Consider the following 71,608-nt stretch of genomic DNA (forward strand, 5'->3'; position numbering starts at 1 on the left):
CTGTGTGAAGGTAATTTAATTACCTTCACCAGTGTTCGTGCACGCGTGAACAATTCACGCGTGCTGTTAGTATTTTTTTTGCCCAGCTGGTCACTGGCTTGGGCCAGTGACCAGGCCGGGCTGGCTGGGTCCAGCCCAGCCCATGTGGGCTGAGCTGGGCCCAGCCCCAAAAAAATATATATGCTGGGCTGGGCTGGGTCCGGCCCAGCCCAGCCCAACAAAAAAAAAATTAAAAAAATTGAAAAAATAAAAAAAGAGGTAGAGAAAAATAAAAAAAATAAAAAATGTGTATGCATAAATAAAAATAATGTAAATTTATTGGTTTATTCACTAACGCCAGAGTTAGGAATAAAAATATCGGTTTAAATTTATATTATTTTTATTTGTTGTATTTTATTTTATTTGGATGAATAAAAATAATGTAAATTTATTGGTTTATTCACTGACGCCAGAGTCAGGAATAAAAATACCGGTTTAAATTTATATTATTTTTATTCGTTGTATTTTATTTTATTTTAGCTAGAAAAATAAAAAAATATGTGCATGCGTAAAAATGAATGTAGTATTATTTATTTATTCACTAGCGCCAGAGTCGGGAATAAAAAAAAAACATTTGATTTAAATTTTTTTTTTTTAGCTACTTAGTATTTATCAACGCCAGAGTTGGAAATATTCGTAGTTAATATTTACTGGCGCCAGAGTCAGGAATATTGTAAGCAAATTTTCATAACATAAAAAAAATAGACATTTAGCAATTTAAGACGAAACTAGCAATGCAGCCTGCCTCAGGCAGGACATTTAAGGGGTGATAATATCTTCCCTTTTACGTAACCAGTCCCGAACCATAGAATCTCTGTTGACCAGTTAGGGTTCCTAGTGACCATAATACTAGGTGGCGACTCCTTAAACAAAGAATATTCCCCATTAAAGAACAGGATGCCAGAAATCCGTTCTTTCTAGAAAATTGAATTTTTAGGGCCGCCACGATGTCGGGTGCGACAGAATGGTGACTCCACTGGGGACTAATGGACTACGCTTTGCCTTTTGTTTATCAATTGTTATAATGTTTTTTATGTTATGTTTATTTGTTTATTTTTCTTGAATTTACTGCTTTAGCATGCATCCATGTTTATATTTTCATGCATCCATGTTTATATTGTCATGCATCACGTTGAGAGCACACACCTGAAAATCTAGGATAAGTGGGAAAGTAACGGTACCCCAATGGCTTTAGCCTGGGTAAGACTCGTGAAACCATCCAACTCTCGCTTGATTGTTTACTTGGAAGTGGTTGATATGCCAAACTGATATTACTCAGGGCCTCTATTTTCACACTTCTTGTAAGCCTCATATCAACCTTTCATGGACGATCACTGAGCATGCGAGAGACCCTTTGAAACTAGATAATGACCAACCCTTTGATGCACTTAACAATTAGGATCTTCCTATTAGGTTGTCATCCTGTGAAGGACGTGTCTGCGTTCCATACACATTTTTAATTGAATCAACATTTTTGCATAAATTGCATGATTTACATTTACAGGTTGAAATATAGGTTCCCATTTGAAACCTACATATAATAAACCCTTTCGAGAAAAGACAAATGAAAAACGAAGAAAGAGCCCAGTTGGAAGCCCAACATCAAAAAGAGGTGGACAATCTTAAAGAAGAAGTCGCAAGGCTTACTAGTCTACTCTAGTAGGCCTTGAGAGATAAATCTGGAAAAGCAACATTTATAGCTCAGCCTGAACCTATGCTTGTAAATTCCTTCAATCCACAGAATCTGGGGGCAAATGGGTTGTCATTTGATTTTCGACAAGCCACGCATTTTCAACCAGCATACCCCACGAGAATGTCGTTTACCATTGATTCTACAGAGAATGAATCTCAAAAGGGAAAAATGGTAAAAGAAGATGAGCTGAATAAATTCATTGCCCTAGAACAAAGGATGAGGGCATTTGAGGGAATTCACTTATATGATCCTATAAAGGTTGCTGAGATGTGTTTGGTGCCCAACGTTGTCATTCCCAAAAAATTTAGAGTGCCAGAATTTGTTAAATATACGGGAACTCAATGCCCTATAACTCATCTCAAAGCATACTACAACAAAATGACTGAGGTGGTTCATGATGAGAAACTGCTGATTCATTTCTTTCAAGACAGTCTGAGTAATATTGCCCTCATTTGGTATATGCGGTTGGACAATACCAAGGTTAAAAAATGGAAGGATTTAGTTGATGCCTTCATGAGGCAATATAAGTTCAATATAGATGTGGGCCCCGATCGGTTAAGCTTGCAAGCTATGAAGAAGGATAACAAAGAATCCATAAGAGAATACGCCCGAAGATGGAGTGAGGTAGCTGCACAAGTTAACCCTCCCATGTTGGAAAAAGAAATGATCAGTTTATTTTCCAACACCTTTAAAGCTCCATACTTTGAATACTTGGTTAGAAGCTCTGCACAATATTTTACTGACCTGGTTGTTGTAGCTGAGAGGATTGAACAAGCCATTGGGTTAGGTAAGATCGCTAACCCGACTGAGAAGAACGGTTTCAGTGAAGATGGTTGCCAAGGCACTTATCATTTCTATAGCTAATTGCTTCACATCGACTCCTAGAAATCAACTATCTTGAAGATAAAGCTATGGTGATATTAGGTCGAGAATGATCTACATTTGATTTCAATTGACTGTTGAAAAGATGCCCTTGTCGAGGAGAATGAATGATTGAAATATTCCAGAAATTTCAATCAATGATCGCTAAATGTTTAGCCCCTTTATATGTTATCTTATCAGTATTCACAGCTCAAGATGTTGTCATAAGTTCTTTCTTGTTGAACTTATTTTCTAAAGTTTCAATGAAAATAATGAGTTTGTCATTCAATCGTGTTTACGATTAGCATTATTCATTTTTTTTTCTAAGAGAGTTTTCTTATAAAGATTCACAAACACATCTTTGAAGCCTTATGCGATCTCATAAACGCAATTCATCTCTTTTACCAAAAAAATCAGTTTCCCTATTAGAGTTTTGAAAAAAATTGATCTGGCATTTTGAGTTCAAAAAAATAATTTGATGTTTATTCAAAAACGACATTTTTGACATTCTACTTGTAGAATGACAAGTGAATCAAGCAACTCCATCATTGAGGTGACTAAATTAGAAAAACAATTGTGAAAAAAGAAGAAGAATAAACACCCTTACCCCATTACTCTTGAATCATGTGTTTTTAAATGTATGAATAATGGTATGTAGTGAACTTGTTACTCATAACTCATGAAATGCATCTTTGCAAAGAATAAACCATCACACTATACGAGGTCAAAGTTTATTGATCATAGCTGCTTGCGCTTGAAATGAGGAAAGGCCATCTTTGTTATTCCTTTCACGTTCTAAAATAAGTACATCCCTTGCAAACCCTTTTTGAGCCTGAATAAATTTTTTTTTCATAAAAAAATCCCGACTAAGATCACACCCTACACTGGAGGCAAGTAAAATTTCAATGATCAAGAAGAACGATAAAGCCGTGAGAAAGCCAAAAGGCAAAAGAGCCTAAGAAATACAAAATGCTAGGATCATGCCCACTTCACAAGAAAAAAAAGGGGCAAGTGAAATTTCAATGATCAAGAAAGATGATAAAGCCGTGAGAAAGTCAAAAGGCAAAAGAGCCCAAGAAACTCAAATGCTAGGGGGCATGCCTAAATCACAAGAAAAAGTGATAACCAAGATAAAGTGAGTATGCTCTAGCAAAGCAATGAAAAAGAAAAAAAAAGGGGTAAATCAAAGAGAGCGGCAAAAGAACTATGAATGACGTCAAGAGTCAAACTATTGATAGTGATCTTCAGTCTTTGGAACCCTGAAACACTCTTTGAGCCTTATGAATCCTTTTCTTTCATAGCCAAAAACCACAGCCTACGTTACGTGCCTGTAGAAGTCCTTTCTAATCAAGCAAGCAAGCAATCTAGAATATTAAACAATGCTCTCAAAATGCAAAGATACTTTTTCATAAGATTCATGATATCAAGAATAAACTACTCATTATTATTCATGCTGATAAAAATAAATGTTAAAAAAGAGACAAGTTGTTCTCTTACAAAACCTCGAGCTTTTTCTCGAGCCCTTCACTTCGAAACAAAAGGTCATTTCATGACATATTTTCACCGAAGACCTCATTACCAAACACAAGAGCAAATAATCACTTTTCCAAGAAAGAAAATAACCAAGGAGTTGCAAGATTTCAAAAGAAAATTATTTTAGACTCACATCGAAATAAATTTTGTTTTCAAAATGCAAGATCAAGATTTCAAGATTCATTCTAGACTCGTATTCCTTCACCAAATGAGAGAATGACCTCTTAAAATCATTATTCATCTAAGTCAGTGACATAGCACACTTGGGGGCAATGACCAGTACAAGGGGACAACATTGTGTTTAAGGAAAATCTATCATCCCTTACAACAAGACAAGGGGGCATTTTTCTTTACAAAAGACAGCTCGATCCTTTCAACAAGTGATACCGAATGTTTTTTAGTAGTGAGACGAGGGGTAATGAATAATCCTCTCAAATTATTTGACGAATCAGAAAATCTCTAGCAAGCAAGTGGTTCACGATGGGCACCATAAATGCTGAGTTGTGCAAACAAATTTGGAAATAGACTTACATGGGCCAACTCGAGTGGGCTAGAAAGCTAAACGACAAAGATGACTCAAATCAGTTAGCAAGATCTCACCAATCAATCAACAAGAAGACTATGAAGAAATGGGGGCCTATATTTCAAATCAGGTAAAGATGCATGCATATCATTTAACTTTGAGACATTGGACAATGAGTTTTGCAAATTTCATATGAGAAAATTCCAATGAAATCCATCAAGTGGAAGGCCAACTTGAAATGGCCAAAGATCAAAATTGTTGTTGAAATTTTTTTTATTTTTGAGAATTTTTCAACCTGGGCAGGCCGCCCATGAGAATTAGGCCACCAGAAAAATCTCTGTATTTTTCCACCAGTTTTCAGCCTCAACCATCATAGGTAGTGCATTTCCTCGTCTTATCTCCATTCGAGCGCGCCTTCGAGCCCTCGTCTTATCTCCATTCGAGCGCGCCTTCGAGCCCTCGACCATCAAAGGTAGTGCATTTTCTATCCTACCTCCATTCGAGCGCGCCTTCGAGCCCTCGTCTTATTTATTTTCGAGCGCGCCTTCGAGCCCTCGATCATCAAAGGTAGTGCATTTCCTATCCTACCTCCATTCAAGCGCGCCTTCGAGCCCTCATCTTATCTCCATTCGAGCGCGCCTTCGAGCCCTCGTCTTATTTCTTTTCGAGCGCGCCTTCGAGCCTTCGTCTTATCTCCATTCGAGCGCGCCTTCGAGCCCTCGTCTGAGTTCTTTTCAAGCGTGCCTTCAAGCCCTCGACCATCAAAGGTAGGGCATTTTCTATCCTACCTCCATTCGAGCGCGCCTTCGAGCCCTCGTCTTATCTCCATTCGAGCGCGCCTTCGAGCCCTCGACCACCTCAGGTAGTGCATTTTCTATCCTACCTCCATTCGAGCACGCCTTCGAGCCCTCGTCTTACATTCAAGCGCGCCTTCGAGCCCTCGTCTTATTTATTTTCGAGCGCGCCTTCGAGCCCTCGACCATCAAAGGTAGTGCATTTTCTATCCTACCTCCATTCGAGCGCGCCTTCGAGCCCTCGTCTTATCTCCATTCGAGCGCGCCTTCGAGCCCTCGTCTTATATAAAAAAAAAAAAACTTGTATTTTTCCACTGGGCAGGTAACCCATTACAATGTGACCATCTGGGCTGGTAACCCATTACAATATACCAACTGGGCCGGTAACCCATTACAATGTGACCATCTGGGCCGGTAACCCATTACAATATACCAACTGGACAATGTGACCATCTGGGTGGTAACCCATTACAATATACCAACTGGGCAGGTAACCCATTACAATGTGACCATCTGGGCTGGTAACCCATTACAATATACCAACTAGGCCGGTAACCCATTACAATGTGACCATCTGGGCAGGTAACCCATTATAATGTGACCATCTGGGCTGGTAACCCATTACAATTTACCAACTGGGCAGGTAACCCATTACAATGTGACCACCTGGGCTGGTAACCCATTACAATTTACCAACTGGGCAGGTAACCCATTACAATGTGACCACCTGGGCTGGTAACCCATTACAATATACCAACTGGGCCGGTAACCCATTACAATATACCATTCTATACTGGGCAGGTAACCCATTACAATATGACCATTTGGGTCGGTAACCCATTACAATATACCATCCTATACTGGGCAGGTAACCCATTACAATGTGACCATCTGGGTTGGTAACCCATTACAATATACCATCCTATACTGGGCAGGTAACCCATTACAATGTGACCATCTGGGCCGGTAACCCATTACAATATCCCATAAAAAAAAAAAAAACGAAAAGAAAAAAGAAAAAATAGGCTGTCTTCCAAATGACTTGTTTTCTCTATAAAAGTCATATGTCAATCTCTGGTTTTCGAAGTTTTCAAGACTCTAAAAAAAGAGGCAAAAGTTCTTTATGTATCTAATTTTCTTTATAAATTTACTACACAAAGCTAAAAGAAAATGAAATTTTCTAATATCATTGCATAGTAAATATTATAAAGAGGGGGCAACTGTCATAACCAAATTTTTGAACAAATAATAAAAATTAAATATAGTTGACAATTGGGTTAAGACAACAAATCTTGAAGTTTAGGGATAACATTATCAGATTTGAGAATAAATTGATCAGAAATTGAAGAATTAATAAGTTTGGAAATTTACTTAAAATTTGGATTATTTTAATTAATGAAATTATAAGAATTAATAAGTTTGTGGACTTAATTAAAGTTTGATTAATTAAATAAATAAATTCAGGGACTTAATTGAAATTTATCCAAAAGGGCAAAATTAAAAGAATTAATTAAGGACCAAATTGAATAATCCAGGAATTAAGGACTGTTTTGTAAACAGTATACCAATTTTGGGATTTAATTGAAATTAATCAAAAAGGGTCAAAATTAAAAGAAATTTTTTTATTTGTCTAGGGGTCCAATTGCGAAATTCCAGAGACAGGGGTCAAATTGAAAATTCCTATTTTTTGCCGAAACGGCACCGTTCTAGAAACAGTCGTGCGTCTTCTCCATTCCCGCTTCAACAGGGAGCTGATAATCCTCAACAAATCTGATCTTGGACCACGTCTCTTGCCCATGATCTCGGTGGTGGAGGCATAAACACAGTCCTGCAAAGATAGGACACCAGGGAGGGTTTAGCTTGGCTATAAAAAGAAAGAGGAAAAACCCAGAAGAGGAGGCACACCAGAGGAGGGAACCCAACATAAACAGAGACGAAAAAAACCAGAAACAGGGCAGGAAGAAACCCAGAAAAAACCAGAAAAACGCAAGCAAAAAACCCAGAAAAGAAGAAGAAAAACAACCCAAAAACAGAGAACTCACAGCACAGAAACAGAGCAGATAAAACCCAAAAAAAAATATACAGAGAAGGGGGGAGAAAGGCAGGGTAGAGTCACAGATCAGTCCATGGCCTTCGTACCCTGCAGAAAAAGAACAACCAAGAACCAAGACTATTGACAACCGGCATCACCATTGTCTAGTTTCCTTCATCTTAAAACAGAGGAGACAAAACGCAAGCAAAGAAAAACAGCAGAAGGAAAGAACACAAGCAGAGGAAACGAGATCGCTGCTACTGCCTTCAGTGTTTCCAGAACCAGGAGAGAAAGCAAAGGAAAACGAGAATCAAAGGCATAGTAAAGCAGAGGAGAAGAGAACAGACGACCACCGGCATCGCAGCCTTCTTCATCATCTCCAGCAGCAGGTATCGCCACACCTTTTTGCTTCTTCATTTTAAAACGCAATTGTAGTGTTACAAGAACACTGTGTGAAGGTAATTTAATTACCTTCACCAGTGTTCGTGCACGCGTGAACAATTCACGCGTGCTGTTAGTATTTTTTTTGCCCAGCTGGTCACTGGCTTGGGCCAGTGACCAGGCCGGGCTGGCTGGGTCCAGCCCAGCCCATGTGGGCTGAGCTGGGCCCAGCCCCAAAAAAATATATATGCTGGGCTGGGCTGGGTCCGGCCCAGCCCAGCCCAACAAAAAATTAAAAAAATTGAAAAATAAAAAAAGAGGTAGAGAAAAATAAAAAAAATAAAAAATGTGTATGCATAAATAAAAATAATGTAAATTTATTGGTTTATTCACTAACGCCAGAGTTAGGAATAAAAATATCGTTTAAATTTATATTATTTTTATTTGTTGTATTTTATTTTATTTGGATGAATAAAAATAATGTAAATTTATTGGTTTATTCACTGACGCCAGAGTCAGGAATAAAAATACCGGTTTAAATTTATATTATTTTTATTCGTTGTATTTTTATTTTATTTTAGCTAGAAAATAAAAAATATGTGCATGCGTAAAAATGAATGTAGTATTATTTATTTATTCACTAGCGCCAGAGTCGGGAATAAAAAAAAAAACATTTGATTTAATTTTTTTTTTTTTAGCTACTTAATATTTATCAACGCCAGAGTTGGAAATATTCGTAGTTAATATTTACTGGCGCCAGAGTCAGGAATATTGTAAGCAAATTTTCATAACATAAAAAAAATAAACATTTAGCAATTTAAGACGAAACTAGCAATGCAGCCTGCCTCAGGCAGGACGTTTAAGGGGTGATAATATCTTCCCTTTTACGTAACCAGTCCCGAACCATAGAATCTCTGTTGACCAGTTAGGGTTCCTAGTGACCATAATACTAGGTGGCGACTCCTTAAACAAAGAATATTCCCCATTAAAGAACAGGATGCCAGAAATCCGTTCTTTCTAGAAAATTGAATTTTTAGGGCCGCCACGATGTCGGGTGCGACAAGAATAATTAATTTATATGCCCATGACATCGCAACATTGAACAACAGGTTCATGAGCACCGATATGAAGATCATTAATTATTCCATACAATCAATTCCCATTTCAAAATTTTGCCATTACACAAGAGGAGCCCAAATGGATGCGCTTCTTCAAGCTTCAATAAACCAAGCATCAAAAACATGCTAAGGGTAGCTCTTTTGCAGCAATGAACTGCCAGAATCACCATGAAGAATGATGTTGATTTCACCCTCTTTACATTCTATAGACCATGCCCTCATCAACATTGATCTTCAACAAGCCACAAGGAGGAGCCTGCCAATATGAAGAAACAGTAGATCAAGGCAGAACAACTTTGATATTGTTGATTTTTGACACTTTTTTAATTGCCAATGAATTGTTATTACTGGATCAACTATAGCATTATCAAATACCACATCATTTTGCTGTTTTAATTGTGCCATACTAGTATATAACCCTTTACTATTCTCACATTTATCCAGTTTGTTAACAACCTGATTTCACCATTCGGCAAATGAATTTTAACCTAAAGAGGAGTCTGGCTATAAAGGAGAGCACAATACCAAATGATCCTACCCAAAGGGCAAATGGGAAGAGATGAAGCTGGTCTCCACAGAGTTTCATATTCAGGAAGAGCAAATAAACGCAACTCCTTGATTCATCAAATTTTCTCCTAGAGGAATCATTGATGTGTTTAATTTAGAATTTTGTGAAACAGAGAGAGGAGAAAGACAAGGAGTAGAGTTCTGGACAATATCATAATACTTAATTGAATTCAACTGGCTATATAAATAGCCATTACAACTAACAAAAATAAAGCAACTTAATATAATTAATTGCTGCAGAATGGAACTGCCGCTGGAGAATAGGAACCGCTTTATAACTGAAACAATTCCTCTGTATTATTGAATGAAAGTAACTGAAATGCAATTAATCTGTGCCCACGTCCAATGCCTTCGTCTGCAAACTAAATAACTGAAATGCAATTAACTATGCCTTCATCTGCACCCATGTTTAGTGCACCTTTGCCAAGCATGTGTTGCATGCATGCATTGAGTGAAGCACGTAACAATCTTGCCCACTTAAACTGTCCTTGTCCTCAAGGACAAAAATAAGGGTAGGACTTAAAAAACCGCCACTCATTTTCCCAAGTGGCATCATCATCTGATGCACCCACCCATTTCACTAACACTTTTGCCTTGGGATGATATTTTCCTTTCTCAATTTCATGCCTGGCCAATATCGAAGCAGGTTGGGGAAGAATGGAAGAATCGTCTACGCGAGGAGGAAGTTGGGATGATAGAGGCGTGATTGATCCCAAATGTTTCCATAACAAATTGATATGGAAAACATTATGAATTTGGTAGTCTTTGGGGAGGTCCAACTGGTATGCCACGAGACCGACTTTACTCAGTATCTGGAATGGTCCATAAGATCGAGGGGAGAGCTTTAAGGAACTTTTGAATGCAACTGTAGTCTAATGATAAGGTTGTAACTTCAAATATACATAATCACCGACCTCAAATGAAACCTCTCGCCTTCACTGATTAGCATGGCTCGTCATTCTCTCTTGAGCAAGATGAAGATTTCTACAAAGATCACCTAAGAGGTAGTCTTGATCTTGGAGGTATTCCTCAATAGCTTGAACCTTGGCAGTCCCTAGAACAATAGGTGAGCGGGTGTGGTGATGGAATTCCATAGACAGCCTCAAAGGTAGCGATCTTGGTTGGTAAATGGATCGATGTATTGTAGCTAAACTCTGCCCTAGGTATCTAGTCCATCCATGACTTTGGTTGTAGGCTGACAAAGCAGCAAAGATATTGCTCTAGGATGCGATTAACGACCGTTGTCTATCTATTGGTCTGGGGATGATAGCTAGAACTCATACATAACTGCGTCCCTAGTAGCTGAAAGAGGGTTTGCTAGAAGGAGCTAATGAAGACCTTATCCCTGTCACTCACAATGGAGGTGGGAATACCATGTAAACGAACCACATTTGCCACAAATGTCTTAGTAACTGAAGCAGTTGTAAAGGGATGCTTTAGGGGAATAAAATGAGCATACTTGGAGAGATGATCTACCACTACCATAATGACAGAATGACCATTTGAAATGGGAAGGCATAAATATTTCTTGTTCTCGGATATAACAAGAAATAAAAGGGATAAAAGGGATCTTGTTTCACCTTCATTTGTAGTTGGGGCCACCAATTTGCATGGGGAACTGAAATGGAGAGGAAGTGTACCTCTCCTATACGTGATAAGGAGTTTGCAACCTGATTCTCAACCCCCTTCTTATACTCAATAGTGTAATCGTATCCTAGAAGCTTGGGAAGCCATCATGTCTGGGCAAGAGTGGTAATGCGCTGCTCTAGCAAGTACTTGAGGCTTTTATGGTCTGTACGCACGATAAATGGTTTCCCAAGTAGGTAATGTCGCCACTTCCAGATTGCTTTGACAATGGCTAACATGTCCTTTTCATATGTAGAAAGAGTGAGGGATGTTCCTTTAAGGGCTGTACTAAAACAAGCCACGGGGTGGATGTTTTGTGTAATGACGACACCTATTCCTAACCCACTGGCATCACATTTAACTACAAAGGGCTGAGAAAAATTCGAAAGGCATATGATGGGTGGAGTTGTGAGTGCCTGCTTGAGTTGATTGAATGCTGCCTCCGTTTTGTCAGTCCAATGGAACTTTTCTTTAGTCAAGAGTTTGGTTATAGGAGCTGCCATGTTGCCAAAGTGACGAATGAATTTCCTGTAATATCTGGCTAAGCCTTGGAATCCTCGAACTTCCCTAGCTGTAATGGGTGTGGGCTAAGCCACAACTGCTTGTATTTTGTCGGGGTCCATATATACGCCATCTTTGTTGATAGAATGCCCTAAATACTTAACCTGTTGAACTCCAAAATGACATTTGGACTCTTTGGCAAACAACTGGTTAGTAGCTAAAATCTTAAGGACAAGTTGCAAGTGAGTTATGTGATCTTCCTATGACTTGGAACAAACTAGGATGTCATCGAAGAATACCAAAATAAATTGCCAAAGGTAGGGTCGAAAAAGGTCGTTCATGAGGCTTTGGAAAGTTGCTGGGGCATTAGTTAGCCCGAAAGGCATGACAATGAACTCATAGTGTCCTTTGTGAGTTCGAAATGCTGTCTTTGAAATATCATCCTCCTTCACACGAATTTGGTGATAGCCTGACCGTAAATCCAATTTAAAAAAGAACTTAGCTCCATGGAGCTCGTCTAGTAACTTATCAATCACTGGTATATGATACTTATCTTTTATGGTGATCTTGTTAAGAGCCCGTTAGTCAATGCAAAATCACCAAGTGCCATCATTTTTTTTTACCAACAAAACTGGTGAGGAAAATGGGTTATTGCTTGGTCGTATGAGTCTTGATTCTAAAAGCTCCTTCACCATGCGTTCAATCGCTGCCTTTTGATAGTATGAATATCTATAAGGGTGCACGCTTACTGGACCTGTGCTAGGCTAGAATGGAATCTTATGGTCATGTTGGTATTGAGGAGGAAGACTGGGATTAGGGGCGAAGACCTCTGCAAACTCCTTCAAAAGACATTGGATCGATGGAGGGTATGTAGTTGTTGAAAACGTGTCTTTAAGTGGTTGAATTTGAAAGAAGAACCCCATCCTTTGCAAACCTGAACACTCTTTATTATGCAGAACCTCGCTGCTAGATGCTTCAGCCTCCTGTCCAAGATGCTACAAAGTATACCTGACTCCGCCGATTCTAAAGGTCATGGTGTGTTGTTTGTAGTCTGTCTCTACTGGTCCCAGGGTCTCCAACCATTGCACCCCTAGAACCACCTGACAGGCTGCAACTGCAGAACATAATAATCAGTCGTGATGGTAATTCCTTGGATTCATAACCTGATTCCTTGGTAATGGCCTGCGCTTTCTACATGTTCCTGATTAGCAACCACCACCTGAAGTTTCTTGTCTTTGATGATCGGCAAGCCAAACCGAGTTACAATGGCTTGGTCAATGAAATTATGAGTGTTGCCCCCATCTATCAACACTATCAAGCTTTTGTTCTGTAGTTTTCCCAAGACCCGAATTGTTTGGGGATGCTCAGCACCAGCAATAACATGTAAGGAAATCTCCAGTGTCACCTCTATAAGCTCTGCCTCCAACTGGTCTTCCTCAGAGTTCTCATCGCGGGGAGAGTCCTCTATCATGAACAATTATGGCCGTTCACAACGATGGCCTTTATAGTATTTCTCATCATAGTAATCGCAAAGTCCCTTCCCTCGTCGTTCCCTAGCTTCCTGATTTGTAATTCTTCAGAACGAAGTAGTTGAAGGTAAGGATTCAATATTTGCTCGTTGATTAGGAGACGAGCCTAGAATCCCAGAAGAAGAATTAGAGTGCCCTTTCTGAAATGTCGTTACTAGCAGTAAACGATTATTCAAAAAAGGCTTGTGCTGTGGTTGGTTGTGCTCTTCCACCAGTTGTGCCACTCCAATTGTGTCTGCCAAGGTTTTGGGTTGTTTTTTCTTGACATCTAATCGAATTTCATCCTGTAATTCTGTAATAAAACAACCAATTAGGAATGTTTTGGGGAGGCCATCAACTCTATGGGAGAGCCTTTCAAAGGCTTCCTGGTAAACAACAACAGTTGATGTTTGTTTCAATTGGGTCAAAGCTTCAGAGGGATCTTCATATTTGGTTGGGCCGAATCTCAATGAGATGGCTTATGTAAGTTCATCCCAAGTGAGTAGCACACGAAACTTTGTTAGCCAACAAAACCATTGTAACGGAATGCCTTCCAAGTGGAATGCAGCTAATTGTACGCGTTGTGCAGCTCTAATGGTCTGAAACTCAAAATATTGTTCAGCTTTATAAAGCCAACCAATTGGGTCTTCTCTGTTGAACTTTGGGAAATGCAGCTTGAGTTGTGGTGGATGTGGGTGATCAAAACTAGCAACAAGAAGGGGGCCGTTTGTTTGATGGGAAGAAGATTCCTGTTCAAATGGGTTGATGTCAAAAGGAACGACTTACGTACGTTGGGTGGTACAAATGGCCTGTAATTCAATGAGAATAGTTTGTAAGGTTGCATCAAGATCCCTTTTATGCTTCGTATACAAGAAATAAGGAGTAAATACTCTAAATAGAAAAGTTATGCCTAAGAAGGCACATTTTTGGTTTTCATAGCAATAAATGATAGAGACTCCAAGGAGTAAATACTTGTTTTCATAGCAATAAACAAGGAGTAAATACTCCAAATAGGAAGATGAAACAATAATTCAAGATTTGATGAATCATTGAAATAAAATAGAAGGCAGACAATAAAAAAAATTAAAAACACAGTTTTTTAAAGTGATTGAATAGACGATATAAAGTCACATGCCAAAAAAAAGAAGTTAATATTTAAAGTAAGATATAATTAACTTGCTCTAATACAATGTAGAAGTTTAGAATATAAAAGAATTTCACAATTCCATAATTTAATTATATATAATTTATTCAACTTATGTATAAATTATATTGTCATACAACAAAATATATAATGAAATAGAATAGAACAAATTATACAAGATGTTTCAACATCCTCTTTAAGATGACTGAAATAATTTTGTGATTGTCTTGAATTGTTCTCTCCCTTGATTTCTTCCTTTTGTTAATTAGGAAATAGCCAAGAATATTTACTGGATTATTTTCTTAATAATAACAAACCCCATTTTTTCGCTATATGACGAGGAAATTATCGAGGATCTAACTCAGTAATTGAAATCTCATTCTTCGATGGTGGGACAGTCTTAAGCTGGGATTGCGTCATCCTTGAAGTATAGCTGATCAATGAAGAAGCTGGTTGATCTGTTCTTCTGCTAATAAAAAATGCTGGTTTAGAAGGTATTTGTAAAGTAAAAGAAGAGTTGCTTAGCATCAGAACAACTGCAGCCATTGTCGGCCTGTCAGCTACATTTTCTTGAACGCAGAGTAACCCTATGTGGATGCATCTCATCATTGCAGCTGCTGAGTCGTTCCTCAAAATGGGATCTATAAGATCTAAAGCAGTCCCTTCCCTCCAACGTCTCCATGCCTACAAAATTTATCCGAAGTGAATTCACAATATTGAAGGGTAAATCTTCCAATGATGTGTTTGATTTGTAGATAGTTGTACTTACATGGCTCGTAAGGTGCTCTATGTCATCTCCATCTTGGAAACTAGGTTTTTGACCGCTCACAATCTCCAAGACTAGCACTCCAAAACTAAACACATCTGACTTGACCGAGAACTGTCTTTTCCTTGCATATTCCGGAGCAATATAGCCACTGAAATGGTACATTAACAGATCTTAGTTGCAATGGTGCGAATCATAAGCATTCAGTATTCACACCTCTTCCATTATTGCTGTAAATTAGACTTACAAGGTTCCAGCTATCCTCGATGCAGCATCATGAGTTTGATCAGTTTTCATTAACTTTGCCATTCCAAAATCTGAAATTTTAGCATTCATGTTTCCATCTAACAGAATGTTGCTAGGCTTGAGATCACGATGAATAATCCGGAGCTGAGAATCTTGATGCAGGTACAGAATCCCTCTAGCTATGCCTTCTATGATTTTGTAGCGCTTCTCCCAATCCAGGATGAATCGTTTGTTTGGATCTAAGCGTTCATAAAATGAGAGCTTCAGAAACTTCGGAAAACTTGTCTATAGAATTTGACACTATTTATAATTCCCTTACAAACATGAATTGATCTTGATAAAAAAAAAAATGATGAGGAAAAAAAAATTACAAGATAATGTGGAATTCAGGGTTACCATGTATAAATTGATCGAGACTTGAATTAGGCACAAACTCGTAGATTAGAAGCTTTTCTGTTCCTTCCAAGCAGAACCCCAGTAACCTAACAAGATTCCGGTGATCAAGTTTGGCTAGTAGCCGTACCTCATTCTTAAATTCAACTTCTCCTTGCCCAGAATTACTTGATAATCTCTTTACAGCTATAGCTTGTCCGTCTGCAAGTATACCCTGAAGCGTATATCCATTGAGAAAAAGAAACAGAGAAAATTAAGTGCATCAATTTGAAATATGAATTAACCTTCAAAGTTCTTTTTTATTTTTTTTTTAAATAAAAAAAAATCGATACCGTTTATTTTCTACTAGTTATAATAAAGTACCTTGTAAACAGCACCAAAACCACCTTGTCCAAGCTTATTATCATCAGAGAAGTCGTTTGTTGCAAGTTTGATGGTGGCGAATTTGAATTCCCAGCATTTTGTGATACTAATTTCATCGAAATCTTCACAAAAAGCAAGTTGTTAATGTTTTGTTTCCAAAGTTAATTTGTAGGATGTTTGGAAGAAAAACAAATTATCTAGTGAATTTGATTCGTATTAATGAATGAACCCAAGCTGTTTACTATGTAAGAACCAATAAGCAACAACTTACTTTTGACCTCTTGCTTTGGCTTCCTAAAACAGAAAATGGTGAGAATAAGGATAACAAGTGCCAAGAAGATAGCTGTAGGGACGATGGTAACAATAACTGTCCGAGAAGCAGTATTCTCCTTCCCTGCCAAGCACAGCCATGTTTGAGATAGAAATTACAGAAGCGGAAACTGGAAACCGTGAAACAAGTGAAATAATTTCAGTATAGAAAAAGAAGTTAGCCAACCTTTCCTGATTGTGGTATTGGTTGGCGGAGGAGAACTAATAACAAATGGAGGAGATGGAGATGGAGATGGAGATGGTGGTGGAGATGTTACTTGAGGAAATAAGTCGTAGAAGGGATACAAATCCCACCGAAAAAAACAGTTCGGTGTCCGGGCATAACCTCCTTGATACCCGTTGCAGCAACTTTTATAGTAATCTACGCAATGTTGTAGGCAAACACTGCAATTACTCGGTGATACATCAGGAGTGCACTGCATAAATACATAAATTTTTTGAGAGGATGATAGGTCTGCTGTCTCAGCTGCTGGCATAAGCCTGGATGAGCTCGTGGAAGCTATTGTTACTGTGTCTGTCATCAAACCACTCCAAATTTGAAGAAACTGTCTAAAATTTGCGTAAATGATACCCGTATTATATCCAGCTTCAGTAGGAGATAGCTCAAGTGATCCTAAAAAATAACGATTCCCATAATGTACAATACATGGAACCGGATTCCCTCCCCATGAAATTGCTTCTTTTTGGTTTGGACATCCCGCCATGAGAGTTCGAATAGCATCATTGACGCAGCTGGAACAATTTTCAGCTGATGGGGAAGCCATACAGAGCACAAGACCATAAACTGTGTCATTGCCTAAACCTATTGTAGTATTGTAGAAACCCCCATTGTTTGTGACATTGGAAGCTAGTGAACGGAGAGCAAGGTCTCGGTTTTTTGCGTAGGTGCTATTAGCTGTAAAGTTTCCTGTGGTATAACAGATCATTTGAGCATCGGTAAGAGTGATGCTTACGATAATAACATGTAAAAGAAGAGAGACGATAGTTTTAGAACCCATTTCAACAGAGGAAATATTAACTTCTGTTCACAATTTCTTTCTTCGTGAAAGAAATCCCTTGCATAGATGGTGTTTTATATACAAAGAGGCATGGCCAATTTGTTAACGAATTTAGGACAGAAAAAGAGGTAGCAATTTCGATGGTGCCATCTAGTGGAAAGTACTCTATATCTAGGCTTTCCGCGTAAGAACAGATCAAGGGAAGTTTTGATCGTGGGATTTTCTTAGAGAAAATGATCGGTATCACAGTGTGAAATGGTGACTTTACTTGCGGTCCCAATTCCTGACTGCTTAATTGCTTTACTTGTGGTACAAAATTATTCAAAGACTCCGTGGAAGACATGGACACATTGACCGTGACAAAAAAAAAAAAAAAAGTCAATAGACTCAGTCACATGCAACTTTTTTTATTTTCCCGTCCCATACTAACTTCTTGTTTGGTTTGAAGACTTACCGGATGTCCCACACTAGCGTTGCTGTGTTAGAATTTCAAAACTTTGATGTTGGAATAGCAAAACAATGTCATTAATTAATCGCTATAAACAACACGTTAGCGCATGGTCGCAGTTAGCCATTTGAGGTGTCGCTAATCTTCTTGCAAGTTTTTTTTTTTTTTTAATTATTAGTGAGCATTAGTTACAACATTAAAATCTGATGAGAAGGACATGGAAATATGTGTGTGTTATGAAAGTCAAAGAGTTGAAATCTCGTGCCAAAGTGGCCCACATTTGCTAGCAGAAGAGATCAATTAAAAGTAAGCAAGTTTTAAAACGACAATGCGATATCAAAAAACAACTAGTAAAACAAAATTTTAATTAAAAATTAAAACGACAACGCGATATCAGACAACACGCTCGGTGTGGCAGCTCTATATAGAGAGAGATGTCCACAGATCATCAGCTCTACATGTAAGTCTGTGAGTGTAAGATTATAAAAAAAAACTCTTCTCAACCAATAAGCTATTGTCAAGGTTATTTTGATAAATGTGTCTTTTAATATACAATAAAATTACTAATATAACCCTTAAATAAATATAATCAAATGTTTTCAAGGGTCTTTTTGTATTTCATATTTTACTACAAGATTTCATAGTTTTACCGACGGACATATTCTGTCGGTGTGTGATTCATAGTTCGTCGGTAATAAAATTACCGATGGAAACAGTACGTTGGTTTTCCTTTTGTCGGTAATACTTAATTCCATCGCTAACGCTTTCAGTAAAAAGAAAAAAACAATTGCCAATGGTTTTACAGACGGAAATTGCGAGAAAAAAAAAATTCCCGCTTGAAATAACTGATGGAATAAATCCGTCGGTGAGTGAATTAAATACCGATAAACTATTTTCATCGATAAACTCGTCAGTGATTGTGAAATTTGCACTAAGCTACTATGAAATGTCGACGGAGTTATTCCGTTGGTAAACTCGTCGGTGATTGGGAAATTTGCATCAAGCTACTATGAAATGCTAACGGAGTTATTCCATTGGTAAACTCGTTGGCGATTGTGAAATTTTCACCAAGCTACTGTGAAATGCCGATGGAGTTATTTCGTCGGTAAAACCCTCGTTGAATATTTTATATATTTTTTTATTTGCATAATTTAAAATATGTTTTTAAAAAATTATTTAGAATTCATAATATAAAATTATATAAATTAATAGTAAAAAAACCAATTATGCAAATAATTTTTTTTTAAAACATAAAAAAAAAGTTAAATAATATTCATTACAAATTGAATGTGTTTCAAAAAAAATATTAAATTAACTATTAAAATTAAATAATGTTCATTACAAATTAACATAATGGTGGAGCTGGAGGAGAAGGAGGAGGAGGTTGGTTGTTATACGACCAAAAAGAAAAAGACGCACATCGACCACTACTCTGTTTGTAACATATACATGTAATGTTGTATACATGAACAAATCTAGTGAGATAACTTTGACAAAACTTACTAGCTATTCACAACACTAACTTTTTGTAACATATACATGTAATGTTGTATACATGAACAAATCTAGTGAGATAACTTCGATGTCATTCTTATATTTAGAAATTTACCAGCTTTAAAAATTTTCATAATGACAACTTCAACCTTGAGCTTTTTGTTAAAAACTTTTCAAAATGTTTTTACACTCTTAATTAAACTATACACATCATATTGTGTATTGTTTAATCTATTCAAAATATAATTTCTTTTAACACTAGAAATCACTATGATTTCATACTTCTAAAGGTACCATAATAATGCAATTAAATTCATTATTTGACAATTTTAATATTTTTTTTTATACAAGAACTTAATCAAGTTTGAGGTGGGCATATAAATCAATATTTTATGTTGTCACCATTTAAAATTCAATCCATTGAACTTTTCAGGTTTATCACTATGTACCACAAAAGGTGATGGTGAAATCCTTATTATTGAAGTAGTACTTACCAATGCAATATTGGTTGGAAAAACCAATTCTCAAGTTAAAAACATGATATAAATTATAAAAACAACAGTCAATAATATTTAAAATAAATATTTCAGCTCCACAAAAAGCAAGTAAAATAATACAAAACTTGAAATAAAGCAACTCAATAAATAAAAATATTTAAATTATATAAGATAAAAATAAACATTTTTATTTATTTTTGTTCAAATTAAACATGCATCATGTCAAAACATTATGTTTAAACAAGAAAGAAAAAATGCATGATTATACCAACAAGTTTGCAAGTAATATGTATAAACTAAACAAAGATATAAAATGGTTTATAAAAGCTTATTTCATAAAATATATATCATGCAACAACTCAAAGAGATTTAAATAAATTACATGATTACAATTTTAGAAGGTAAATTATAACCTTAAAATAAAGATATATAACAAACTTCTAAAATTAAATAAAGAAAAAAAAAACATAAAGCTATAAGTAAACCAAAATGTTATAAATTAAAACATATAGTATTGAAATAAATCTATATAATTAATATTATTTTTTCCTATATGTTAAACTAAACAAAGTTTAATATATATAAAAATAAAGCTTGTGAATATATTAGACTAGTGTACAAGTATGCTTAGTTTATCATAATAAGATTGTAGTTAAAAATTAATTAACATAGATTGATAGTTTATTATCACAAAGACATGCTAAATAAAAGATTTTCTAGGAAAGAATAGAGTTTATACATGTTTAAATTTATAAACTCAAGACAAAAAAAAACTTAAATTAAAATAAAAAGGGTACTTGTTGAAACACTTTTAAATAATGAATTTTTTATTGTTGTCAAGAAGAATCATTTGTCTTAAAGGCTTTATTGCTCCTCACTTGTACACTTAGAATATATATAATATGTTTCCCAAGATTCCAACAACACCACCTTGATTTAAATGTACTTTTAAACCAAAGTCTTTAAACCAAATAATATAAAACTTAAATATTTCTCAATGAACATAAACACTAGATTTAGAAGGAAAATAAGAATATAAAACGAGAATAAAACACTAAATTATAAGGTAAAAAAGAGTATGCAAAAATCTGAAAACTTCTTAGTTTAAACTCTTCTTTCACTTTCTTTTTTCACTCTTCGTGATAATAGCTCCTCATAAAAGAAGATAAACTAAGCTCTGCCACCTAAATTGTGCTCCAATCAAATTATAATATAGCCAGCAGGACGGGAAAACAGACACAAGGGATCGGAGATGGAGAGGCAGAAGCATTTTGTGCTAGTCCATGGAGCCTGTCATGGAGCATGGTGTTGGTATAAGGTGGCAACTTTGCTTACATCAGCTGGTCACAAAGTTACAGCTCTGGACATGGCTGCTTCAGGGGTCCATCCAAAGCGGGTAGAAGAGCTCCATACGATCTCAGACTATTTCGAGCCATTGATGGACTTCATGACATCTTTGCCACCAGAAGAAAGGGTGATTCTAGTGGGTCACAGTATGGGTGGGCTCTGTAGTTCTGCTGCAATGGAAAGGTTCCCTGAGAAAATTTCTTGTGCAGTCTTCGCAGCATGTATCTTGCCAGGTCCTGATCTGAGCTTCAAAGCTGCAAAGGAAGAGGTATCATTTGCTCCTTTTTTTTTCCCCTTTTCTCTCTTCACACACATACACAGAAAAAATTAAATACTTCCAGAGAAGGAGCTATTTTTTTTTTTTTATGGAGAAGAGAATGAAAGTAGCATGATATTTATACTCTATGATTTCTCTTCGTCTTAATTAGCTACAGGGCTGTTATTTCTTGCCCTGGCTTGTGTTATTTCAGATCTATTATGCAGGCTACACTGATCTCCATAAGATGGTAGCTTTTCTTTAATTACTAGCCTGAAAATTAGATTTACTTGTATTTGATTCTAGCTGATTGTTTGAGAGGCTGAGAATGCGATTGTGAGGGAACAGATTTCATCCTGTTTGCCTCAATCTCTTACTTTGTTTAGACTAGTGATGAACTTAGATCCCACAAAAAATTGAGCTTGATCTGAGCTTCGTTTCAACACTGTCTAGCATAGGCACCATTAATGGCCAAACATCAACGATGGAACATGGCCAGGCTCTAGGGCTACTCCAATCCATGATCATGTGGGTTAATGCCAAATGTGCTTGATGGGTCAGGTGTCTAGTGGGTCTAAAGTTCAACCTCTACCAAATGCAATTATGGACGCTGAAGATTTTTCTTCTCGAGATCAGGAACTCGGAGAAAGACTTGCTTTTCCTTGAGAGCAACCTATTTGTTAAAATCCCTTCGCCTAAGATGAGCCAACTCGCGTAACCGTAAGCTCAATGGCCTGTTCTTGCTGTCCCTCTCCTTGCAGTTGCGTTTTGGTATACTCATTACAGCAATGATCCTGCATGTTGTAAATAACTTCAGAACTTTATGAAGTGATTATATTAATCTTCTTTAATTCTCATGTTCCATCTCATATTGTTCTCTTAAATTTAAGTTCAAGGATAGCTATGGAGTGGGAATCGCATCACTCTTAAGCTCTCTCTCTCTGTAAAACGGTGATATTTACTCTGGAAATATATTATCAGTATGTCAGACAAGCGGATTCCTTCATGGACTCACAATATATGTTTGATAATGGGCCCAACAATCCTCCAACGTCCATGCTGCTTGGGCCCGACTGCTTGTCAATCCAGCTGTACCAGCTCTCCCCTGCCAAGGTGGTAAAGAGTATTTCTCTTCATGCATGATTTAGATATGTTTTAGCACACCGTGATTTCTCTAAACTTGATTGAATCTTCTTCTCTCCTGCTGATCTTGCTTGCCTCGTTTTCTTTTTCTTTGAGAACTTGACCTGCAGGATCTTACGCTAGCAAAGCTGTTGCTGCGACCTCACCCTCTGTTTAGTGACGAGGCGACTCAAGAAGAAGTGTGGTTTACGAAGGAGAAGTACGGATCGGTTCCTCGAGTTTATATCGTGTGTGACCAAGACAAGATAGTAAAGGAAGCTATACAGAGATGGATGATTGAAAAAAATCCACCGGAAGAAGTAAAAGTTATCCCTGGTTCCGATCACATGCTCATGTTTTCTAAACCTCAAGAGACGTGCTCTTGCCTCTTGGAGGTTGCCGGGAAATACGCCTGATATTGTCAATTGCCACTTGCTTGTCGGAACCTGCTACTATGTGCAGACGATCAGAGGACGACGTCCAAGTATCAGCCTGCTGATGCGCAGCATAGTCAGAGAGAGGTCATGAGAAATATTAATAATGCTAGAGATAATTAATTTGAGCCAATTAAAGATAAAATAAAATTGTTGTAATATAAGAAGGGTTTTTTTTTTTTTTTTGTGTGTGTGTGTGGTCTTTCTTCTTATTATAATTGCCAGTCAACGGACCACGAGTTATGGATGGTTTATCAAATATAATCCTTAAACAATATTTAATATTATATATAAGTATGATAAAAAATAGTGAGTTAAATTATTATATCTATCATATAGGTTTATAAAGAAGTTAGAAAATATTTTATTCATTGAATTAAGATTACTAATGAAATGATATATATGTATAATGAAAAAAAATGAAACCAATTTCCATTTATTAAAAATTAAATATATTTTAATTAAGAAAATCTTAAAAGGATTGCTTAAAAAAAAATCGTATTTTAGTTGAGCACATATTTTTTGTGGAAAAGTTATATAAGATGATATTAAAGAAATTAATATCATTATGGAATGATATGTTCTAATAAAAGGGTAAATGAAACTAAATTTCTATTTATTAAATCAAAGTGATTTTTATACTTAAACTCCCCACACGCTTGTTCAGCTCATGTTTGAGCCTGCTCACGGGGTTTAATCTTGAATAAAAAGTCAAAACAGTTATTTAATATTTTTCTTCACCAATTGGACAGATTTAATAAGCATAAAAAAGTCAAGTTTAAAGTCAAAATTATTAGGTTTAATTATGTTTTATAGCAAAGTAAGACTTGTGATAGAGAGAATTTATTATAATAATTATCAAAATTAATTATATATTAATTTAAATTCCAAAATCTCTATAAAAAGATATTTCTAGATTTAAGCTTTGTTTTCCCCGTCTGTATCATTCTACTCTAAAGCTTAAATTCGGTTTTTATAAAAAGATAATTAAGTCAAGTTTTTATTGAGTTTGTATATCTTATATTAAAATATATCTAAATAAAATGGTGTTAAAGTCATGCAAGGCTGATCGCATACATTCTATCACTTTGATGCTACTTAATGAACATGCTTTCCATCTGAAAAAAGAGAAAAGAAAAGAAAGGAAAAGAAGGGGATAATTATTGAAAGGATTAAAATGGCTGGCATTAACCTGCCCCGTTTCTCTCTCTCACCAAAGTCAGGATCAAAATCAAGAATAGAAATGCTCTTCAATTCTCTGTCTCCTTCAGCGAAACCAATCTTGTATCCTCTGGAAATATGCAACAGACAAGATAGACTTTTCCTGTTCCCAAAACCTGCTACCCCATCACAAAAACTTCTTTCCACAGGAGTGTCTCCTTTAGCTTGCGCAAAACTGCCTAGTAATTGTAAAACACAGAGGCATTTTGTGTTAGTCCATGGAGCCTGCCATGGAGCATGGTGTTGGTATAAAGTATCAGCTCAGATGAAATCTGCAGGTCATAATGTTACAGCTTTGGACATGGCTGCATCAGGGGTACATCCAAAGCAAGTTCATGAGCTCCATTCATTTGAGGACTATTTTGAGCCCTTGATGGAATTCATGGAGTCTTTGCCACCAGAGGAGAGGGTGGTTCTGGTGGGACACAGCATGAGTGGGATATGCATTTCTGTTGCTATGGAAAGGTTTCCAGAGAAAATTTCAGCTGCTGTTTTTGCTGCAGCTGTTATGCCTGGTCCTGACTTAAGCTTCAAAGCAATAGCAGAAAAGGTACTGTTTGCTCCCCCCCTCCCCTACAAAGAAATAGCAAGTCAATACTATGTTCTTGCCTGATAGTCTAATTATGTGGACACCATTAACTAGGTGGTTTAATCATCAGTTGATTTCAAATGCACCGCTTGTATCATTTGGTTTAGTAATTCAGATGGTATCATTGTAGATAAGCTTCGTGGGCAGGCGCAGTTGGGCTTGATTATGAATATTTCCCACATAGGTAAATTTAGGTTTTCTAGGATCATAATGTTTGCAAAAGTATAAACTTTTAAAAAAGTTGCTGGTGTGGCTTGTTTATGCTTGTGGTTTGGTTATTATTTCTCAGATAACTGTAATAGATGGGAGATATAGCTGTTTAGTGTCTTTTTCTTATTGCTTAAACTAGGGTAAGGGGAACTGGGAAAAGGGACTGGGGAATCTATTTCTACATTGCAATTTCAGAATGGGAATGATGTTCTAGAAGGACTAATGTTGTTTTTTTTTTTTTTTTTTTTTTTTTTTTTTTTTTCCGACATATCATTATTAGCCACCATTTAGTTTCAGTGTATTGATGAACAATCCTCCTATCTTGTCTCAATGAATGGAGTCGTTAGTACAAAGTCTCAGTGTACTTGAAAATAAAAAATACGCCTTCATCTTTTTCTTTGAGTATGTTTGGCATTGCGGTAGCTGTTGTGGTTGTGGTTTTAAAAAAGTTGTTTTATAAAAAGTACTTTTAGTTGAGTTTGGTTTGAAAAATAGGTGTTTGGTTAAAACTGTGGTTGAAATTGAAGTTAAAGAAAAAATAGTTTAATGTGTTTGGTTAAAAATAATTTTAAAATTGAGGTTATAAAATAATTTTAAAAATATATATTAGTACTTATGATTTTTAATTTAAATATTGTAGATTTAACTATTGCTATCATGAAATAAATCATACTTTATATAAAATATTTTTTTATTATTCCATAAAACCATTTATAAATTTCATTACATACGAAATACATCAAACAAAAACTATATTTTTTATAATATTTTTAGCATGTAATAAAATTAGATAAAAATATTATCAGGTATAAATTTCACTCTAAACTAATTTATTTTTTTTAAAATGTTAAAAAATAACACACTAAAAAAAATAACACACATAAAAAAAAAAAAAAAAAAGACGCAGGCAAGTGAACAGTGCAAGAGAATTGCACTGTTCACTGGTTTTGAGTGAACAGTGCAGTTCTTGCACTGTTCACATGAACAGTATACACTACTTTTATTTAGTGTCTTTTCCGTGACATCTTTTATTGCTCCCACCTAGCAGAAGCTCGCCCCTTCAATCGATGGCCCTCATCTGCTCTATGATTTCTTTGTACTCGAAAATCCTCTCTACTTTATTTAACCAATCAATAAACTCCTCTGCACCTGTAAGGTTCTGCAAACTCAGAGAGTTTTATCCGGAACCATAAATCTCCACCATACCCATGTAGATCAAGAGGCTGCCTCTACTCTCGCATCTGGGATTGTTGAGGTTAACATGGTATTGCAATCCATGTGGAGGAGATTAACCATTCTATCCGTTTCTCTATGTAAGCTACAACCACGATAGATGTGATAACATCTATTCCAAAAGAAACAGTCTTCTAAGATGTGGGATTTAGCTATTCCAAAAGAAACAGTCTTCTAAGATGTGGGATTTAGCCATTTTACTGGCTGCAGTATAAATGTGTTGTCATTTGCCAAATTTTGCAAATAGACTAAATAGGGGTTTGCCGAACTTCATTTACTTTAACTTGTCAGATTTTGTCTAAGGCAGGAAGATTGCTGATATTGTTGTTCCTGGTTAAGAACAGGATTGTCTCCTGCACCTGCTCTATAGGTGGTTTCAAAAGCTTGTGATTAGTCCAATATGCTGTTTATTATCAATTTTAGCTGCTATTGCCTTGAATAAAACTTTAGTAGGCTTCTTTCTGAACAGAGGAGTTTAAGGAGCACGATCTAATGTCAAGTTACCTGTTGATTATAGAATGCTGAATAGAGATTTACTTGAGAGGAGGTTTCTTACCTTTCCGTGTTTTTTTTCCTTGCTTTGTATTTCCCTATTGAGTTATTAGCATTTGTCTCTAGTGAATGAACTAACTAATGATACCTACTTTGCAAAAACATGCAGTCTTCTCAAGCATCAGTGTCCTACATGGATACACAATATGTGTTTGGTAATGGTCCTGACAACCCTCCAACGGCCGTAGTCCTTGGTCCCAACTACATGGCCTCCAGGTTCTACCACCTTTCCCCCCCTGAGGTAAGATCTCCCTTTTCACTTGTCAGGAAAAATAGTGCTCGTAAATCTGATTAGGATAATTATCATTTCTAATCATTATATATTCATCCAGGATTTGACGCTAGCTACATTGTTGGTTAGACCTTTCCTATCTACAGTGGTTTAGAAACTGAAAGGGCTGCAATTGTCACCAAGGAGAAATATGGATCTGTTCGTCGAATTTACATAGTATGTGACCAAGAAAAAGATCCTAGGCAAGCATGGATGATTGAAAACAATCCCGTGGATGAAGTGATGGTCATCTCTGGTTCTGATCACATGGCCATGTTTTCTAAACCACAAGAGCTCTGCTCTTGTCTCCTGGAGATTGGCGATAAATACATGTAAATATTTTCCGTGAACTCATTGCAGATTGGAAGTAATGCACAACAGAGGAGAGAAGAAATAGGCAGCAACATACTTTGGGGTTTTAATTATAATTACTTGGAAACATCATCGATTTTCTTAATTCATTTGATGCATTAAATCTGACCATGTTTCTTGGTGTTCATCTCTTCTATGTTGCTTAAAGTGCAATGCAACTTCTTCTAGTTTATATCAGTAGCAGTCATCAGCATACATATAACATGAGACATATTTTTGGGTTTTCGAGACTTGTTCTGATGAAATAAATTAGACAGAAGCGGACATATTATGCAAGGAAGCAACTCTGTTTGATAATCATAATAAAGGGATGTGATTGAGGAGCTAGCAAGTCTAATCAGAGAAAAGATCCTTGACAATTCACATAGGGAAAGTGAAAGGCTTCGAATCCCTCAGAATAATGATGACAAGAGTGTAACCAGTGCTCAGAAGATTAATGAGGTAAAGCACTGGAAATCAATAAGCACAAACAGAAACTGATATCATTTTAAATATTAACCAACAAACCCAAATGGTGAAGATGAAAATCATCTATGCAGACGACATGTGGTATCTACATGAAAAGTCAATTCCTCTAACATTCAAAGACAAATCATAAGCGTATGCAGCCAAGATGCATTACACACTATCACATACATAAGCAGAACCCTGGTTAATGATACGTCATAAACTGTATATGTCAATCTAAGCGTCTTTACGAGCCAACTCCAGTATAGATTGCTGAGTTCTTTAGGCGTAGAAGAACTGTCATGTGTTCTGCTGGAATCTCCATCACTTAACCTTATTGTGTTCAATCATGAAGTGCTGAAATGATGTAGACATCATTAAATCATCAGTACAAACTATATGTACTCGCGGAATCGATCCATAATCTCATCAGTGAACCTCTTAGCCTTGTACAGAGATTCTACAAACATTGATCCTGGTCTCTTTAAAGCATCTGGAGAGAGATCCTGGAAAATATGCAAACAAGAACAACATAGTAATCAGTTATCACAAAGAAAACAATTACAAGATTGATAATTTGTAATCAGATTTGCAGTCAGGGATTTTAAAGGGCTTGCACTTTATGAAATCGTAGCCCATGCAAACACATGTATTCGGTGTTGAGCATTAAACTTGTATCATGACAATTAGGAACAGTGAGATTATAAACAGTGGGATTAGAAACTCAGTCCAACTAGTATTTAGTTCAGCATTATTGAGATTTGTAAGGGTCACAACTAGAATAATTCATTAAAGCCTATAAACACTAAGTATTCTGCATTGTTTTAAGCAAGCCATTAATAAACATAGAGTTGTGAGTGTTCTGCTCTTTTCTTCGAACAAAACTCCAACAAATTTGGTATGAGATTAGGTATATGCAATGGTTTCCAGCAGCAACAACAACAACCACCAGTTTCTCACAAAACAAAATTATAACCTATGGTGTATACAATTAAGGCTCTTTAGATTTGTGAGAACTAAATGAAGATGAATATACTGAACCATAATCATTAAGGGCAAAAGCTGTCAAACTTACACCATCTCAACTCAATATCATTCATCAAGGCTCTGCTCAAAGTTACGTGAGGTCCCAGGATATGATTTATATTATTTTCTAACACAACCTTAAGTACTGCAGAAATGATGATTCTTAAAGAATCTAGGAAGAGAGATAACAGAGTCTTATTTACGATTTATCAAGGGCTTGATAAAGTTGCATAAGAGATGGTGACTCCAGCAAAAACTTCAAAAGAGGCATGAGAGATTCAAAAAAAAAAAAAAAAATTCCTATAGTAGTGTGGAAAAAGAGAAGAGGGTACGGTTGCAAGCTTTGAGAGGAGATTTTGAAAGGTTAAAAAAGGAAAACACATAATCCATCCATCTCTGATTACTTTATAAAAGTAATTTTAGTTCTTCATCAGCTGAGAATAAATAGAGAAAACATTGATGATGTTATAGAGAAAGTTTTGAGGTTTTTAGACTGAGAATTTGATTATGTTGTAGAGTCAAAAGATTTAGAATAGATGACAGTGGAAGAACTCACGGGTTCTCTTCAAGCCCATGAGTAGAAGATTCAAAAGCAAATAGAAAGAAGATCAGAAGAGCAAGTATTACAAGAAAAGTTGAGATCAAAGGACAAGACTATGTAGTAGAGAAGGTTTTCAAAGAGGTAGCATCTTTTATAGAAGAGGAAGATGAAGAAGTTGTAGGTCATATAGATGCCATGAAACTCGTAGAGGGCACGATGAAAATCAAAATTCCTTTCTAAGAGGACGAAGCCGAGGCCGATAAAGTTGGAGGTATGACATATTAGAAATTAAATGTTACAACTGCAAAGAGTTTGGTCATTTGCTTCAAATTGTCATTGCAACACTATTGGTGACAAAAAAGGTTAATTTTGCTATGAAGAGCCTGCTTTGTTGCTGGCTTGTGGAAATTTTGAATCATGCAATCGAAGCACTTGGTATTATTCATAATTGGAAAAGAATACAATAAATATAAATACAAATAATGAAGGCACTAACGGTGCGGTTGCAAATTCAAAGAATATTCCTAAGAGAAAAATCTAAAAATGAAGCCAACATCTATCTTTTTTTATTTTTATTTCAACAGCCATCCTATTATATATATATATATATATATATATATAGGAGCCTAGAACAATCTATGCATGCTTGCGTGCAAACTCCAGAAGACATTGACAGAGTTCTTTAGGCCTAGAAGCAATTGCCATATGATCTGCTGGAATCTCCATCACTTCCTTAACCTCGTTGTGTTCAATCATGAAGCGCTGCAATGACGGAACCACCAATAAATCTTGAGTACAGACAACATAATCTCGCACAACCGATCCAAATTTCTCCTTCGTGAACTTGTTTGCCTTGGCCAGACTTTCAAGAAACAATGATCCTGATCTCTTTAGAAGCGTCTGGAGACTGAGATCCTGCAAACAAGAAAAAATATCATCACTACACTAGTTATTACAGTCAAACAGATCAGTCCAGGATCGAAAATCAATTTGTAATCAGATTCATGATCAGCCGTACCTCAGGGGAGGCAAGGTTAAAAGCAGTGGACTTCATGAATGCCTCATATCCGCCGTTGAAGACACTACACTCTGCCACCCGTCTGCCACGGCTGGGCTATTTTTCAATAAACTAACAGAAAGAACAAAATGTATAAGGGTTAATTGAAAGTTAGAGATGATTGGTAATGCCTTTACGTTTGCATGTTTTTCAATTAAACTGCTTAAATAAAATGAATTGCGGTACCTTCTCTAACATATACGATGGCCTGTGCTCGGTATCAGGCAAGAATGCTGTAACAAAAACAGCTAGAGAAATCTTCTCTGGGAACTTCTCCATAGCAAAAGCCACGTTTAAGCCGCCTAGACTATGAGCCACCAATACAACCTTTTCATTTTCAGCTAAGTTGGCCATGAACTCGATCAAGGGCTCATTATACTGATCAAAAAGTAACAACTTCTTCCAGTGTTTTTGTGTTCACCCCTGATGCACTCATGTCAAGGGCCGTGACAGAGTGGCCAGCTGCCTCTAGCATTGTCTTCACCTTGTACCATGCCCAAGCTCCTGAAGCTGAACCATGGATCAAAACAAAATGCGTTGTTTGATTGTTGCTATCTCCCATTTTTCTTTTTTTTTTTTGCTGATTGATAGTACTCTAAAAAAAGTAAAGGCTTTTGGTTTCGCTTGACAGTACGTTATATTTTCGCAATGCCTTGATTGTGCTTAGTAATGTCGTTGCTTGGTGGTATATATAGAGAGTACCGTCTGTTGAAAAGTTGAAAGTGGGAAATGTCAAAAGTCACATGTTTTTTTCTTTTTTTTTTTTTAATCAAAAACACCTAGGCATTATTTTCTTTGACAAGTCAAGTCATGCGTTCAATCTTTTGATGGTATTAACATGCAATATTGGGGAGGAAGTGCATAAAATAATTTTGAAATTCAACAATTAAATATATATATTCTAGATGAAAAGCAGCCACGTTTCCGTCGTTGAAGAACTTCAAATACTTTGAACATGAGTGGTCGTTCCAAACAATTTTATGTATTTACAGGAAATCTGTTTCGTTTCCGTAACAATTATCTTTTGAATTACTTATTTCATAGATTGGAATAATGAAAAGTAAGAGACGTCGGAGCGTTAATTCTATTTTGATAAGTGTTTTATTTTTTCAAATGGAATGAAATATTTTAATTTCGAAGTGTTTTAGCGTGCCGTTTCAAGATTATACTGTTTTTATATATATATATATTCAACAAATATAATTCAAATTCAAGATAAATTATGCAAATAAATTATGCAATACAAACACAATGCCAAATAAATATAATTTCAAAAATTTAAAATATTTCTAAATAGTCAAGATTAAACAAATCTTTAACTTAAAGTAATTCAACTTAAATAAAAATATCAAAATATTATGAAAGTAAAATATTTTAACACAAATATTTTAAATATAAAGTTATGTCAATGTTATCAAGGCTAATGGAATCTAAATCATCTCTTATTTTGTTCAAATTCCTACAAAGTATAAACATGAAAAAAAACAACATGAATATAAAACCATATATATATTAGTGATAAATCTAATTTTTAAAAAATTAATATCATTGTTAATAAAAATAGTAACAATAATTTTTAATATTATTATTAATATCATTGTTATTGAAAATACTTGGGTGGTTTAATTAATTAAATTGAACAAGGTTCAATTTAATTCAATGGCTTTTCAAGAACGGAACTGTACATGTGGAATGAAACCAGAACGTTCTAGCTGAAATTTAGCCGAAAAATCTAGAACGGACTGAGATTTAAAATAAAATAAAAATTGTTCTGTTTTTTGAATTAATATGGAATATTTTGATTCCGTATGAAATGGAAGAGAATTGATAACCTTGCATCCGACTAGTAGCAACTGGATATGATCACCACATAATTTTACCCACCCAAAAAATGGAGTTTGACCGAACGTGATCACGATGAAAAATACTTTCATGATTGAAAGCAGCCATGCTTTCTTCGTTGAAGAACTTCAAATAATATGACCAAGAAGATAGTTTGTTCTTTGGAGAAGTTAACTCAAATACAAACGCAACTTTCTTCTATTTTTCTTCTGTAAATTCTCAGGAAAATGAACATATTTCGTAACAGATCAGTTCAAGATTGAAAATTCAAACAAAAATCTTTCATTGTTTTACTTTTCAATATTTAATTAAATTGTTTCTTGGTATCCTATTTTTACTGTACATGCACGTGGATAGTCGTTTCAGACTTTTGTAATTTCCTTCTAAGTTTCTTTTAAACCAAAAAGTTTTTTGCATGATAAGGCCTCCAATTTATGATTTTTTAGATTTAGTCCCATCCTTTATTTTCTAATAACTGGCCCTTTATTTTCTGAAGGAAAAAAGAACACCCAACACATCCGGATCTGAAGTTTAATAAATATGTGTGTTTGCTAAATTAAAATTCTAAAATTATATATATATCAAGAGGCTTGAGAATTCTACAAAGGTGCAGGCTTTAGGTTAACTACAAAATTGTTGATGTTAGTTGGATTACTATTACATTTTGCAAATGTAACCTATGATGAATAATTTATATAATATGCAAAATACTCCGACTTTTGGGGTGGCTAATTAATTTAAAAGGAAAAACAATTATTATCTAAATTTAAGATAACTAGGACATTTAAGACTAGTTAATGTAGAGATCTTTAAGCAAATCCATTAATATTTTACTTGAAATAGACTTCATCAGGTCCTATCCTAAAAACTTCTTTAATTTGGCAAGTTATTTTGTTATTTGTTTCAAGTCTAGTTTTTATTCGTTAGTCTATCTAAAGCTCAAGAAAAGTTCTTTTTAATTAGTAAAAAAATCCTCATTTCATCAGGTTAAAACCTAGTTATTCTAAAGCTTATAAAAATATGTCTAAAATTTAAGAAAAATCGTTATCAATAAGTAGATTTTTTATTTTATCAAGTTAAAATCTAACATTTCTAAAGATGAGGAAAAAAAGTGTTTTTCTTGTTAATTATAAGAAATATATCTTATTTATAAGTTCATAATCTCATGTATTAAAAGAAAATAAATTTTTGGTATTTTTGAAACACTAATCATGTTCTAATGAATTCAATAAAGTGGTTATTAAATCTATCAATACATGCAAAGATATTTTTTAATTTTTTTTTGGTTTATGAAAAAAATGCTAAATCATATAATGAATTTTCATATTTTTTTAACAAAAATTAAAAGAAGATTTTTTAAAAAAAAATTTTGAGAGACCTGATTGTATACAAATTAAAATAATATTGTATTTTGGAAAGAAAGGTTTTTGGTTGTTTTTTATATATATATAGAAACTGATTTATATGATACCAAAAAAAAAAAAATGCTTTGAGTGTAGATCACAATTCTAGATACTAAATATGAAGGGGTAAAAAGAATACGAGGAAACTCAAAATTAATTGTATAAACTAAGAGAATCTCAACCATTGATATTTCTCCTCTTTTCTTCACTTTTGATTCTTACCAAGGGCATTTCATTTCTGTCTTGTAGAGTGGCCAAGGAGAGGACAAAAACTCCCAGCTTTGTTATTGCTTAGGATCGTATTTCTTGGAACAGTACAGTGAAAGCTGTAATTTTAGCGTGTCTTGAGATTGTCTTCAAGGCAAAGAAAATCATTTTTGGTCTTCAGATATGGAGAAAAAGGATCACAGCCTTTGGTTGGAAGGGGCTTAGGTGCGGTTTTGGATAAGGACGGATTACATGTTTGAAAAAGTGAGGGTTTCAGTTGAGAGGCGGAAGACAATCCACAACGTTGTTTAAAACAAAACAGCACCGTTGGATTATCCCTAGCCCAATTGGGACTCACACACCTTTGCGGCCTTAATTTTTTTTTATATCATGCAATAAACCCCTCTCAATTAAATCTAATTCTCAGGACTTTTTCTCAATTTCATCCCTGGATATTTCCAATTGAAACCTCAACTTCCAGCGCCTCTTCCAACTTGATACTTGGTTTTAAGATTAATCAATATGCCCATTAAGTAGCCTTCAAACTTCTAGGTGATTGCAATTTGATCTTTGATTTCACCCAATTGAGTTTGGATAAATTAAATTTGCCATGTAAAATTCCAAGCTTCTCAATTAAGTCCAAATTAAGTTTTCACAATTAAGTCCCTAACAAGAATAATTTGAACCAATAAAATTTTAATTAAGTCTTTGCACTTAATTAAATCTTTTAATTTGACCCAAATTAATTTTTAAACTTAATCAAACCTTTAATTAGGTCCATGATTAAATAAAATTGATCTATTAACAGTTTAATTAAGCCCTAGAACTTATTTTTTATGAAAATTCATCCAATACTAACTTGATTTGACCTTGAACCTGCATTATCCTTTAGTTTTTGGGTACAATAGTGCATAATTAGACAACCAATTTGGTCCAAAATTCTAGTTTAGCTCCTCCATGCATTTGCAACCCTCCTTAGCCTGTTTTTTGCCAAGTTGATAGTCCTTTTTTTAACATTTTTTCTAGGTTTATTATTTTTTTTTTTTTTTTTAATATTGAAAGAAAAGGATAATTTTAGGGAAAACTCAAAAATTGGGTTATGAAATCATGGATAGGCGTACATGTTTTCATCATTGATAACCATATTGCATGTAGGCATGCGTATTTGAAGTAAGTCTTAATCACTTGAAAGATTCAAAGAATTTAGAAATGTAGTTGAAATACAAATTGGAAAGAATATTAAGATACTTCAATTGGATCGAGGTGGTGAATACTTCAACCAATATTTTCAAGATTATTTGAAAGGCAATGAGATTCTCTCATAATGGACACTTTTTAAAAGGAGAAATTGCACCCTGTTAGATATGGTGTAATCCATGATAAGCTATACAAACTTTCCACCTTTTTTTGTAGGGCTATGCCATACAAACTACAACTTACTTTTTAAATAGGGTTCCATCAAAATGTATTCATAAAACTCCATATAAGATATGGAATTGTCGCATGTGTACAGCATCGCGACGATAGTCTACCCTCAAGGAAAAAATAAATATATGGAATATGGTTTAATCCTGGAAAACGTGGTGAGACAAGAAATTCTTGTCTTTTATCAATAAAATATGGAATGAGAGTCGCCACCTAATATTCTGGTCACTAGGAACCCTAACTAGTATCAGAGATTGAGTACAGAGACTAGTTGCGTAAAAGGAAGATATTACCACCCGAACTACACCCTACCTAAGATAAGCTGCATTATTTTGTCTGATAAAATCTAAAGTCTTGTTGTGATTTCTAATTGTCGGTCCGTAGAAAGGTCCTCCTTTGTAAGGAGATCCTTATCTTATCGGGTAAAAACCTAACTATTCTAAGTTGTCAAAAGAAAATACCTTTTTAATATCGGGAATACATTTTACGTATAAATTCATAATTCCTGATACTAAAATCAAACAAAATAAAATTTTTGTTGTTTTTTTGAAATTTTGGGCAATGTTCTCTTGACTTTAATAAACTAGTTATTAAAGCCAAAATGCATACTAAAACATTGTTTTTTTGGTGTATGAAAAACATAATATGATTTTTTAGCTTTGAGACACTTGGCTAAATGCACAAAAACATTTTCTCCTTTTTCAATTTTTTTTGTATTTTTGGAAGTTTTAATGAAAACCGAGTATTTTAATACCGGATTTTGTATTTTTAATGCCATAAAAATATTTTTTAATACTAATAAAAAAGGCGTAAAATACACAGTAACCAGTGAATTATAATTAGGTAGTTACTATACAGAGCACAGTAACTACATAATTATAATTCAGTTGCTGCAGAACGTGAATTGATCATGTTCTGCATGCAAATGAAAAAGAACACCCAAAAACAAGGACATAAGAGGAGGAGAAGATTGTCTAGAGTGGAGGAGCTTGTTCACTGTCGTTTGCCTGCAGTGGCAGAAGCGGTGGCTTGTGGTGGTGCTGGCGGCAAAACGGTAGTGGCTCCAAGCGGTGGTCCTTCTCTCTTCTCTCTGTTTTCCTTCTCTTCTTTTCTGGTTTTTTTTCTTCTTTTTTTTTTTTTTTTCCGTTCGGTCTTCCCACTCTCCTCTTCTTTTCTCTTCCCTCTCCCCTTTGTTGTTATCTCTCTTCTCTTGTTGTCTCTCTCTCGGATTTTTTTTCTTTTTCCCTTTTTTCTGCTTCTCCCCTATATTCATAGGAAAACATGGGAGAGAGTGGCAAGGGCGGCCACTATGCAGCCACCCTAAAACAACCGATAGAGGGCCACGTCCCCTCTGTTTTTTCTTTCACTGTCCCGTGGTAGGCCACGGGTCAGAATTTATACAAGTGGCTGTCCTTGATTGGCGTCTTTTTTAGCTAAAAGGAGGAAGGAATGTCGATGAAAACAAAGGAAGAAAAATCTTCTTCTTGCCCTATTTTGCGCATCTATGGGAAGAAGAAAGGTTACAGTGTCGTTCAAAACAGCACCGTTTTGGGCTCTTTGTGTTTTTATTTTTTTTTTGTAAACAGTGCATGAAACGACACCGTTTTGGACAAAACGCTTCGTTTCATTTAAATGAAAAGGCGACCAAATGTGTCAGAGTTTCATATTGGTCCTCAATTTTGTGATTTGTTCAATTGTGTCCTTAATTGCAATTTTCATTGTAAAAATCAATTCAATAATATCCTTGCCAAATTCAAAACAGCGGTCCTGAAGTTGGTCGCCTTTTTTCACTTTGGTCCTTGGTCTTGAATTAGTGCAATTTGACTCTCAATTGAGCAATAAACTTCTAATTTCTTCAATTGGACCCTTGGTCTGGTTTTAATTCCACCCCTCTATTTACGCACCTTTTCTATTTTGGTTCTTGGTTTCCAATTTCTTCAATTACCCATATTTACCTGAGGTAAGCTGCATTGCTGTTTAAATCTTAACTTACTAAAATTTATTTTGATTTGTGTGTAAGAACGTATGATATTATTGACTCTAACTTCAATGAATAAACCTAAGAAATAAATTTAAATCAATGCACGAATAAATCCAACTCTAGCGTCGGTAAATATTCCACCATAAATAATTCTAATTAAAAAAAATTCGACCACGAATAAATCCAACTCTGGCGTTGGTAAATATTCCACCACAAATAATTCCAATTTTAAATTCGACCACGAATAAATCAAACTCTGGCGTTGGTAAATATTCCACCACAAATAATTCCAATTAAAAATTCTACCCGCGAATAAATCCAACTCTGGCGTTGGTAAATATTCGTGGCCCTAAAAAATTTAAGACATGCAAAATTTTTGTCTACACTTTTTTTTTATTATCTATGTTTCTTTTTTGGGCCGGGCTGGGCCGGCCCAGCCCAGCATAATTTCTTTGGGGCTGGGCCCAGCCGACCCGATTGGGCTGTATCGAAGCGCACACGTGAAGTGAATTCACGCGTGGCTTGAGCTGTGCGAAGGTAATTAAATTACCTTCGCACAATGTAATGCAACTTAATTTGAATGCGAAAAAAAAAAGAAATGAAAAGGAACGGCGTACCTGCTCTGCAAGGCGATGAAGACGATGGTGAAGCTCTGGCTGACTGACACCACCTTTTCTCCTCTGCTCCGTCTTCTTCTTTCCTTTGCTTCTATGTTCACCAATTGCTTTCGGGTTCCAGTAGATTTGAAAGGATGAAAAAAAAAACCTTACAATGAAGACGCCGGTTTACTGTGGATGTCAATTGTTGAGTCTTTTTTCCTTTTTTTCTGTTGCAGGGATAAAACAATGGCAGGGACAATCCTTGTTTGTGTGTATACTGCCCTTTTCCTTCCTTGCTCTCTGCGTGTTGCTCTGCTTTTTCCTCTGTTTTGTTTTTTTTCTGATTTTTCGGTTATGTGTGATTGGATTCTGGGACTAAACAAAAGATGGGTTTAGTTATTGCAGTCAAACAGATCAGTCCAGGATCGAAAATCAATTTGTAATCAGATTCATGATCAGCCGTACCTCAGGGGAGGCAAGGTTAAAAGCAGTGGACTTCATGAATGCCTCATATCCCGCCGTTGAAGATGTCACACCCCCTCAAAAAATTTATAAAGGCACGACATCGGCTGGCGATTTTCGTTGTGTTCTAAGGATTTGGTTCTTTTGGAGTCGCCACCTAGTATTTGGTCACTAGGAACCCTAACTGGTCTTTCAGAGATTCTAAGGCAAGGACTGGTTGCGTAAAGGGAAGGTACTAGCACCCCTAATACGCCCTACCTGAGGTAAGCTGCTTGGTGTTTGGTTTGCTCTATAGTCTATGGTGTTGGTGTTTTCTAATCCCGTCAACTCGTAAATCGCAAGGAAAAGAGAATAAAAAAAACGAAGAAAATTTCACAATTCTTAAAAAAAACAATTACTTTTCACGACTCGTAAACCGTGGAGAGAAAAAAAAATAATTTTTGAAATGTTCTCGATCGCAACCAAAGCTTCTTTCAAACATGTGCGTTGATTTATTACTCCCGATAATATTTTGGATGTTCGTCCTTTTAAGGATTTCTTCATCCAAACATTAGCGGTGAACAATAACCACAACTTCTCCTCCCAAAATAAGATTTTTATAGTTTTTGGAATATTGGCCAATACCCTTTGGAGTTTTACAAACATGTTGTAAAATCCAGAAATGCAAGAAAATAATTTGTGTTTAAGAAATCTATGCGAAAACACATTTTCAAAACTTCCAATATTTTTTTTTATATAAAAAGAACATTCAAAACATGTTAGAGTATTGGCCGTATGCAACACGCAAGAAAATATTTTTTTAAAAAAAACAATATATTTTTTTTGACGAAATCGGGTATTTTTTAATACTGAATTTGTATCTCCACAGCATAAAAAAATACAAACTAATATTAAGTCATTTTAAAAAGATGTAAAAAAAATCAACAATATTTTTAAGGAATTTTAGAAATTTTTTAAAGCAAAAAATAAATTTATCTTTGAAAATTTCGGGTGCCTCGACGAAAATCAGATATTTTTAAATACTGAATTTATGCCTCCACAATATAAAAAAAAAAAAACAAAACCCCCTTAAAAAAAATATATATATATGAAAGGAAAGTAACAACATTTTTTTTTAGATTTTTCAGATTTTTTTATAAATATTTTTTATATATATATATAACATATACACACATATATATTATAATTTATAATAATATAATATATTATAGGGCTGGGCCGGCCCAAATGAATGGGCCAGGCTCAGCCCCCAAAAAAAGAGACGGGCCGATCTCGGCCCGCAAACAAACGTGGGCCGATCTCGGCCCGCAAACTCAAGTGGGCCGATCTCTGCCCGAAAAGCTCCTATGGTCTGGGCCAAGACCGGCCCAGACTTGCAAGGCTGGGCCAGCATCGGGCTGGCCCAGCGGCCCCAGGCCCAGCGGGGGGGGAATTAATCTTCTCCCCCCCGCCTCCTGCATGTAGAATGCATGCAGGAGGCAAATATTTGCAGAAAACAAAGAAAACAGGGGGGGAGAAGAAAACGTACCTGGCGTGGAGGAGGCGGTCGCTGGCGGTGGTGTGGCTCGTGCGCGGAGGCTCCGTTAGGCGGCGCTGCGGCTGTTCGGTTCGCTCTCTCTCTTCGGTCTCCTCTCTCTCTCCTCTCTCTCCCGGTCCTCTCTCGGGTTTTTTTCTCTTTTCTTTTTTTTTCGCCCTCCCGTTCTCCCTTTTGGTTCTCTATTTATAGAACCATGGCGCGATTTCGACGTGGACCCAGGAGCGGGTTGAGGAGCGGCTGTCGGGGAGCGGCGGGCCTCCCTCGGGTAGTGTTTTTCGGGTTTTTTTTCTTCCCTTTTCTTCGGTTTTCTTCTCTATTTATAGGATCAGAACTGCGGGGGACCATCGTTAGTGCGGTGCAACGGCTGGTCGGCCAATGTTTAAAGGTGGTGGGGACGAAGAGAGAGAGGCGGGAAGATTTGAAAAAAAAGAAAATGGTTTTCTTCTTCTGCTGCTCTTCTTCGGGGGGAAGGAGGAAGATGAACAGTGTCGTTCAAAACGACACCGTTCTGGTCTTCCTCTTTTTTTTTTTTTTTTTTTTCATATATGAAACGGCGTCGTTTTGGATAAAACGCGCCGTTTCATTTAAATGGGCAAACTTCAAATCAGTCCTCCGAATTCGGTCCCCGCCCCTCTTGTTGGCCGCCTTTTTCACTTTAGTCCTTGGCCTCTGATTTATGCAATTGAGCCCTCAATTGATTAATAAACTTTCAATTTCTTCAATTAGGCCCCTGAACCGAATAATTGCAGCCCCTCCATTTACGCGCCTCTTACAATTTGGTCCCTGGTTTCGGATTTTCACAATTAAGCCCCTAATTGGCCATTAAACTTCAATATTTATGCAATTAAGCCCCTGATTTGACCCAATAAATTCCTAAAAAATATATTTTGGCCCCAGAACTTAAATTTCTTCTAATTAAAGCCCAAATTGACTTAAAAATCAATTTTCTTGCAATCAAATCTTCTATAAATTAAAAAACAAAATCCAATTAAATCCATAAACATCCAAATTTGGGCTTTTCTCCTCAAAATTCAAATTTTCCTTCTCAATAGGGCTTTCATCCTTCAAGAATATACTGTCAAAAAATTCAATCCTTGTATTTTTAAATTCCTTGACCAATTTTCTGACTGTTTCCTGAGCGCTTCTGCCTTCTGTTATTTTTCTAACCTCTTTTGGCTATTTATTTTATTTTTCATGGGGACCCAAAAATAGGTTACAACAGAAGACACCACACTCTGCCACCCGTCTGCCACGGCTGGGTTATTTTCAATAAACTAACAGAAAGAACAAAATGTATAAGGGTTAATTGAAAGTTAGAGATGATTGGTAATGCCTTTTCGTTTGCATGTTTTCAATTAAACTGCCTTAAATAAAATGAATTGTGGTACCTTCTCTAACATATACGATGGCCTGTGCTCGGTATCAGGCAAGAATGCTGTAACAAAAACAGCTAGAGAAATCTTCTCTGGGAACTTCTCCATAGCAAAAGCCACGTTTAAGCCGCCTAGACTATGAGCCACCAATACAACCTTTTCATTTTCAGCTAAGTTGGCCATGAACTCGATCAAGGGCTCATTATACTGATCAAAAGTAACAACTTCTTCCAGTGTTTTTGTGTTCACCCCTGATGCACTCATGTCAAGGGCCGTGACAGAGTGGCCAGCTGCCTCTAGCATTGTCTTCACCTTGTACCATGCCCAAGCTCCTGAAGCTGAACCATGGATCAAAAACGAAATGCGTTGTTTGATCGTCGCTATCTCCCATTTTTCTTTTTCTTTTTGCTGATTGATAGTAAAGGCTTTTTGGTTTCGCTTGACAGTACGTAATATTTTCGTAATGCCTTGATTGTGTTTAGCAATGTTGTTGCTTGGTGGTATTTATAGAGAGCACCGTCTGTTGAAAAGTTGAAAGTGGGAAATGTCAAAAGTCACATGTTTTTTTTTTTTAATCAAGAACTCCTAGGCATTATTTTCTTTGACAAGTCAAGTCTTGCGTTCAATATTTTGATGGTATTAACATGCAATATTGGGGAGGATGTGCAAAAAAGAAATTTTGAAATTCAACAATTAAATATATATATTCAAGATGAAAAGCAGCCATGTTTCCGTCGTTGAAGAACTTCAAAGTAATATGACCATATTTCGCAACAGACATGGAGCAGATAGTTTATTCTTTGGAGAAGTTAACTCAAATACAAACGCAACTTTCTTCTATTTTTCTTCTGTAAATTCTCAGGAAAATGAACATATTTTGCAACAGATCAGTTCAAGATTGAAAATTCAAACAAAAATCTTTCATTGTTTTACTTTTCAATATTTAATTAAATTGTTTCTTGGTATCCAATTTCTACTGTACATGCACGTGGATAGTCGTTTCAGACTTTTGTAATTTCCTTCTAAGTTTCTTTTAAACCAAAAAGTTGTTTGCGTGATAAGATTTTTCAAATTTAGTCCCTCTCTTTTCTTTCTAACAACTGAAAGAACACCCAACACATCCGGATCTGAAGTTTAATAAATATGTGTTTTGCTAAATTAAAATGCTAAAATTTTATGAATGAATTCAACGTTTTTTTTTTTTTTCATTTAAAAAAGAGAGGTTTGAGAATTCTAAAAAGGTGAACTAAAAAAACTGTTGATGTTAGTTGGATTAATATTACATTTTGCAAATGTAACTATGATGAGTAGTTTATATAATATGTAAAATACTCAGTTCCACTTTTGGGTGGCTAATTTAAAAGGGAAAAGAATTGCTATCTAAATTTAAGATAACTAGGACATTTAAGAGTAGTCATTTACGTCGTAGGTAATTGCAACATTTAAACTCGATCATCCGTCTTAGATGTTATTAGCCAAAACTATTCATAAAATAAAACCCGTCATCTCTCACAAATACCATTAGCCAAACCCAATGTTCATAATCAACTTGACCATCCTTCTAGGATGCCATTAGCCAAAGTTAATCGTCATATTCAGCCCGACCGTCCCTCTAGGGTGTCATTTGTTGAGACTAATCATCAATGCAACCCGACCATCCATCTAGAATGTTATTAGTCGAAACTAATCATCAATTCATCACAGTCATCCCCGTAGGATGCCATTTGCTGATGCTAATCATCAATCACAACCCTGTCACCCCATCTCAGATGCCATTAGCTAAAATCAATCATCAATCACAACCCAGTCATCTATCTCGGATGCTATTAGCTGAAGTTAATCAACAACTCAATCAACATTTCATAATCGGTTTAACATTCATTAACAACTTAATAAAACAACTCATAATCGGTTTTAACATTCGTGAACAACTCAATCAACATTCCATAATCGGTTTACTATTCATCAACAACTTAATAATATATTGTTATCAAACAAGTTATTTCAGAACATTACATTATACAAGAAAAAGGTGGAAACCACCTACCTCTTCCTCCTGTGAGGGGTCTTTACCAGGTGGAAGGTTCGATCTAGGTCGCACCACCTAACACATCAATGGTCACAAATCAACACATTTGCATTGATATATGAAATCACATGACTCATCACCTTATATATTTCAAGAATCCATATGTTCACATTCCAGTGTTCCACACATATTACACAATTTGTTATAGGCAGTTAAGTCAAATATGATATGGAAGTCTGTCACAGAACATAGACACCAAAAGATGGTTCATTGGTGACACAAAATCGACAACGAAAGCTGGTTTGCAGGTGACACAATGAATCGACAGCAAAAACTATTTTACTCGTGACACAAAAATCAATAGCGAAAAATTCTCTAATGACATAGAAATCGACAGTGAAAACTGGTGAGCTGATGATAGAGAAACTGGTTCGCTGGTGATACCTATCGGCAGCAAAAAACTGCTTCGCTCCCGACACAAGAAGTCTTCAGCGAACTTAGTCTACTGCTTACTCAGAAATCATTTATTAAAATTGAGTTGCTTTAGACCTAGAAATTGCCAACGCAACATATTTTTACAGCTGACGCTGGAATCGTCAACATACTTAGTCTACCGCTTACTCAGAAATCATTGACAAAAGCTGAGTTGCTGTTGACCCAGAAATTCTCAAGGCAACACATTTCTAATGTTGACGCTGGAATAATCTGCCCACACAGCTTATTGTTGTCTCAAGAATTGTCAATTAAAACTAAGTCGTTGTTGACCTAGAAATTGTCAACGCAACCTATGTCCACCAACTGGCGATGAAATTTTCAGCGCACAACATACTATTGACTTAATAATTGTTGATGAAAACTAGACCGCTGCGAACTAGAAATCATCAATGCAAACTAAGTCACTATCGACCCAAAAATCATCAACACAACCCATGTCGTCGTTACTGTTTTACAATCGGCAACAATGATGGAGTCGTTTATGATTTTTCTCTTTCCCTTGACTAAGCATATGGTCTATGTTAGTTTACTCCCTTTCATAACTCATCCCTAACTGAGTTTGAACATGTATAAAAATTCAATCACATTCAAAGTTTTATCACAAGACCATCAACAATACATAACCAATTCTCAACATACATATTCTTCCAAAGAATCCCCTAAACATCACTTTAAGTCCTCAATGGTATTATCCAAAATTCATCAATACAATTTGTAGAAATTCAATGACACGTAAACAAGTCGCATGTGTAAAACCCTTTTCTTCATGTAATTTACATTATGGATGATATATTTTGTAACACGAAATATATATTTATTGTTTAAGCACTGTTGCTATTGTTTTGTTCAATGAACAGTTTATCATTGAAGTTTTCGCAAGAAGATAAATAGGAAATACAAATACAACATTTCTTGTACATTGCAAACAATCACCGACGTCCATACCGACGAAATAAAGTCCATTGGCATCTCACAGAGAGTTGGAAAATAATTACAATAAAATGCCACAATCATCAACGACAATATCGACAGACATATGTCCGTTGACATCTCATAGAGAGTTAAAAAATAATTACAACAGAATGCCACAATCACTGACATCCATACCGACGAACTTATGTCCATCGGCATATCAGAGAGAGTTCAAAAATAATTACAACAGAATACCACAATCATCGACGTCCATACCAACATAATTATTTATGTCTGTAATTTGTTGGTGGGCAAATTTTACCAACAACAATACCGGCGGAATGTGCAAATTTCAAAGGGTGTGCATTGAATGCACCTCTGACCATGTCAGATTACCCACGGAATTACGATGGATAGCGAAAAATATGGAAGGTAACTAAAATTTTGGTGCAAAAATTCAAAATTACTAACGGATTTTTGACACGTTACCGAGGGATTTAATTAAAAAAAAATTATTTTTTTCCATCGGTAAAACTGACCTACAAGTTCCAGCAACCGCCCCTTCAGTTCATTTTTTCTTCTCCTTTATTTTTCACCTTAAAATTTTGAATTTTTTCCCTCTCAATCCTTCAAGGCTTTCAACCTAGAATCTCTAGCAAGATTTGTTGTGAATCTTCATCACATTAAAAGGTACGTGTTTTTTCTATTTTATTTTTTGTTATGTTTATACTTGTTATGTTTTTTTTGTTTTGGTGTATTTTTTTTGTAATGTAGATAAAGTTTTGAATTCAACACATTATTAAGGCATATTTCTTTCCTAAAGTCAATAGTTTTTTTTTTTTGAATTTATTGAATATTTTTTATTGTTGTATTGGCATAATTGTTATTAGTTAATTTGTTGAATATTTGTTGTTATTGTTGAATTTACCTTAGAGTTAGTAATTGAATATGTTTGGAATAATTAGTAATTTTACTCTAATTATTGCATGATTTGGGTTTAATTAGTTTCCATTGATTTTAATTGTTAGTCTATAATTGTTTTTTAATTTATTGAATATAGTTTATTTTTGTATTGACATAATTATTGATTAATTTGTTGAATTATAATTGTTAATGTTGAATTTACCTTAAAATTAGTAATTGAATATGTTGGAATAATTAGTAATTTTACTATATTATTGCATGATTTGTGTAATTGTTTCCATTGATTTTAATTGTTAGTTTATAATTCTTATAATTTATTCAATATATTTTATTGTTGTATTGGCAATAATTATTGAATAATTGTTGAATTAGTATTGTTAATGTTGAATTTACCTTAGAATTAGTAATTGAATATGTTGGAATAATTATTAATTTTACTCTATTATTGCATGATTTGTGTTTAAATTGTTTCGCATTTATTTTGAATTTATTGTTTGTTGTATTGGCATAATTATTGAATAATGTTTTGAAATTTGTAATTGTTAATGTTGAATTTACCTTAGGATTAGTAATTGAATATGTTGAAATAATTAGTGTAGATTGGGTCAATTGGTTGTGGCTATTGTTAAATATTTGCAAGTTTATGGATTTGGGTAGTATCCAGTATAGGGGAGGTGCTGTCGAATTTTTTTTAACATTTGCATTTAATTGGGGTAGATGCGCAGAATGAAAACCAGAGTTGGTCGTTCACGTCCGGTCGCATCAAGTTCGTCTAGCAGGGATGACGATATTTCCTTAGGTGCATCTAAGAAGAGGCACCTACACCACCTGCGCCGTCAACTGATGCTGCCTCTTCAGCGCTGGTTCACAACGTAGAGGCGGCGTGCCTTCGCAGTGAAATCAATTTACCCGTAAGTAACGAGGCACAGTGGAATGACGACCTTTCAATGTAAGTTTGTTAAGGTTTAGTTTTTTTTTTTTAAATTAAAACATATTTTATGAAGTAATCACTATTTCATTAATTTCATTTATTTTCAAGTTCACAAATATTAAGGCCGCCCGAGTAATATCATCGGTGTTTAAATCGTCAATGGAGATTCCATTGTTTCAATGGAGTCAGATATCTAAGCATCCTAAATGGATGCCGAAATCATTGCATGGTTTTTCCAGATTTGAGGTTAGTGTTAATATATAATTTTCAGCTTATTTCTAATAAATTATTAATATAATTGTAAATAAAATTATTATTTTTTAAAAAAAGTAATTTTTATACACAGGATCGATTCTGCCGGGACAGTGAACATTACACTATTGTGAGGAGGGTATGGGAAAATCACACGGCAACTAGGTAACATCGAAAACAATACAACTTTTTTTGTAGAAAAAAATTTACGTTTTGAAATGTAATTTTTTCTTTCATGAAATAGGTTGCATGATTTTTTGTACGAAACCCAAAAAGGGCAAATAAAATAGCGAGGGATTTGGGGTTCCATGGCTGGAACGATGTTGCGGTTTGGAGGGATTTCAAACCGATATAAATCTTGGAAGATATATGGCCGCACTATCTTCAGCACGTGACGTATGAGCGGTTCACACGATGCTTATAGTCCGATTCTGGCAATCGGAATCGGCCAATTCATGGCTCGGTGACAACGCACACCAACGGCTCCATTCCATTTGTTGCACATGTGAAACAGATGGTAAGATTAATTTAAATGAAATATATCATTCAATTAATTTTGTTGTTAATAAATTTTTTCATCATAGGCTACGTCTCCTGGACGTGAGCCGAGCCCGATGGAGCTGTTTGTGGAGATGCATGTGCGTAGTCAAGACCGCCAAAAGAGGACGCAACAGTTCGTTGACATCCATGCTCAACATTTCGTAGTATGTTTGTTCAACTATTTTATTTTGTAAGTTATTATTATGTTTATTGCAAAACTTTATGATGATAACTTTTTTTATTTTCAGGAGACCTATAATAATCGGTTGAGGGAGAGATACGGGGATGATCCAACGACCCAACCGAAATTCGATTTAGATTTGTGGATGGAGGTTGGATCATCAGCTAGACCTGATAAAAATCGGGTTTACGGGCTCTCCAACACTACGACTAACAACTTGCGGTCGGCTCGTAGTGCTTCAAACCGTCGGGAGCTCCCAATCAATATCGAACTCCCAATCTAAGGAGTACGTGGGCTTGGAGCAACACACGGCTCAGCTGACCGAAAAGTACGACCACCTATTAGATGCCTACACACAACTCAAAGAACAACAAAAAGCGGAGTTTGAAAACAACAAAGAGCAACCTATGAACAGCTTCGCGAAATGGTCATGAACATGGCACAAGGTGGAACATGTGTGCCTAATCCTTTTTGGTCGTATGACGAGCAAACCTCCTCCTCCTCCTCCTCCTCCTTCATATTAATTTTTAATAAAACATTATTTACCTTTAAAATTTCGTTTAATATTTTTTTGAAACACATTCATTTCGTAATGAATATTATTTAACTTTTGATTTTTGTTTTTGATGCTTAATATAAATTGTATTTGCATATTTGGTTTTTATTACCATTAATTTATATCATTTTCTATTATGTATTCTAAATAATTTTTAAAAAACAAATTAAAAAAAAACAATAACAAAGGGATTTACCAACAGACTTCATCCGTCGGCATTTGACAGTAACTACCACCATCACCGATGAAATTACAGATGGATACATTCGGTCAGTATTTCGTACACTCACCGATAGAGTTACCGACGGAATTACTCCGTCAGCATTTTTACAGTAGTTGCCAAACGTACCGACAAATTTATAGACGGATATATTTGGTCGGTATTTCAAACAGTCATTGACATATATACCAACGGGTAATGGCCGTCGGTAATACACTATATCACCAAAGGATTTTATTCCGTCGGTATATTTCAAGCGGAAAACTTTTTTGTTTTGGCATGCATGTTCGTTTTTAAAAAACATCGGCAAATGTTGTTTTTGTTTTTACGCCGACCGATATATAGCAACGGAATGTGGAATCACCAACGAAAGGAAAGCCGACAGACGTATTCTGTCGGTAATGTAGTCGGTAAATAATTTACCGACAAACTCCTAATCACACATAGACGGAATATTTCCGTTGGTAAAACTGTGAAATCTTGTAGTGTATTAAATTTAGCACGAAGATTTTGTATTATGAATGAAGAAGAGGCCATATAGGAGCAAGCTGAAGAGAACATAATATAAAAAATCAAGCCAGACTAGAAATCAACCTTATTTATTATTCATAATTGGAAAAGAATACAGTAAATATAAATACAAATAATGAAGGCACGAAAGGCGCGGTTACAATTCAAAGAATATTCCTAAGAGAAAATCTAAAAATGAAGCCAACATCTATCACTTCTTTATTTTATTTCAACAGACATCCTATTATATATATATATATATATATATATATATATATATATATATATATATATAGGCAGCCTAGAACAATCTATGCATGCTTGCGTGCAAACTCCAGAAGACATTGACAGAGTTCTTTAGGCCTAGAAGCAATTGCCATATGATCTGCTGGAATCTCCATCACTTCCTTAACCTCGTTGTGTTCAATCATGAAGCGCTGCAATGACGGAACCACCAATAAATCTTGAGTGCAGACAACATAATCTCGCACAACCGATCCAAATTTCTCCTTCGTGAACTTGTTTGCCTTGGCCAGACTTTCAAGAAACAAAGATCCTGATCTCTTTAGAAGCGTCTGGAGACTGAGATCCTGCAAACAAGAAAAATATCATCACTACACTAGTTATTGCAGTCAAACAGATCAGTCCAGGATCGAAAATCAATTTGTAATCAGATTCATGATCAGCCGTACCTCAGGGGAGGCAAGGTTAAAAGCAGTGGACTTCATGAATGCCTCATATCCCGCCGTTGAAGACACCACACTCTGCCACCCGTCTGCCACGGCTGGGCTATTTTCAATAAACTAACAGAAAGAACAAAATGTATAAGGGTTAATTGAAAGTTAGAGATGATTGGTAATGCCTTTTCGTTTGCATGTTTTCAATTAAACTGCCTTAAATAAAATGAATTGTGGTACCTTCTCTAACATATACGATGGCCTGTGCTCGGTATCAGGCAAGAATGCTGTAACAAAAACAGCTAGAGAAATCTTCTCTGGGAACTTCTCCATAGCAAAAGCCACGTTTAAGCCGCCTAGACTATGAGCCACCAATACAACCTTTTCATTTTCAGCTAAGTTGGCCATGAACTCGATCAAGGGCTCATTATACTGATCAAAAGTAACAACTTCTTCCAGTGTTTTTGTGTTCACCCCTGATGCACTCATGTCAAGGGCCGTGACAGAGTGGCCAGCTGCCTCTAGCATTGTCTTCACCTTGTACCATGCCCAAGCTCCTGAAGCTGAACCATGGATCAAAACGAAATGCGTTGTTTGATCGTTGCTATCTCCCATTTTTCTTTTTTTGGCTGATTGATAGTACTCTAAAAAAAGTAAAGGCTTGTGGTTTTGCTTGACAGTATGTAATATTTTCGGAATGCCTTGCTTGTGCTTAGTAATGTCGTTGCTTGGTGGTATATATAGAGAGTACTGTCTGTTGAAAAGTTGAAAAGTTGAAAGTGGGAAATGTCAAGTCACATGAAATTCAACGATGAAAAGCAGCCATGCTTTCTTCGTTGAAGAACTTCAAATAATATGACCAAGAAGATAGCTTGTCCTTGGAGAAGTAAACTCCTCAAATACAAACCCAACTCTTTCCTCTACTTTTCTTCTGTAAATTGTTAGGAAAATTCTCATATACTCAAGATGAAAAGCCGCCATGTTTTCGTCGTGGAAGAACTTCAAATTAATGCGGCCCTACTTTGAACATGAGTAGTCGTTCCAAACAATTTTATATATTTACAGGAAATCTATTTCGTTTTCGTAACCAGATCCGTACAACAATTATCTTTTGAGTTAGTGCTGTAAAAAAAATAGGTATTTCATAGATTGGAATAATGAAAAGTAAGAGATGTCCGAGTACTAATAACTGGATATGATCACCACATAAGTTTACCTTCAGCCAAAAAAAAGAGTTTGACCGAAGGTGATGACGATGAAAAATACTTTTATTGTTCATTAACTTTTGAAATATTTAATTAGATGTTTATAACAATGGGTATCCTGTTTTCACCCTACTTTGAACATGAGTAGTCCTTTATACAGTGTTTTAAGACCAGGCCCGGCCCGACGGGTTGACCCGTGACCCGGCCGACCCGGGCTTGTGGCCGGGCCGGGTCCAAGCAAAAAACAGGTTGGGAATTGGCCCAGCCAGACCCGGTCGACCCAGGACCCAGCCGGCCCGGCCAGACCTGGCTGAGACCTGGGTTTATTTTTTTTTTTATTTCCTCATGCCCGAAACGACGTCGTTTTGGCCTTTAACAATTAAAAGACCAAAACGACAAGAGTAGAGGCCAGAGGGACGAAAATCACGAAACAAAATACCATTGCAGACTTGAGAAGAAGACCTAATTTAAAAATTGTTAAACCCATTTCACTCTAAGTCGCGAAGAACAGCAGAAGACTCTTGAATCCTTGATCACCGTTTCAATTCTGAGCATGAGGTTAGATGAACTTTTACTTGTTTCTTTCTTCTTTCGCCTTTCGTTATCCTCTGTTTCATCTTCTTCCCTCTGATTCTGTTGAACTTACAAGAGACTAGGAGAGTATAACAGTGGCTTCGGTTCTTCCCTCTGTTCAGTCTGTTGATCCATCATCCATCGGTTCTTCCCTCTGTTGACCCATCGATTGACCTGTCAGTTCTTCCCACCACAGTAAAGTATCTCGGCCTCTCTATTCTTTTTTTTTTTTTCCTGCGACTTCAAATGGCCTCTCTGTTCTTTTATCTCTGTTGAATATTGATGTGATTCATGTGAATATTGCTGTGAAATGTCACATTTTTGTTCGTTAATTGTTGGTTGTCCCTGTTAATTTTTGTTTTTGAATATTGTTGTTAATTTTTTGTTGTCCCTGTTCGTTTAGTTCTGCTCAATTTGTAGCTTTAAATATTGTGAATATTATGCAAGTAGCTGTGAATAACTGAATATTGTTGTTAATTGTTTGTTGTCCCTATTCGTTTAATTCTACTTAATTTGTAGTTGTGAATATTCTTGCATTTGTTGAACACAGAACACTTGAACTGCAGTTGTGTATCCATATTCTAAGGAATTCCTGTGGGTTGGCCGTAATGTTTCAGTAATGTTTTTCTCTCTTAGAATATGTAGCTTTTGTGTATCCATATTCCATCGGCATAGGAATTCCTTAAATATTATTTTGTCCTATTTGTGATTTTCAAATGCTACACAAAAGCTACAATGACAGAGATGCCGAAATTAAGAGAGCATGTGTTACAAAATCTTATTGATAATTAATTCTTTAGGTTATTTTTCTCCTTTAAGTTTTACTGCAATTGGATGACATATTGACGAAATATTTTTTAATTATGGTAGTAATTAGTAATCTGGTTGAAAGAATTTTCCAGTGATATCTTATAAATTATGCCAAGTCCTTAAAATGTCTTCACATGATGGCAGTACTCCAAGTAGTGATCCTTCAACGGCCCAATCATCTCAACCTTCAATTTCAAAATTATATAGGAATTATTGGAAAGGACGAAATTATGATCCAATTAATGTTGAGACTATTTTCGACATTAAAAATTGAGTAGTTAAAGAGGATCCATCAATCTTGACAACAAAAGAAGTAGAGAGTTTTCACCAAGCTCTATCAACTATGACCATACAAGATACTTTAGTTGATGGTAATTAATGATTTATTATTTAGTGATAAATATTATTTAAAATTTCAATCCATTTAACACATAATATTTATTTCTTAATTGTGTTTGAAATGTAGATGTCATAAATGTTAATGATATTGAAGATGATTGTGACGATGAAGTTTCAAAGGAGCATGCTGATGATTTATTAAGTGTTGACGAGATTGGCTCCATTCCATCAACATTTAATCCAAATTTTTCTTCCATAGACACAGAAGAACTTAATGTGTTAATTCAACATAAGTGAATGGGTTGTTGATTTAGAATTTATGTTGTTGGATGTTTTGTTTTAAATATTTTAGAATTTATGTTGTTGGAATTTATGTTGTTGGATGTTTTGTTTAAAATATTTTAGAATTTATGTGGTTGCATGTTTTGTTTTAAATATTTTATAATTTATATTTGGTTTGTGTTTTGGATATTGAATTAAATTTATGTTGTTGGTTTATAATTTAAATTTGGTTTAAGTAAGTGTTGTATTATAATTAGTAATGTGTTTTTTTTATATAGGGTTTTTTGGGTTGACCCGGGTTCACCGGGGTCAACCCATCTGACCCGTGACCCGGAGGGTCGACTGGGTTAATGACTGGGTCGGGTTTCAAAACTATGCCTTTATAATTTTTGTAACTTTCCTTCTAAACCAAAAACTTGTTTGCATGATAAGGCCTCCAGTTTATGATTTTTCAAATTTTGTCCCACCCTTTATATTTTGTAACAACTAGCCCTTTATATTCTAATGAAAAAAAAACACCCAACACATTCCGGATCTCATGTTTAATATATATGTGTGTTTGCTAAATTAAAATGCTAAAATTATATATAAATGAATTCAATGCTTTTTTTTTCAAATAAAAAGGGATCTAGGAATTTTTTTTTTGTTTTGAAGAGAGGTTCCTAACATGTTATAGAGATAAAGAGAAATCTAGTCTGACAGATTTCATTGTTTTGGCAAATTAAAACAATTGTCAATGTGGGGGATGAGGTGAGCTTGGCTTTTGTGCAGACAACTGAATTGTTTTTTCATTTGGGGACCATCGCCAGCTCTTACTTGGCTGATAAGCTGGTGAAGCCAAACCACCACTTAAAGAATACAAGTTTCAGTATGGATGCATGTTTTACTTTCTTTCTTCTGGATTATATGTGCTGAAAAGAAGAATGATACCTTAATACATAAACTATATACATATGCCATTTTAAGGTCAAATTACGAGCATTTGTTTTGCTTTTATCTTTTGTTTTTTTTTTTTTTCCAGCCCCCAACTTCGATACATAATGGGTGAGAGACTGATAAACAAATGTACAGAGAGAGACACTTCACCTATATAGGTTTTGTTTTTTACCTTCTTTTGTGATAGACCATTCTTCGTTCTTCAATTCTTTGATAAAAAAATCTGTTCTTTATTCTAGAACACATCTAAAATCTCTACGCACACAAAAACCCTTGCTTTGATTTGCTGTTTAAAATCTCAAATAAACCAAATCAAAACACCTATCATTCAATTTCTAACCTGGATTATAAAATTATAATAACTTTACACAAAATAAATCAAAATAAATTATGAAATTTAATTACTAATAAACTTATTGTTGAATGATAAAATTAAAAAAAATTCAATCTAAAAAAACATAATAAAATGATATTTCTGAACAAAATTACAAAAATATCATCAGCAGTCTCGTAATGCATTTCTAAATTCCAATCACACTAAAATTTTAACCTAAGATATAACAATATATAAGGAGACTCCTTATAAATATTTTGTATGATCTAATGGTCGGATTAAAAGATATAATGGATATCATAAAATTGAGTAAATATAAAAAAAACAAAATAAATTATTTGATCATGACAGAACAACGAAAAAAATCCAGAATAGAATTGGCAACCTTACTCGTAACAGGCTATGAACTAAAACTCTAGGGAGAGTAATTAAAAGAAAATAAAATCCATCCTCTGTGCATAGACGATGGGAGAAGTTATCTAATAATCCAAGTGTAAGTTAATCTATTTTTCACTTGTTTATATGTATTGTGTTGGGCTAACAAATCCTGTTTTGTTTATTTGTTATGTTTAGTCCTTTTTTTTTTTAAACATGTTGAGGATCTTACAAGATTTCCAATTAATATCAAGTTGGTGATGTCCGAGTAATAATAACTGAATATCATTGAAATGCATTGACCTTAACCAAAAAAGAGTTTGACCAAAACTATTTCTTCGTTCTCGAAGAATATAACTCAAATTCAAAAAATATAATATAAATAAAAATTTGCCAAATAGATATAGAATATTTACATTTTAGATTTTAAAGTGGGACATAAATATTCGCCGCGGCGCCACACATGTATAACAAATCTTATTTAATATTATTCATAATTGGAAAAAAAATACAATACAAATAATGAATGCACGAATTCGAACGGCGCGCTTACAATTCAAACGAATATTCCTAAGAGGAAATCTAAAAAAAGAGGCCAACATCTATCTCTTCTTTATTTTATTTCAACAGCCATCCTATTATATATATATATATAGGCAGCCTAGAACAATCTATGCATGCTTGCGTGCAAACTCCAGAAGACATCGACAGAGTTCTTTAGGCCTAGAAGCAATTGCCATATGATCTGCTGGAATCTCCATCACTTCCTTAACCTCGTTGTGTTCAATCATGAAGCGCTGCAATGACGGAACCACCAATAAATCTTGAGTACAGACAACATAATCTCGCACAAACCGATCCAAAATTTCTCCTTCGTGAACTTGTTTGCCTTGGCCAGACTTTCAAGAAACAATGATCCTGATCTCTTTTAGAAGCGTCTGGAGACTGAGATCCTGCAAACAAAGAAAAATATCATCACTACACTAGTTATTGCAGTCAAACAGATCAGTCCAGGATCGAAAATCAATTTGTAATCAGATTCATGAGCAGCCGTACCTCAGGGGAGGCAAGGTTAAAAGCAGTGGACTTCATGAATGCCTCATATCCGCCGTTGAAGACACTACACTCTGCCACCCGTCTGCCACGGCTGGGCTATTTTTCAATAAACTAACAGAAAGAAACACAATGTATCTGGGTTAATTGAAAGTTAGAGATGATTGGTAATGCCTTTACATTTGCATGTTTTCAATTAAATGCAAATAAAAATGAATTGCCGGTACCTTCTCTAACATATACGATGGCCTGTGCTCGGTATCAGGCAAGAATGCTGTAACAAAAAACAGCTAGAGAAATCTTCTCTGGGAACTTCTCCATAGCAAAAGCCACGTTTAAGCCGCCTAGACTATGAGCCACCAATACAACCTTTTCATTTTTCAGCTAAGTTGGCCATGAACTCGATCAAGGGCTCATTATACTGATCAAAAAGTAACAACTTCTTCCAGTGTTTTTGTGTTCACCCCTGATGCACTCATGTCAAGGGCCGTGACAGAGTGGCCAGCTGCCTCTAGCATTGTCTTCACCTTGTACCATGCCCAAGCTCCTGAAGCTGAACCATGGATCAGAACAAAATGCGTTGTTTGATTGTTGCTATCTCCCATTTTTTTTTTTCTTTTTTTTGCTGATTGATAGTACTCTAAAAAAAGTAAAGGCTTTTGGTTTCGCTTGACAGTACGTTATATTTTACGTAATGCCTTGATTGTGCTTAGTAATGTCGTTGCTTGGTGGTATTTATAGAGAGTACCGTCTGTTGAAAAGTTGAAAGTGGTAAATGTCAAGTCACATGAAATTCAACGATTAAAAATATATATATTCATGATGAAAAGCAGTCATGCTTTCTTCGTTGAAGAACTTCAAATACAATTCCAAGAAGATAGCTTGTCCTTGGAGAAGTTAACTCCTCAAATACAAACCCAACTCTTTCTTCTACTTTTCTTCTGTAAATTCTTAGGAAAATTCTCATATACTCAAAGATGAAAAAGCCGCCACGTTTTCGTCGTGGAAGAACTTCAAATTAATGTGACCCTACTTTGAACATGAGTAGTCGTTTCAAACAATTTTATATATTTACAGGAAATCTATTTCGTTTTCGTAACCGGATCCGTTGAACAATTATCTTTTGAGTTAGTGCTGTCAAAAAAATAGGTGTTTCATAGATTGGAATAATGAAAAGTAAGAGATGTCCGAGTACTAATAACTGGATATGATCACCACATAATTTTACCTTGACCGAAGGTGATGACGATGAAAAAATACTTCCATTGTTCCTTTACTTTTCAAAATATTTAATTAGATGTTTATAACAATGGATATCCTGTTTTCACCCTACTTTGAACATGAGTAGTCCTTTATAATTTTTGTAACTTTCCTTCTAAACCAAAAACTTGTTTGCATGATAAGGCCTCCAATTTATGATTTTCAAATTTTGTCCCACCCTTTATTTTCTAATGTAAAAAAACACACCAACACATTCCGGATCTCAAGTTTAATTTATATGTGTTTGCTAAATTAAAATGCTAAAATGATATAAATGAATTCAACGCTTTTGTTTTTCAAATAAAAAGGGATCTAGGAATTTTTTTTTTTTTTAAAGAGAGGTTTGAGAATTCTAAAAAGGTCAACTATAAAATTGTTATGTAACCTATAATGAGTAATTTATATAATATGCAAAATACTCCTCTGACTTTTGGGTTGCTAATTTAAAAGGGAAATGAATTATTATCTAAATTTAAGACTAGTCAATGTAGAGATTTTTAAGGAAATCCATAATTATTTGACATGAAATAGACTTCATGATGTAATATCCTTAAAACATTAATTGCAATATTTTAATCATTTTGTGTTCTTTCAAATTTAATATTGTTTTTGTTTTTTAATTTTCAACATATTTAATATGTTTTTAATTCTAATGTTAACCATAATAAATGAAAGATATATTTTAACTTTGTATCTTATATTTTTAAATACAAGTGATGTACTTTCCAATTGGATCTTTTAATTGTTGTAGAAGATTTGATCTGCTCAAATTAATGCCAACTAAGAAACTTTTTATTGAACTTCACTTACAAAGCTAAAGCCTTTTTACTTCTATCAAAGAATAGTAAATCATTGGGAACAAAAACTAGTGTGTTATTAACATATTGAAGATGATTGAGTGATTTTCCCTAATCTTTTAAAATAACCATATGAATATGCTCTTTCAAATAGAGCTGTTAATCCCTCTACCACTAAGCATCTCCTCTCGATGACCACATCTCGTTGTGTCTCATACATCAATGATGACATTATAAGCATAAAAGCCAAAAAATTGAATAGGCAAACCAAACCTTTGTCATTGTTGATCTTCCTCCCTAGTTTGCCTGAGATACATAACAAGGATTGAAGAGGTCAATAAATGCCAGTTTAGCTAGTTAACGCTCTACCACCTCGCCTGAATCCTAACAGAGCCATCTATGATGGCACATTGCATGAATAGTGAGTTACACTATTTGTGGCATAAATGTAATTTCTATACCTGACTAGGGTCGAAATGGTAATTCCCCACATTAGTGGTATTTTTGTTATTTTTTAACTCCATGTTTTATTTTGTAATTAAAAATAGATTTTTGGATATGTATTTGTGAATTTTTTTCATTGAAATTTTTATGGCGTGTCATAGCATGCCAAACTTGAGGGTTACACTAGGTAATTTGGAGGAGATACAAGAAGTGTCAATGTTATGCAATGGAGCTGAAGGGACAAGATTGTGATTTCATTTTTGATTTTGATTGTGTGATCATGATATGTGATGAAGATCTTGTGGATTGATGAATTGATTTTAAAATTTTGTGTTTAATTAATTCATTTATTAGTGGTTTGTTTGATCGATTATTCTTTTTGTTTTAAATCTAGAGTTTAAAAGTCCACTCATGAGAAATTTGTTTTTGGCCAATTAATTCTAAAAGTTAAGTAATTTTAATTGGTCCACTAATTAGCAGTTAGTTCAACTTATTTTTTTTTTTAATCTCGTGTTTAATTAGTATATTTATGAGTGATTTTTTTTTACCCAGTAATTTGAAAGTTATTTATTTTTAATTGGTGCACCCAACTAGATCAATTGAGGCAATTAATTTTAAAGAACTCCATCAAAAGCTAAAAGTAGAAGAACTCATATGGTAATGATAATAATATAGAATTATAAACAATAATTCTCATACTTGAGCTAGGGGGCAATAATAAGAAGAGTTAATGTGGGCCAAGCTAGTAAGATTGATAAACCATACTTGTTCAATTGTCAAAAGAGGAGAACATAGGAAGATAAATTTGTGATAAGCAGTGAAGGTATTGCGAGCACTTAAACATTTCATGCAAGCTTATGCCTGGTTATTGACATTTCTAAAGTTGAAGGCCTTAGAAGATGAAGAAAATATAAGAAGGAATATTGTGCTTTCAAAATGTACAAGTTGTGCTTCATAAATAAATCAAAATAAGTTAATGTTAGTGTTAAGCCCTCCAATCATAAATTCAAGCCTTGTCATCAAAAGATTTCCAAGCTCAACTATTAGAAAGTTCAACTCTACTATCAAATAGTTTAAGCCTTGTAATGATAAAATTTCAAGCCATGAGGAAGTGTAAGCCTTGTGATATGAACAATTCAAACCCTATCATTATTAAGTTTAAGTCGAGTTTGTAATCAATATGTCTTTTGATCGAATCCTATTACTACATATGTCAAAAATGGACCCTTTTAGATTTATTTTTATCAAGGTTGGTCACTTGATAACATAGAACATTTAGATTTTTGTTGTCATGACAGGCATGAATTCAAATAACAAGTAAGGCTCTTGGATCGAGGGAGTTTTGGATAAGTTGGGGTTAATCATAAGAATATAATTAATAGGGTTCAAGAGTCGCCCCTAGCAAAGTCAAAATAAAACGAATCAACCTATTAATTAAATGATTGTGTTGCGACTTATTTGTTCCGATTAATCCTCGACAGAATTTGAAAATGATAGACATGTTCTGAAAGCTTTCCATCAATCTCATAATACTCTAGCTGAGATCTCAAATAATACATCTCTTATTCATTGAAATCTTCAGAATAAAAATTATCAACAAACTTGCAAATAACATCAAATTTAAATGATTTAAAGTTATTATTAGGCTCTAAAGTAAAGCTAAGTACAAGAAGTTTCATTATCCCATCATTGAATCTAGAATTCAACTCTTCTAACTAAAAATCTATTGTTGAGTTAAATATATTATAATGATAATGTTAGTAAACTGCCATGAATCCTTATTGCTAACATGAACAACCTATAGCTTTTTATATAAAGCATTTATATGAGGTATGTCAATCTCTTATTATGTGCAAACAAATTGCACATATGGAAGGAGAACATTAAATCTGATATCTTTTAAAGTTTGAACCAATGATTTAGAAGTTAAGATAAGATTAAGTTGAATTTGTATGATGGATAATATTATACAATAAATGGAAAAAAAAAAAAAAGGAAAGGTGTGTTGCTTTTGTTAAATTTTATGAGTTGAATATGTAGGGAAACAAGAATAACCTAGCACTAGAAGGGTTACAATTTTCATTTTGGCTCTCTTAACTAAAAAAGATAGAGATTTTAATTAAAAAAAAGAAAAGAAAAAAGAGCGGCTAATTTCATGGACAAAGCAGATCTTTCTCGAGCAAATTTAATTGAGTGTAACATGGGCTAATTTAATATTAGTAAAAATTAAATATTGATATGGGCTATAGCCCACCCAGGTCTTCACTATACATCCCATGCCACCAAAATTCTAGTGCTTATGCAAACTAATCAGTGGATGCTTAACATGCTTCATGTGCATAGTCAAGAATTGGAATAGTTTACACATGATTTCTGTTTCTAATATTATTCCTATAGCGATTTTCATCTCTTATACTCTTTCTATAGTTTGCTGACTTCTGGATTGACCATGCAGATATGCTTATCTTTCTATGAAACGAAAAACAAACATGTATCTGAGGAGAAAGCACTTGAAGCCTCTCTTCGTGAGTTTATTCCAAATAATAACATTTTAGCATTCAAATTTCTTAGATGAAATGAGAAAACTGAATGTGGAAGCTGTAAGAGTGAACAATCACACTTCATCAAAAGGGCATTCATCTAAATTCATTATAATCTGCAGATAATTGCTGATGTCGCTTAAATGACTTCCATGTAGCTTCATGCATATGTGCCCATTCCTTGTGGCTTTTATATGCTATTGTTTTATTTTATTTTTATCAAATTAAATGTTAATATATATATATATAGCAGATCAAAAAATATACAAGGTTGACAGCAATTTCATATACATGATTTACAAAAAGGGAACAAACTCTCTAATAAAACATATGCAACTAAGCTAAAAGATTTACATACAGCTGAAAGAGTTAGCTGACAACGGTTAGAAGATAAACCAAATCAAAGACAAAATGCCACACCTAACACATGGAAAAAATAATGCAAAGGATATCACCAGCCACATCAACCAATCAAATCAAAGCAAACCCCCCATCAATACAATCATCTAGCGAGCCAGCAGATAAGACATCAAGGTAGCCACAACTAAAAGATGGACAACATCAAGCCGACACTGCAACCCCACTCGAGAAAAACCATCACCAGCAGCCAAAGAACACTGGCAGCCCCAACAAACAAAACAACAACCACCCTTCAAAGTAGAATTATCAAATAGCCTCTTGTTTTTTCTCTTCCCAAATCAAGTAGATCAAAATACCAAGGGAAACTCCATGCATTCTACCAACAAAATTGTTTCTGCCAGAGAGAAAGCCATGGATTGCACTACAAATGGTTGACATGCTTCTGTGCAGCCGAAGCCATGATTTTGCCATCCTTTAAAGTAGAGAAGTCCAAGGATAGTTGAAAAATAGATAATTGTGGGACTCTTCATCAAGTCGGCAGAAAACACACAAAGGGTCAATATCCAGGAACCGAAGCCTATCACGAGTGCGAAACTTCCCCTCAACCGCCAGCCACAAAATGAAATTATACCTAGGCAAAGACCATAAAAGCCTGTTTTATTATCATTATTTGCAAAACTCATTATTTGCACCCTAAAATTATACCGAGGGTGGGAGTGAGTGATGATGTTAATGGGAATGAAAGGAAAGTTGATGATGACTATTAAGATACGTCCAACACTGTTCATTCTGAACATTTAGATACGTCCAACACTTGATTCAACTGGGAACGCTAGCTATAGAATTATGAAATGGAACCAATAAGAGCAACTTTCATTTTGATTTAGCTATAGAACAAGATTGGTGAAGCGCTGCGGGCTAGATAATTTTTTTTTAATATACAATAAAAAATATTTATATTTTTTTTCGTTGCTCTATTATTAACATTTAAATTGAATACAAAAGTTCAATTAAAAATTTTAATTGTGTAACCCATTTAATGATAAAATTTAAAATAAAATCTCAAATTAAAACACTTATCAAAGCAAAAAAAAAATAAAAAATTGAGCATCAAATATGAAAGAAGGAAAAAATGAAGGGGTAAAGTTGAAAAATAAAAAACTATCTCAAATAAAAAGGACAAAATCATAAGAATGATGATATAATTTGATATATAAAAAAATTAAAGGAAGATACAATTAAAAACAAAAGAAAATTTGATAAATGAATTAAAACAAAACTAATAAATATAAAAACATCAAGGAAAAATCAAAAGAAAAGGAATTTGAAGGGCTAATATGAAAAAGTGGAAGGTCAGGCATGGGTTTCTAGAAGGAAAGAGGAAAAAAAAAGTTAGTGATAGATTAGATGTTCGACATGTACATTCACCGTAAAAAAAAAAAAAAGGCTAGGATGAATTGAATGATATGGAAAAATTAATTTTTTGATCATTGTATGCAGCAGCATACACCTTGTGAAGACAATTAAATAGGTGACATGGTGATGTATGTAATGCACGCGTTATTAATTTTTTAAAATTTTTATTTTTTTAGAAAACAACTTCCTACACTTCAGATCCAAGCATTCTTTAAAAAAAAAATTCAATTATGATTTAGCCTCTCATGTCAAGTTTTAAAAATTTGAATCTAAGGGTAATATCATAATTATACTATAATAAAAATATAAAATGCCAAAAAAAACCCTAAACTATAGTTAACTAATTATTTATTTTTTAGAATAATAAATAACTACGCAATAGATAAAGGGAAAGACTGCAACCCTTTAACAATTCAAAAACAACAAATAAAACGTTTTACATTAAAAATACACACACAGTAGCATATCTTGTCTCTTTATTCTATTGACCAAGTGAGCAATTAATGCCACTCATTATTGTAGGAAATAACCTAATTTCCTCCTCTCTTTTTTTGTCTCTGATGGATACATATATCTGCAATCCACTATAAGTAAGGGTGCTGATAAGGACAGCTTAAGCATGTTTATTTGCTATCTCTGAGAGACAATGGAAGAGTTCTTGTGGCTTGCTAAGCATAGCCATATGGTCTGCACCTTTAATTTCCATAACTTCTTCAACAGCACTGTTTTCAATCATCCAGCGTTGAAACTCTACTGGTATCGCTAAATCTTCATCGCACATAACATATACTCGTTTGACTGATCCATAGCCCGTCGTGGAGAAACTGTTTGCCTTTGACAAATCATACAGAAACAGTGATCCTGGCCTTACCATAGTCTTTGCTTGCTCAAGATCCTTGAAAAATCCAAAAGTAAGGCATGTTTAGTAATCATGTAAAACCTGCAGCGCGCTTGCTCTACCAGGTTTGACATGATCAAAAGGAGTAAAGAAGAGAGAAGACTACTTTAACTGTCATGCTATAAAGTCCACAGTTAATGTCACTGTGAATTTGAGGATGTTGATAGGAAAGGTACCTCAGGTGGGCTTAGCTGATAGAGCTTGGAGGATAAGAATTTGGGTCCAAAAAACATTGTTGTGAGATGACATTGAGAGCTGCTGTATGGTAAAAATTGAGTGTCCAGCCAGGCCTCCGCCGGGGTCCTCTCGTTATACTTTACAGATTCAGGGGAAAAAAATTAGAGAAGAATTCAACTTGAGAAGCAATTGATATTTTCAAATAGCAATTCAAAGATTTTTTTTTTTTTTTTTGCCAATATTTGTAGCAGTACCTGATCCAAGACAAATGATGGCTTGTGTGTGGTATCTGGCATGAAAGCTGATAAGAAAACAGCAACAGCAATCTTCTCTGGGAACTTTTCCATAGCAAGAGCCAAATTCAAACCTCCAAGGCTGTGTCCTACTAGAATAACCTTCTCCCTCGGTTGTAATGAGGCCAGAAACTCCAACAAAGGCTTCGTATATTCATCAAGTGTTTCTACATCTTGGATTGCCTTCATGTTGGCGCCTGAAGCAGCAAGGTCAAGCACCGTGACCCTGTTACTTGCTGACTCGAGCAGCGTTTTGAACTTCTGCCAGCACCAAGCCCCATGGCAAGCTCCATGTACTAGAACAAAATGCTTCTGATTCTTGGTCTCTACCATTGTTGTTTTGATGATGGTAAGCTCCTGCATCCCAGTATATAGGGTGGAGAGATGCTCTATGTCTTACTATTCTTCTTGGAACCCGCCTCAGGGAGGAAGAGAAAGGTCAAAGATGGTTGCCATCCTCAGAGCATCTCCAAGGAAATGCTCTTTAGAAGAGCCAAACAGATGATTTATCTCTTAAAATACTATAAATATAATTTTTTTAATGTATATTTTAAAAATAAAATATTTCTAGAATATTTTATTGTATTGTAATATATTTAATACATAGTTATTTTAATAATATAATATGATATGTTTGACTTAACATATTTAAAAATAATCCTGATAATTTTTAATGAAATTAATATAAAAAAAATAAAATTAAAAAATAATAATTGGATTAACTTACTAAATTTATGATACAGATGATGATACTATTATAATTTTAAAATAAATAAACTAAAAATTATTAAAAAATTATTCTAATAAATAGTATTTTATGGTATATACCATAGTTTTAAGACCCGGTCCGATGACCGACCCAGTCCAAGGCCCAGATTCCGGATTTTGAGTGGGTCAATTTTTAAAAAAATTAAAACGATGTCGTTCTAGTAAAAAAACAAAAAAAAATCAACGAGTTTGAGGCCAGATCTTGACCAGGTCATGCTGGGCTAACTGGGTTGCCAGGTCACACTTGATTTCTTTTTTTTTTTTTTTTTTTTAACCCGGCCCTGTTTCAGTCCCGGGTCGGCTGGTTCCCGAATCGAGTTGGTTTTTAAAACTATGGTATATACATGATATTTTTGGTAAGAGAAATAATAAAATAGTATTTTATTTAGAAATTATTTTAAAGCGCATTTAAAATAAACATTAATGATCCTCGAAGGAATGAATATGAATCGTAATATATTTTTTTAAAAAAAAAAATTTCATTTAGCATTTCTATTTGGCGATGCTCTAAGGAAAATTCAAGGAGTCCCACTTTTGTTTCGATGTCGGCATTCGGCAGGAACTCCCACCCAAACACGTAGGAATGGTAGATTGGTGAGGTCGAAAATGGTCAAAACTCAAAAGTAATTGAAAATCAAAAGGACCAAATCCACGTGGTATTCGATTGTTTGATGTTACGTTTACCGAAATTTTTTGGGGAATGTGATATGTTTTGATTTTTATTTTGTTTATATTGTTGCTAAGGTCTTCATAAAACATTCTAGTATAGAGCTGGTTTATCGATTTCATAATTTTTATTTTATTTTATTGGTCGCAAGATTTTGAAAATAAAAATAACAAGGTTGAAACAAAGAAAAATTGATAACCTTTTGGTTTTTTTAAAAAAAATATGGTGTTAACTTTGGTCTTTTTATTTTTCCCTTCCATCAATTATTTTTTTTCTTTTTAAATTTTTTCTTTAATGTTGTATTAATTAGAATTCGGGGTTAATAATTTATTTTAATCTAATTTTTTATATAGTTATCTTAATTTTGAAAAAAACCTCAACATTGAATTAATGCTTAATTTCATGAAAAGATAATCTAATTTGATTGTTTGAAAAAAGAATAAAAATTAAAAACAAAAAAAATGATTCACGTTCCTTTTTTCTTAATTTTAACTTGGGATTTTTTTAAAATATCTTTTTTGTTCACTTTTTAATGATAATTAAATGGTTTAATCCAAAAAGTTTTTATTTCATATTTTAATTTCTAAATTTGAGAGAGGAGAGGGAATAGTTAAAAAACAATAAAAAACAAAATGATGTTGGTTGGTATGATTGTCATGATAAAAATTAACAAAATTTATTTCAAAGTATTCCTCTTGATGAATTCAATATTATTAAGGTATTTTTAAGTTTTTATATTGCTTGACATAACTTATATAAAAAAAATTTATTTAAAAGATAAATCTAATAATACTAAAAAGATTATCAACTATAACCTGAATGTGCCATCCATGTTTCTTGAAGGTGACGGGTTGGTCACTTTGGTCATCGCTGATGATATTTTCTAATGTGTTATTAGATTCTTTTATTTATATATATTTTTTTACCTGGTAACATTGTAATCAAAGTTTTTATAAGATCTTTTTTTCTCTTTCTTTTTCATATGTGCCCCATTTCATATGTTTCTTTATTAACTGTTGTCAAGAGAAAAAATTTTATGATCGTGTTTTTCCATCTTAACATGTATAATTTGTACTATTTTACTATCTTTTAAATATATTATTTTACCAATATTTTTTAAAAATCCATGTTAATAAACAAAAATAACCGGAAAAGAAAGCTTCCTATGAATCTATGTATCTCTAGGCTCATGAGTTCCTACAATTATTCTACAAGACGTGTGAAAGACATTATATATCTACGGTGGACATAAATTTATTGCATTAAAAACCACACTATGAACAACATGGAGGCGTTATATCAAGTTTGGTTTGGCTTCCCAAATTGCTTCCAATATGTAGTGGATTTAGTTTGGTAATCAGATCCAATATTATTGAGTCTAGCTTGTAATTAAATTTAAATATTTTTTATTTTTTTATTTTTTTGTCTCTTCATTTTTTTTATATTTATTTTTTTAAAGAAAAAATAAATTAAAGATTTTTTTATATTATATAAAAATTGAATAATAATAATTTTTTATTATTTGAGATTATATTGGGTTGAAGTTTTTTTTTCTTAATGTTTTTACTGCTGCCAGGACCTAACAGTATTATTTAATTCCAAATATTTTTATTTTTTTATTTTTTTTCCTCTTCATATTTTTTCATATTTATTTTTTTTATATGGTAAAGAAAAAATAAATTAATGAGTTTTTTTATATTATATAAAAATTGAATAATAAAATTTTTTTATTATTTGAGATTGTATTGGGTTGAAGTTCTTTTTTCTTAGTGTTTTTACTGCTGCCAGGACCTAACAGTATTATTTAACTATATGATCTCGATATTGCAGTCCAGTTTTTTGTCGTTTCAATTCCAATGAAACAAAAAATCAATAACGTGCAAATCTAACAAATCTCTTATTTGTGGGTGGATGAAATTGAAGGAATTACTAATCAGTCTAAGTTGATTCCGGCAAGATGTGATGTTTGGACAGAGACGGTGGCGTCGGCAATAGAGTGGGCCATGGCGGAGCTAATTAAGAGTCCAGAGGATCGAATAAGGGCAAGATATGATGATTTTTGCATGAAAAGTTATTTAAAAAATAATTATAACTATATCATTAAACAAGCTTTAAAAATTCTAGCAAGAGCTCGCAGACGTGTTGGGTTTAAAGCGGCGCGTGGAGGAAAGTGATTTTTACAAACTAACATTCTTGAAATGCGCACTCAAAGAAACCTTAAGAATGCACCCACCAATCCCAGTTCTCTTACATGAAACATCTGAAGATGCTGAGGTTGCTGGTTATTTCATTCAAAAGCAAACAAGGGTGATGATCAATACTTATGCTATTGGGAGAGACAATAATTCATGGGAAGATCCTGATGCTTTTAAGCCTTTAAGGTTTTTGAACCAAGGCTCAGGTCGGAGGTCTTTCCCCGGTATGGAACTTGCGTTATATACACTTGATGTGGCTGTTGCTCGCATGCTTCATTGTTTTTACATGCGAATTGCCGTTCTTGAATTTTTTAGCCACCCGACCTAATATTATTGGGTCTGATTTTTTTATCAGACCCAAGAATATTTTAAGTTCAATTTTTATAGCCAAACTCAAAATTATTTTGGATTAGATGCAAGATATTTAATATATTTTTCTATAATCTTTATATTTTTTATATTTTTAAAAAAATTATTATTGACTTGCTACTAAACACAAACTAATATGCTAGTGATACTATATTTTAAAAAGCATAAAAAAAACACTATGTATTTACTATAGACATGTACTATTATACTGTGGACAACCAATTCAAGTTGTGGGTTCACCTATGACTTGTTACACATTGGTGAAATGATGTGCAGGCAATGAACGCTGATGGTTCAGCTGCAAAGTTTCTAGAGCATTTTTAATAGGAGATGTTATTTCATAAATATAGCTTTTTTTACCATGTGTATTACAATGGAAAAAAGTCATTTGAAAAGCCAATTCTATTAGAGTGGAATAAATAAGTGTTTTATTTTTTTTAATGATTTTGATGTTCTTTTTTTTCACATGGTTAGATTTAATAGACTTATTCTTTTGTTGGCCCCACTTTATTAGTTTTGGCTCTTTTGAGAAATATATAGGAATAACATTTGTGGGAAAAAAAAAAGATATTTTAGCATTTTGTTTGGCTTTCCCCTTAGAGTATGAAAAACAAGTAAGAAAAACCAAAATATAATTTTTTTTTATTTTTTGCTATCCATTTAGCAACTCCATTAGAGATGCTCTTAGGTCCAGTTGTGTAACAGTCCAGCCCAACTTGCCATATATTGTCCGCTTTGGACCTTACCGCCCTCACGGTTTTGTTCCTGGTGACACGAGCCCACTTCTGAGCCTGACGCCCCAAAACGCGTATAACAAGTTGGCAACCAGCACCACTTATAAGGCCAGCAACACAACCCTTACCCGCCGATGTGGGATCTTACAATCCACCCCCCCTTAAAGAGCTCGACGACTCCGTCGGCATAACCAGACAGCTAGTGAGGTCGGCTCTGATACCAAATGTAACAGTCCGGCCCAACTTGCCATATATTGTCCGCTTTGGGCCTTACCTCCCTCACGGTTTTGTTCCTGGTGACGCGAGCCCACTTTTGAGCCTGATGCCCCAAAACGCGTATAACAAGTTGACAACCAGCACCACTTATAAGGCCAGCAACACAACCCTCACCCGCCGATGTGAGATCTTACAAGTTGGCTACCCAATAGCCATTTGAAATTGGAGAATAAAGGCTTTTGAAAAATATCATCTATTGGTTGCAAGAAGAATCTTTGTGATGAAATATTCAAAAAAAAAAAAAAAGTTCCTTACCTTGAAAGGATGTAACCGGATATCATTTTTTATTGTTTCAAAGAACAAAGAAAAAAATGAAACTTCCTACTCTTCTTTATAATATGAAATTTTAACTAGCATAGTAGCCCACACTCTATAACTAATATATAACAATTTTTTTTCAATTATAAAAATATTTAAGTTTGGTTAAAAGCATGAAATATATTTCCATCACACCATCTTTAAATAATGTATTTTCTACAGTAATACCATGAATAGTGCATAGCATAGCAGTGCCCAATACATCGGCAACTAATTTGTTTCTCTTTAATTTATTTTTCTTTTAAGATATTTTCCATTTTTGCGTTTTTTTCTCTATCAATTTTTTTTTCTTTTCTCTTATTTTTTGATACTGTAAAGAGAAAATAAATTGATGTAACTTTTTTTATATTGTACAAAGGTTGAATGATGATAATTGTTTTTCATTTGAGGTTGGGTTGAATTTTCTTAGTAAAGCATGCTTGTTTTTTTAGTTTAAAAAATACTTTAAAAAACAATTTCAAAATTTTTTATTTAATTGAAATTAATATTTTTTTTTGATGTTTTTGTATTATTTTGATGCAATGATATAAAAATATTATCTCAATATATATATTTTTAAAATAATTGTTATGTAATAATATAATAACTAGCATAGTGATCCGCGCATCGAAGCGGGTCAATAACAATTGTTTTTCAAGTGTAAAAGTATTTGAGTTGGGTTAAAAGCTTTAAATGTATTTGCACCATCACTATCTTCAAATAAAAGTTTTTTTTTTTTTACAGTAGTACCATAAATAGCGTATAGCATGGCAACGCCCAACACATATGCAACTAATTTCTTTCATTTCATTTTTTTTCCTTTTAAGATATTTGCAATTTTATGTATTTTCCTCTTTTAATCTTTTTCTCTGATCTTTTTTTTTTTTACATATTGTAAAGAGAAAATAAATTGATGGCACTTTTTTTTTTTAATGTACACAAGTTAGGTGATGATTTTTTTTTATTATTTGAAGTTGAGTTGAATTTTCTTATTAAAGCATGTTTGTTTTTGTATTTCAAAAATACCTTTTAAAAAAATTGAAAATTCTATATTTTATTCTTTACTTCAAATTAATATTTTTATTTTTTTCTTTTCTTTATTTAATATTTTTTATACGGTAAAGAGGAAATAAATTGATTACCTTTTTTATGTTATACAAAAATTGGGTGATGATAATGTTTTTTTTTCATTTAAGGTTGAGTTGAATTTTCTTATTAAAGCATGTTTGTTACTGCGTTTTAAAAATGCTTTTAAAATTTTTATTTTTATTTTTATTTTTTTCTTTAATTTAAATTAATATTTTTTTTGATATTTTTGTATTATTTTGATGTGATTGAAAGTGGCGTAGCTCCTAAAACTTCTACCTTTGGGTCCGACAACCTAGCAAGACCTAATACCTTTGGGTTCGGTTGCCCAGAAGGACCCAATACCTTTGGGTCCGCTGCCTAGCAGGACTGATTAGCATTTTGTCTAACTGCCAGCCTGACCCGACAACTATTAGAAGAACATTTTTTTTTGGTAGCCCAGCCAGACCCAATAGCTTTGGTTTTTGTTTCGAAAACTACTTTCCAAACTTTCCTGTGTTTGTTTGCCATTAGAAAAGTTGGTCAACGGAAAACACTTTCTTGTCAAAGGAAAATTTGGCTTGATTTTCAAAAAAGTCTTATCCTCTTATTTTGGACGGAAAACATTTTCCAGAAGTTGTAAGAAATTTAAAAATATCATATTATTTGCAACTCATACTTTTTCTTCAATTTAAGTTTAAGAACGAAAATCTATAATTTAACATTCAGGCATCAATTCATAATCAACTTGAAATGACTCATAAAAGCAGGTTTAGAATACTTTTCCCGATACGCATCAAAGTTTCCTTTCCCACCAGTGTTTCTATCTGATTTGTAAAAATAAACATAAAACTCCCTTTTTTTTTCTTTACGTTATCTCCGGATCTGTTTTTGGTGACAAGAGGAGTACTTATGCTCTATAATTATTCTTATTTGCATTTAGGCCCCATCTTCTTTAAGTGTATTTGTTTTGCCCCCACTACTTTCGAATTTAGTTTATTTCCTTTAAATTTAATCCAGCCTTGATTTTTATTTTTATTATTATATTTTTTTTTTCTCAGGATTTACATTCTCCCCTCCTAATAAAATTTCATCCTCGAAATTCAAGTTACGTACCTATGTCGGAGAATAAGTGCGGAAACTTCTCTTTCATCTCGGATTCTCTTTCCTATGTTTGTTCTTCTATTCGAGAGCTTCTCCATAATACTCTCACTAAGGGAACTCTCTTATTCCTCAACAGCTTCTCATCTCGATCTAAAATCTTGACTGGCTTAGTTTTCATGGTTAGATCCCCCTCAATCTTCATAGGAACTTGAGGCAATACCTGTGAGGGGTCTATTTTGGCCTTTCGCAGCAATGACACATGGAACATGTTATGAATCTTATCCAAATATACAGGCAAATCTAATCGATATGCAACTGGACCGATTCTGTCCTTAATCTCAAAAGGGCCAATATATCTCGGGGCTAATTTCCCTTTTACTCCAAATCGAATGATGCCTTTCCAAGGAGCCACCTTTAGAAATACTTTATCCCCCACTTGGAATTCTAAGGGC

General features: G+C 34.5%; 7 protein-coding genes and 2 pseudogenes across 8 annotated transcripts in view; 2 read left to right on the plus strand and 7 right to left on the minus strand.

Annotated features, from left to right (window-relative positions):
* Positions 1–14,448: 14,448 nt before the first annotated feature.
* On the minus strand, positions 14,449–17,532 carry LOC118063200 (cysteine-rich receptor-like protein kinase 34). The gene is made up of 7 exons (XM_035077162.2): positions 16,585–17,532; positions 16,360–16,482; positions 16,089–16,210; positions 15,729–15,939; positions 15,334–15,571; positions 15,090–15,237; positions 14,449–15,004 (listed from the first exon to the last, which is right to left on the minus strand). The coding sequence occupies exons 1-7, from the start codon at positions 17,414–17,416 to the stop codon at positions 14,666–14,668; spliced, it is 2,013 nt and encodes a 670-aa protein (XP_034933053.2). The 5' UTR covers positions 17,417–17,532; the 3' UTR covers positions 14,449–14,665.
* A 3,481-nt stretch (positions 17,533–21,013) lies between these two features.
* Positions 21,014–23,194, plus strand: LOC118063198 (methyl jasmonate esterase 1). 2 transcript variants are annotated; one of them, XM_035077160.2, is made up of 3 exons: positions 21,017–21,470; positions 22,440–22,571; positions 22,712–23,194. In XM_035077160.2, the coding sequence occupies exons 1-3, from the start codon at positions 21,108–21,110 to the stop codon at positions 22,994–22,996; spliced, it is 780 nt and encodes a 259-aa protein (XP_034933051.1). In that variant the 5' UTR covers positions 21,017–21,107; the 3' UTR covers positions 22,997–23,194. The 2 variants fall into 2 exon arrangements, with proteins under 2 accessions (XP_073266570.1, XP_034933051.1); XM_073410469.1 differs by lacking the exon at positions 22,440–22,571 and having other exon boundaries at positions 21,014–21,470.
* An 846-nt stretch (positions 23,195–24,040) lies between these two features.
* Positions 24,041–27,687, plus strand: LOC118063197 (methyl jasmonate esterase 1-like; annotated as a pseudogene).
* Positions 27,688–29,884: 2,197 nt separating this feature from the next.
* On the minus strand, positions 29,885–31,180 carry LOC118063196 (salicylic acid-binding protein 2-like). Its single transcript, XM_073410287.1, is given in 5 exon segments — positions 29,885–30,391; positions 30,495–30,547; positions 30,550–30,605; positions 30,715–30,920; positions 30,922–31,180. Coding segments are annotated over 5 exon segments (768 nt in total). The 5' UTR covers positions 31,096–31,180; the 3' UTR covers positions 29,885–30,112.
* A 5,106-nt stretch (positions 31,181–36,286) lies between these two features.
* LOC118063349 (methylesterase 1-like) lies at positions 36,287–41,753 on the minus strand. The gene is given in 4 exon segments (XM_073410530.1): positions 36,287–36,325; positions 41,207–41,263; positions 41,378–41,716; positions 41,718–41,753. Coding segments are annotated over 4 exon segments (471 nt in total).
* Positions 41,754–48,985: 7,232 nt separating this feature from the next.
* On the minus strand, positions 48,986–50,279 carry LOC118063195 (salicylic acid-binding protein 2). Its single transcript, XM_035077156.2, has 3 exons — positions 49,830–50,279; positions 49,605–49,715; positions 48,986–49,502 (listed from the first exon to the last, which is right to left on the minus strand). The coding sequence occupies exons 1-3, from the start codon at positions 50,202–50,204 to the stop codon at positions 49,224–49,226; spliced, it is 765 nt and encodes a 254-aa protein (XP_034933047.1). The 5' UTR covers positions 50,205–50,279; the 3' UTR covers positions 48,986–49,223.
* A 4,758-nt stretch (positions 50,280–55,037) lies between these two features.
* On the minus strand, positions 55,038–56,168 carry LOC118063194 (salicylic acid-binding protein 2-like; annotated as a pseudogene).
* Positions 56,169–62,696: 6,528 nt separating this feature from the next.
* On the minus strand, positions 62,697–64,173 carry LOC118063193 (salicylic acid-binding protein 2). Its single transcript, XM_035077155.2, has 3 exons — positions 63,643–64,173; positions 63,388–63,525; positions 62,697–63,208 (listed from the first exon to the last, which is right to left on the minus strand). Exons 1-3 carry the CDS (start codon positions 64,042–64,044, stop codon positions 62,927–62,929), a joined length of 822 nt encoding a protein of 273 aa, XP_034933046.1. The 5' UTR covers positions 64,045–64,173; the 3' UTR covers positions 62,697–62,926.
* A 7,047-nt stretch (positions 64,174–71,220) lies between these two features.
* Positions 71,221–71,608, minus strand: part of LOC140955809 (uncharacterized) — a 483-nt gene continuing 95 nt past the window's right edge. Inside the window, exon 1 of the mRNA XM_073410532.1 lies at positions 71,221–71,608. This exon is cut by the window's right edge and continues 95 nt beyond it. Within this exon, the coding sequence (XP_073266633.1) occupies positions 71,221–71,608 (388 nt within the window).

Source organism: Populus alba, chromosome 7 (assembly GCF_005239225.2).
Source record: "Populus alba chromosome 7, ASM523922v2, whole genome shotgun sequence".
NCBI classification, from domain to species: Eukaryota; Viridiplantae; Streptophyta; class Magnoliopsida; order Malpighiales; family Salicaceae; genus Populus; species Populus alba.

Excerpts from the sequence above, each read along its gene's own strand:
- LOC118063200 (XM_035077162.2), bottom strand. The coding sequence starts at position 17,416 with ATGGGTTCTAAAACTATCGTCTCTCTTCTTTTACATGTTATTATCGTA. Across the intron at positions 15,940-16,088 it reads GTTTTGGTGCTGTTTACAAG|GGTATACTTGCAGACGGACA; the intron begins GTACTTTATTAT and ends TATACGCTTCAG. Across the intron at positions 15,238-15,333 it reads TCGAGGATAGCTGGAACCTT|TGGCTATATTGCTCCGGAAT; the intron begins GTAAGTCTAATT and ends GTACCATTTCAG.
- LOC118063198 (XM_035077160.2), top strand. The coding sequence starts at position 21,108 with ATGGAGAGGCAGAAGCATTTTGTGCTAGTCCATGGAGCCTGTCATGGA. Across the intron at positions 21,471-22,439 it reads TCAAAGCTGCAAAGGAAGAG|TATGTCAGACAAGCGGATTC; the intron begins GTATCATTTGCT and ends ATATATTATCAG. Across the intron at positions 22,572-22,711 it reads ACCAGCTCTCCCCTGCCAAG|GATCTTACGCTAGCAAAGCT; the intron begins GTGGTAAAGAGT and ends CTTGACCTGCAG.
- LOC118063195 (XM_035077156.2), bottom strand. The coding sequence starts at position 50,204 with ATGGGAGATAGCAACGATCAAACAACGCATTTCGTTTTGATCCATGGT. Across the intron at positions 49,716-49,829 it reads CATCGTATATGTTAGAGAAG|TTTATTGAAAATAGCCCAGC; the intron begins GTACCACAATTC and ends TCTTTCTGTTAG. Across the intron at positions 49,503-49,604 it reads TTAACCTTGCCTCCCCTGAG|GATCTCAGTCTCCAGACGCT; the intron begins GTACGGCTGATC and ends TCTTGTTTGCAG.
- LOC118063193 (XM_035077155.2), bottom strand. The coding sequence starts at position 64,044 with ATGCAGGAGCTTACCATCATCAAAACAACAATGGTAGAGACCAAGAAT. Across the intron at positions 63,526-63,642 it reads CATCATTTGTCTTGGATCAG|TATAACGAGAGGACCCCGGC; the intron begins GTACTGCTACAA and ends GAATCTGTAAAG. Across the intron at positions 63,209-63,387 it reads ATCAGCTAAGCCCACCTGAG|GATCTTGAGCAAGCAAAGAC; the intron begins GTACCTTTCCTA and ends GGATTTTTCAAG.